General features: G+C 39.0%; 2 long non-coding RNA genes across 3 annotated transcripts; both read left to right on the top strand.

Annotated features, from left to right (window-relative positions):
• Positions 1–27,156: 27,156 nt before the first annotated feature.
• On the top strand, positions 27,157–30,090 carry LOC139127387 (uncharacterized). The gene is made up of 2 exons (XR_011550991.1): positions 27,157–27,572; positions 28,823–30,090. It is a non-coding gene; the product is annotated as an uncharacterized lncRNA (long non-coding RNA).
• A 4,290-nt stretch (positions 30,091–34,380) lies between these two features.
• On the top strand, positions 34,381–56,051 carry LOC139127377 (uncharacterized). 2 transcript variants are annotated; one of them, XR_011550986.1, is made up of 3 exons: positions 34,381–34,545; positions 50,262–50,704; positions 53,001–56,051. It is a non-coding gene; the product is annotated as an uncharacterized lncRNA (long non-coding RNA). The 2 variants fall into 2 exon arrangements; XR_011550987.1 differs by lacking the exon at positions 53,001–56,051 and having other exon boundaries at positions 50,262–51,421.
• The last annotated feature ends 7,386 nt before the right edge of the window (positions 56,052–63,437 follow it).

Below are 63,437 nucleotides of genomic sequence, written 5' to 3' on the forward strand. Positions count from 1 at the left end.
GTCTTGAGGGATATACCAGCTATCTTTCGTAATTACATGACGTTCAGCGTTGCATCTAGTCTCTACATCCACTTAGTCGCAGAAGGGCAAACAAAATATATTGCATTGAATAAAGGGTGAAGCGGGCTTGGAGAAAAACAGACCGTAAGGTGTTATGTAGGTCATTTCCCTCACACTCATCATGACCTGAGTTCAATTAGTCTAGAACATTCTCAAGGTCACTGCCCTTGATGACCTCACAACCTTGAATTCAATTAGTCATGTTTGGAATGTTCTGGAAAGTTGATTAGTTGTGTAAGGGAGATAATTTTAGAACAGTAATTAGCATGTCAATAAAAGTTCTAGATTGTTCTTATATGCCTTTATAAAAGGGACGTGCACTGCGCTTTCCAGTCAGACTTTTGGGATCGTGTCTCTTGTGTGTTACTAAACTCCAGCAGTAGTCATTCTCAAGACTTTTCAAGACCTTCACTGTCAACGCTGGATTTATACTGTGGACTTTGTGCAGCTTCAAGCCTGCAAGCCGAAGGACTGTTCATTCATCCGACTGACTGTTACAACTCTGAGACTGGAGCTTTGCCGTCCCAGCTGAGATAAGTAGTCTGTACACTTTTAAAGCTTGTACTCTACCCCTGACTTAGCAATCAGTTTTATTTTCGTAATAAATTTTGTTTAAACGTAAACTGCTGAGTTCACCCTTTTGTTCGTATCCTCTGCACGTAACAAATTGGGGGCTTGTCCGGGATACGAACATTTTGAGCCGTTTGACAACATTTTGCCAGCCTTTTTAAAACTACTGTATACTGTGAACTCAGCGAAATTTAATCATGGCGGAATTTAAACCAGAGGAAATGGATGACCTTGATCAGGACACATTTGATTCCCTCAGAAAAGACGACCTCATAACACTGGCCAATTTCCTTAAAGTAGAAGTCAAAAGATCTATGCGCAAGAGGGAAATACAGTACCGTATTGCCAAACATCTAGTTGATTTAGGCCAATTTGAGGAATCCACCCTGAAAGATTATGAGCCCGAGTCTACCTCTGAACTCAGAAAATTAGAATTAGAAATGCAGACAAATTTGGAGATCAAGAAACTAGAATTACAAATAGAAAAAGAAAAAATACAAATGCAGTTAGAAATGGAAGAAAGACAGAGAGAGAAAGATAGGCAGGAAAGATTAGAAATGAAACGTTTAGAGCTTGGACAGTCAGGAAAATCCTTCCCTTCACACGGTTTTGACATCACTAAGCATTTCAGGTTAGTCCCCCCTTTCCAAGAAAAGGATGTTGATAAATATTTCCTTCATTTTGAGAAAATTGCTCAGAGTCTGAATTGGCCTAAGGAGTCCTGGTCTATGCTTTTGCAGAGTGCTTTGGTGGGTAAAGCCAGAGAAATTTACATTCAATTGTCAGTAGAGCAGGCTTCAGATTATGATTCTGTGAAGGAATTAATTCTCAAGGGCTATGAGTTGGTGCCTGAAGCTTACCGTCAGAAATTTAGGGATTGTGAGAAGGTGAAGGATCAAACTTATGTTGAATTTGCTCGAACAAAAGAACAACTGTTTGATCGTTGGTGTTCTTCGGAAAAGGTCAGTCAGAATTATGACAAATTACGACAACTTGTTTTGATTGAGGAATTTAAAAGGTGCATCCGGAGTGACATCAAGACGTTTATCAATGAACAAAAGGCAGATACATTGGAGGGTTGCTGCACGTTTGGCCGATGATTATTCATTGACCCACAAATCTTCATTTCTCAGCAAACCATCCCAGTCCTTTTCCTACAGAAACAATGCAGGTAAATTTAACTCCTCCTTTTCATCCAAGAATTTTTCAAAGGAGAGTAGAAATCAAATGAAAACAGTTCACAAAATTCAAGTAACACTTCCACATCATCAGATCCCAAGTCTCAATCTCCTTCTGACAAACAGTTCGGTACACTTTCTTGTAATTATTGCAAGAAAGACGGCCATTTAATGTCAGATTGTTTCAAATTGAAAAGAAAACGTGAAGGTCAAAGTGGTCAAAGTGGATCTAAGCCCACCGGCTTTATTTCTTCATCAACTCAATTAGAGTCTAATAATGTGTGCAACACATTTTCTGAGGTTAAATCCCTCTTCTCCCCAATTAATGAGGTCAAGGTCAATTCTTCTCAAGATAGCATTATGGTATTTTCGAACCATTTATTCATAATGGTTTTATATCACTTTCTAGTGATTTCTCTTCCGCTACCCCTGTCAAAATTTTAAGAGATACCGGGGCTTCCCAGTCTCTTTGTTGGCAGATACCCTGCCGTTTTCTGAAAAGTCATTTTCAGGTTCTAAAGTTCTTATTAAGGGGGTAGATTGTAATGACTACATTCCTGTTCCTCTCCATAATGTCTATTTGTCTTCGGACTTTGTTTCTGGACCTGTGACTTTAGGTATTAGCCTTTTTTGCCTTTTGAAGGGATTCACCTTCTTCTTGGAAACGACCTTGCTGGGGACAAGGTCATTACTAATCCACTTGTGACTGATAATCCTACTTTAGATCAGGATCCAGAGCCAATTGAACAAGAGATACCCGATTTATTTCCTTCATGTGCTATTACTCGAGCCATGTCAAAGAAAACTTCCGAGAATCAAAATACTCTCAAAAATAATGTCACAGATGTTGACTTAAATGACACCTTTCTCAGTCAGGTGTTTGACACGGATCATTCCGTTATCCCTCGTGGATTTGAAACTTCCAGTAAAACTGCTGACCAAAGTCAGACATTTTCTAGATCAAATCTCATTGCAGAACAACACAAAGACCCAGATATTTTTGTCTTTGTTTGACAGGGTAGATGATGAAGGTAAAACTTCAGATAGCTCTGTTTCCTATTATACAAAATCTGGTATTCTCATGCGTAAATGGAGACCTCCAGATGTTTTGGTTGATGACGATTGGGCTATAAAACATCAAATTGTGTTTCCAGAGCCCTATCGTGCTGAAATATTGCGCCTGGCCCATGAAACCCCCTGGGCTGGTCACTTAGGAGTCAGGAAAACTTATCATAAAATTCTCAGTCACTTTTATTGGCCTAATCTCAGGCAGGATGTAGCACATTTCTGTAAAACTGTCACACATGTCAAATGGTAGGAAAGCCAAATCAGACCATTCCAAAGGCCCCTTTACAGCCAATTCCTGCATTTCAAGAACCATTTAGTAGGATACTAATAGACTGTGTTGGGCCCCTACCAAAAACAAGATCAGGAAATGAGTACATGCTGACAATAATGTGTACATCAACTCGGTTCCCCGAAGCCATACCACTGAGAAATATAAAGACAAAGACTATAGTGAGAGCTTTAGTCAAATTTTTCACTTTATTTGGCCTCCCTAAATGTGTCCAGTCCGATCAAGCTCCAACTTTATGTCTGGTATTTTTCAACAAGTAATGGATCAGCTAGGCATTAAACAGTATAGGTCATCCGCCTATCATCCAGAAAGTCAGGGTGCTCTTGAGTGATTTCATCAAACTTTGAAAAACATGATTAGGACCTACTGTTTTGACACAGAGAAGCAGTGGGATGAAGGAATTCATTTTCTGCTCTTTGCTATTAGAGAGTCAATTCAAGAGTCTCTTGGTTTTAGCCCATTTGAGCTTGTATTTGGACATACAGTCCGTGGCCCACTTAAGCTCGTTAAAGAGAAATTCCTATCAGACGATGATGATTGTCTGAATATTTTGCAATATGTGTCAGATTTTCGTACGAAACTCTCTAAAGCATGTGAATTAGCCAGAGAAAATCTTGAGTCATCTCAGCAGTCAATGAAAATCAAATATGATAAAGCACCTCAAAACGGAAGTTTGAACCAGGTCAAAAAGTTCTTGTTCTACTTCCAATTCCTGGCAAACCACTCCATGCTCGTTACTTTGGGCCATATCTAATCGATAAGAAATTGAGTGATTTAAATTACATCATAATAACACCTGACAGGCGAAAACAAAAACAGCTATGTCACATAAATATGCTTAAGCCATATTTGGATAGGGATAATCCTACTAAAACAAAGCCTGTCAGTGCAGTCAGTTCAAACCATTATGAAGATAGTGATACTGAAACTGACTTGAGTGAAAATACTCTAAACTCAAAGCTGGGCTCGGTCAAGCTTCAGAACTCAGAAATCCTGGAGAAGCTGGAGTCTACAAAGTTGGCACACCTCCAGCCAGAACAACAACAACAGGTGAAAGAACTGCTCCACGAATATAAACACCTGTTTCAAGATGTTCCAACGAGGACAAACGTCATCTATCACGACGTTGATGTTGGGGACAGTAAGCCTGTAAAACAACATCCATACAGACTGAATCCAACAAAAGCAAAATATCTCCAGGAAGAAGTCAAATACCTGCTGGACAATGACTTTATTGAACCCAGTAAAAGTAACTGGAGTTCGCCGTGCATACTTGTTCCCAAATCAGATCACAGTTATCGTATGTGCACGGACTTTAGGAAGGTCAACACTTTAACAAAGACAGACACTTTCCCAATCCCGAGGATTGATGACTGCATCGACCGAGTGGGAAAAGCTAAGTACGTGACGAAATTTGACCTACTGAAGGGATTTTGGCAAGTCCCTCTGACGGATCGTGCTCGTGAAATATCCGCCTTTGTTACACCAGACGGATTATTCCAGTACAAGGTGATGCCATTCGGAATGAAGAACTCTCCGGCAACGTTCCAACGGATGATCAACGACGTCATATCCGGGCTAGACGGATGTGCAGCTTACGTTGACGACGTCGTCCTGTATAGTGACACCTGGGAGGAACACATCAAGCTCATGCGGAAGTTCTTTGAGAGACTGAGCAAAGCAATGTTGACTGTCAACCTTGCCAAATCTGAGTTTGGTTGGGCTAGGGTAACTTACCTCGGACATACTGTAGGACAGGGTGAGGTAAAACCTGTTGATGCCAAAATCAGTGCCATTTCAAGTTTTCCCATACCAAACTGCAAACGACAACTGATGCGCTTTCTCGGTATGGCTGGTTACTACAGAAAATTCTGTCCAAATTTCTCCACAATTACTGAGCCTTTGACTAACTTACTTAAAAGAAAGTAAAGTTTGTTTGGTCAGAGCAATGCCAACAGGCATTTGATACACTTAAAGCCATACTGCAAAGTGCCCCAGTGTTGTCTGCACCAGATTTCACTTTGCCATTTAAATTAGCTGTAGATGCTAGTGATACGGCTGCTGGTGCTGTTTTATTGCAAGAGGATAGTCATGGTATAGATCATCCTGTGTGCTATTTTTCACGCAAATTTAACAAATCCCAGAGAAACTACTCTACAATTGAAAAAGAGTGTTTATCTTTGATATTAGCTTTACAGCATTTTGAAGTTTATGTTACTTCTTCAAATCAGCCAATAGTGGTTTATATTGATCACAACCCTCTTGTTTTTCTGCAGAAATTTAAAGGCAAAAATCAGAGATTGCTAAGATGGAGTTTAATGTTACAGGAGTTTAATCTTGACATTAGACATATCAAAGGCAGAGACAATTTAATTGCAGACTGTCTCTCTCGTATTTAGAGTTTATTGTTGTTCACTTTCAAGAAATTTTACTTTAGAGTAAAACAAAATTTGAGTACTTAAATCCTTTCAAGATTACATTTGTAAAAGAAAGATTTTTCTTTGAAAAATTTTCTTTTTTTGAAGAGGGGGTGTGTTATGTAGGTCATTTCCCTCACACTCATCATGACCTGAGTTCAATTAGTCTAGAACATTCTCAAGGTCACTGCCCTTGATGACCTCACAACCTTGAATTCAATTAGTCATGTTTGGAATGTTCTGGAAAGTTGATTAGTTGTGTAAGGGAGATAATTTTAGAACAGTAATTAGCATGTCAATAAAAGTTCTAGATTGTTCTTATATGCCTTTATAAAAGGGACGTGCACTGCTTCCAGTCAGACTTTTGGGATCGTGTCTCTTGTGTGTTACTAAACTCCAGCAGTAGTCATTCTCAAGACTTTTCAAGACCTTCACTGTCAACGCTGGATTTATACTGTGGACTTTGTGCAGCTTCAAGCCTGCAAGCCGAAGGACTGTTCATTCATCCGACTGACTGTTACAACTCTGAGACTGGAGCTTTGCCGCCCAGCTGAGATAAGTAGTCTGTACACTTTTAAAGCTTGTACTCTACCCCTGACTTAGCAATCAGTTTTATTTTCGTAATAAATTTTGTTTAAACGTAAACTGCTGAGTTCACCCTTTTTGTTCGTATCCTCTGCACGTAACAAAGGTCAAAGTTATGATTTAGTTATGGGACTTCTAATCAATATGTTGGGTATATATACTAAGCCATAGAGCAAATTAACCAGTAGCTCCACACTATAAGTCAGTTGCCATAAAATGCTGTATTCGCATGGTGGGAACGCTCTCTAAACACAGACGCACCCCTTTTTTGTTATCATGCAATTAATGTATGGAATGACCCACTCTCTTTGACTCGATAAGATTGGAGAAAATAGAACCATTCTCTTGCGGGTTGATTGCTATATTATTCAAATCAAAGAGAAGTACAGTAACTCCTAGATGTTCGCGGGACACGAACGCGCCCGTGATTTTTTTTTTCATAAGACATTATGTTGAATGGTTTTGAAAGCTGTAGAAGAATAATAGCATTTCTTATTCACAAAAGGTGATATACAAGGGTTTTCATTGGAGAATACAATACATAAAATTGTGTTTTATGGGCAACGTCCCTAGCAAGGAAGATTTTTGTGAATGAAAACTCAAACAGCGGTAATTCTAAGCGTCCAAAATGGTGAAGATACCAATCCTCTATGTTTACGTCAGCGACCAGCACATCAATAGGGGATCAAAGTTCGCTTCACTAACACACTGCAGCCTGATTCATTACTTTCGGTACAATGAGAAAGTGTCTGACATCAACACCTTAGACATCGCTTACAGCGCCCATGGACTCTGTGAGCTACCACTATCACTAACGCATTACGCAGTAGCGTCTCTTTACAAGAACTAGGCGTTGACGTCGGGTATATCTGCTGCGCGTTTATGCAAAAGTAAAACTATCAACGTAGAGTGTTCGCAACCAGCAAAGAAATACTGACTGAAGTGACAGAACGTGCAGGCGTTACGACTCCTGGGCCAGGTGAGTTTTTCGGAAGTCGAAAATTTTATTTTTCTCCACAGAGTTAACATGGTTGTGGCGGCCATTTTGAATTTATTTCTGATTTCGATAAAAATCTTGAGCAATTTCTTTCTCTAGTACCAACATTTACACGATCACTCTCAATTTTTAGTCGTGATTTTGACAGAGTGAAGTTGAAAGATTCCTTGAGGTAATTTTAGGAAAAACTCAAGTCTTTCATGTCCCAGGCGCATGCTACCTTAGCCAGTGTTTTTAACCCATTTTCCTACCGTACTGTGGCTCCCGTTCATTATCGTAATCTGTTTTTTTATGCTACTCCACCTCGTCTTACTTTGTAGTCTCGGTCCGTCTATCCTACTTGTTTGAGAAGACGCAATGATAAGAAATTGAACCTTGGCTGTTTCTTGGTCCAACTTTTGCGCTTCCTGCGTAAACTTGAACCTTGTGGTTTCAAACAAATTGCCAGATATAAAAATTCGGGTCAGGCGCGCGGGTCGTTTTTTCACTGAATGTGATTATTTACTATGGCCTTTAACACCTGTTCAGCAACAGAAATGCTGAGGTCGCCCTACGTATACATCTTGATTTAAAACTGAATACAGTCACGGTAATTTAAGCACATACAGTCACCTTTTGTCCTTGACAGGGAGGGGCTTATCAGAGTAATCGTGTGTTTTATCACCTATTCTGTTGGCCGGGATAATTTATTTGTCAACTATAAGGTAAAGACACATTCGTGCGGTGATTCTTGAATACGATCCAGACAAGCGTATCAACTGGACAGTGAGTTTTGTCATGTTTGTTTCCCGCTGTGCTTCATACAAGCTTTTGTAATGATTTTGAACGTTCAATAATCGAAATTAGTCAGTAATCGTTCTTTAGGTTTTCATAATTGTAACCAGTATAGTAATGGCCCATAGACATGTTTTTAGCAGCAAGAAGATTACCTACTCTTTGGTTAGCATTACCACCGACACGTCTCTAGCAGTTTATCAAAGTTTGTTGTCTGTAATGCCAATGAGGAGAGATTTATTACAATAATACTTGTTGCATCAATATACAGGGTACAGGTTTTCACGATAAGTAAGTTCCAAATTGGTATAGTATGGTATGGTATTATCTGTACTTTTGGCCGGATGCATAATGATTGTTAAAAATTCACATGTAGAGTCGATTTGAGTGAGCACCTTAGACGCTGCTTCGCATTACAATAAGCATTGCCAACGGTATTCTTGCATTACGGCCAACGATAGAGCAAATCCTTGGACGTCAAAGAATTAAGCTTAGCAAATAGAACGAAGCTGGTAGTGAGACTTCTAGGTCACCTCGGCAACAGAGCGTGGAAGTGAATGTAGACATCAAAAGACTTGCCTCGAAAGGCTTCAACACTCCGATGACCCACGATTGCTCTCTAAGTTTGATTTATAGGCACATGGAAGACCGCCCCCTGTGACAAAAAATGAGAGCCCCGAAGCAGTCTTTGAAATAAGCGATACAAGCATATCGTGACGAGTCTCTTTATTGTCGCAGTTTTCTACGTCACGGGGGCTGACCGTCAACGGGCCATGTACTTTTCCACTGGGATATGTGCGATGGCCTGCATGCCAACAGACTGGTTCCCCGACTTGAGGTATGTCCAGCGAAGGATTTATTTTTTTTGCCGTTCGTGCTGCCTTTCCCCTAAACTCAAGGGAGGGGTTAGCCGGTATAAAAAGGGAGTCAGCATAGCTTGGGTCAAATACGTAATTTTAGTGTGGCTGAGGGTGAGCAGCGTTTATTGGAGCTACGCAAAATGAGACTGTTGATGACGCAGATGACGTTTTCGACAACGTATCATAGTGTGCGCTCATGAATATCCACGGCACTATTTTGTTGTCTAAAAATGGAGGATTTTGCTCGTTATGTGAGAAATTCTTTCTCAAAGATTTCTGCAATCTCTGACTTATACACCTCCTGGACTATTTGACACCTCGACGACCTCTGACTTTTAGCATGGACGTATAAACGTCCATGCTTTTAGGTCTACGGTTCCTCTACTTAGCCCGTCACTGCCTATCGAAAAAAATACCTCATAGCTTACCTTTTTTCTTTCGCGATCTAAAATTTCCAAGAACTTTGCGAGTCATTAAACAATGAAAAGTTCCAGACCCTAAAACAGTGCTTTTCAAACCAGCGGGTCACGCTGATTTGCTGCAGTGTCTGATCTACCTTTTGGGGTCATTGAATGTAGGAGCAAATTTCTACTGTCTATATATGGTACTGGAAGAGGGGTCATGGTAATTTGTATACCTCGGCCAATAACAATTAGCACCAGATAAAACTACACAATAAGTTATTGTGGTGCTACTGCGGTAGATACCAAGAGATGACCTAGATCACAGCCGTTTATAGTTTGATACGTAGGGAAGGTCCCTTTTTGTAGAAGTTAGGAAACACAATGGCCTCGATACATAAAAGTATCGCCGAGTTCGTAGACTGATTCTGTCACAAATATGCACAATAATATCTTTATCATATACCCATGCCCATATTGCTACATCCTGGTGACGTTCAACGTAAAATATCAGCCGTGATATTTCACGGTTAACGTCGAGATATGCACGATGAACGTCATCAGTTTTAGAGTTTTCCCGAACTACATTAGCAGTTTGTTGGTAAACAACGTAAACAACAAAATGGCTGCCGCTCCCCGCCTGCGAAGCGATGTCGCCGACGTAAAAACTTGAAGGGCTTCGAGGAACACGGGTATTTCTGGTTGCAAAATACGGAAATATCAGGTTGAGTCTTGAAATGTTTTCCCATGGTATTTTTTTGGTCAAGTTCTAGCAAACATTCTGCCGTTCGCACGGCGCCTGCACTGTGCACGGTCTCCACCGAACAGGTAGTGAGCGCGTGGCGTGACAGCGATGTCGCGCGCGCGACGACTGTTGACATGGCAACTCTAAAGGTAAACTAACAAAATGGCGTCCCCTCTCCGCGCGAGCTCCGTGCCGTACGACGATCGAAATCAGGATAGATTTAAAGCTGAGCAGTTTTTGATCGGTTACAGTTGTAATAGCATATTGCACCTTAAAATGTTCCTTCTGTATGACGATTTTTGTATCCCGGTGTCTTTCTTCTTGGGTTTCATTGAGATATGGACGACTTGCAGCGATGTCGCGCGTGATGTTGACATCTTCGTCGTATACTTTATGAATGAAGCCTGTTCACATAAACATTCTGATATTTATGCGCAAGGCGTAATAAAATAAAGCCTCAAAATTAAAGGTTTTTCGTTCTATTAGTAAAAATTCCCTAAAATTATGGGCATGGGTATATGATAAATCGGTTATTACCCAATATCGCCTGTTCCTTGTGTCGTATCAGCATTCGTGTCATTTGTGCTGCGTCAGACACTCGACTTCGTCTCGTGTCTGACGCAGCACAAATGACACTCATGCTGATACGATACAGGAACAGGCGATATTGGGTAATAACATACACATCCATGGCTCCAATCCTTGTTTCATTGTATACCTGCTGTGCTTTTAGTATGGAAAATCTATCTATCAATTTTGGGTGCTTTTGGGTGACGTATGATAGGGGATAGGTAACAATATCGTATTCTTGAACCTCTCTTTTCAGTTGAGGCATTGGTTTTTCAGAATTTGGGAGTACCGTGGTAGCAAACCACACAGTCAAGAAATCGTAACATTCTTATGGTTGTGATGCCGCTCAGTATCGGCTTCACATACATCTTGAGCTCCGGGGACTTGTCGATAGGTGCTTTCCGACACAGGTGCTTGGCATTGCCAATGTGTTCTACGTTACTCTACGCTGAAAACTCCAGGCGCGGACTCTGCTTTACGATCTGCTCAAAAGGACAGGTAATTTTAGTCAAAAATTCAGTGAGTGGTGCAGGTTTGGTAGTTCTGTGAGTACTGGTATGTTCACTGTGACGCTTGTGCTGTATGAGGTGGTGAGAACATTGTTAAATTAAGCTTTGAGACAAAGCTTTGCACAAGAATTTGCATGATGACCTTTATTTTAGTACGTCATGATAGGTTTAACTTTACAAAAATGGTGAATTTCACTGAGAAGTAAAGATAGATAATTTATACCATGTTTAAACGTTAACAAGATTATTTGTTCAGCCGAGCGGATATAAAAACTCATAATTTTCAAGTTGAATCCCACGGACAGCAGTGAGTCACGTAGTCTGCCTATCCCTCTTGGTGAAGTGTTCAAACACTTTTGCATACGTGATACTGCCAAAATATCGCCCATTTTTGGAGCAGCATTAAATGGATATTCATGGAAACATGAAGCACAAAAAACTAAAATGTGTCGACATTATTCTGCTTTTAGTAATTCGCGTGCCTCTTTTGCAGAACTCTCTTTCACTCTGTCAAACCTTTCTGTTCAAATTTGATAAACATCACGCTTATTAGTTGTACCTTTGCGGAGTACAATGTCACAGTCCTCTGGTCCTGCAGCGTCAGAATTGTCTTCGGCGGGTACGTAGCTGTTGACCATTTTTTAAAATACGTCAAACGTGTCAGAATTGACGTAACTTTAGACATTTTTCGGGCGCTGAGGCTATGAACTAAAAGAGGCAGTACCAGACTATTGTAGGTGTGTTCACTCTTGTGTATGTATGTGTGCGTTCATGCACGGTCAATTATGTGTATCTTTTGTACTATCTGACAGCAAATCTCCAGACAATATTATGGAAAAGGCAGTATGTAACATTGCAATACCTGAATGACTCAAAACAAGTTCATCCAACCCCGATTATGTCAATGCATAGACTTGAAATTAGTGAATTTTTAAAATTGCAATCATTAGCACCAGTTTCTCTTGTGTCTCTTCTATTTCATAAAAACCTATTCGGAATTTGACAGCCCAGGTCAGGTTTTCCTAGCGAGAGTAGAACGCGTTACCTTTGAGTCTGAGCAGAAGTGAGTTTAATAGTTTCTGGCGGATTCATGATTCCCGGCGAAACTCCCCTGTATCGCGGGTACACTCCCCTCATGGCATTAAGCCCACTCACACGTTTCATATGAAAACAGAACACAAGTCATCGCGTTCACCATACTCTGGCATTCACAAAACACAAACTTGATCCAAGTCTAAGCAATGCACCTCCATATGGCTTAGCATACGACCATATCAAACCGCTTCAACATGCACAGAATACCACAAGAGTCATGGACCCATATCAAGAAACATGAGCATATTACACCTATTCGAAGAAAGCTTATTGGTTGCCAGTACAGTACTAATTTAGAATACAAGTCAACATTTTTCATTCTACCTACAAGGCACTCAACGGACTAGCACCAACTTATTTGGCGGGCCTAATCACGAAAATAAGCAAACTGCAGAACGAGGACTCTGCGTTCAACCGGTATATTTCTACAAAATAGTCGCCGAGCACCATCATGCGCCGCGCTCGATTGAAAATAAACTTCATAAATAAGTAAATTCAAAATTGGTGTGGTATGATTAGATATTGGCTGAACTTTGGCCAGGTACAAAATGATTCGTTAAGAATTCACATGTATGTAAACTGTAGGTTTTCATGAGTCGGTTTGAGTGAGAACCTTGGACGCTGCTACTCATTACAAAATGCATTGCCAAACGGTATTCTTTCATTACGGCCAACGATAGAACAAATATCTGGAATTCACAGAATTAAACTTAGCGGATAGAACGAAGCTGGTTGTGAGACATCCAGGTCACCTCAGCAACAGAGCGTGGCAGTGAATGTAGACAGCAAAAGGCTTGCCTTGAAAGTCTTCAACACTCCGATGACTACGATTGCTTTCTAAGTGTGATTTATAGGCACATGGAGGACCGCACCTGTGACAAAATTGAAAGCCCTGAAGCAGTCTTTGAATTACGCGATACAAGCATATTGTGGCAAGTTTCTTTCTAGTCGCAACTTTTTTTTGTCACGGGGGCTGACCGTCAACGGGCCGTATACTTTACCACTAGGATATGTGCGGTGGCCTGCATGCCAACAGACTGGTCCCCGACTGGGGTATGTCCAGCGAAGGATTTATTTTCTTGCCATTCGTGCTGTCTTTTCCACAATCTCAATTGAGGGGGTCAATTACGTAATTTGATTGTGGCTGAGGAGTGAACAGCGTTTATCGGAGCTACGCAAACTGAGACTGTTGATGATACAGATTACTTTTTCTACAACGTATCGTACTAGATGTACTCATGAATATCCACGGCACTATTTTGTTGTCTAAAAATGGAGGATTTTGCTCGTTATGACGCGTGAGGATTTTGCTCGCTCTGACTCATGTAATCACTAAACGTCAATCTCCGGGTCGAAAGAAACAAGGCGTTGTGGCCGCTGTTACAAATTCAAGCTGCTGTCATAACCTGTCAATTATGAGGAGTCATGTGAGTTGCGAAAAGTCCTGAATGCTTGCCAAGCAAATATAACCTTTGCTAAATCAATGCATTTTAACTAATTACGTCTCTTTACTACTAGTTTCAATAAAAATTACGGTACACAGATTGCATTGGTAACGTAGTAAAAGCAACAGCACACGTACCAAAAGTCACGGACATGAAAAAAAATTGACAATTTAACAGCGATAAATCGTAAATGCATAAAACAGATTTAGACATTCACTTGCCCTGAAAATAGTCATTCTGTTTGGGTCGTTTGAATGCTAAAATAATATCCACCCTACTGACCGATGCCTATCCGGTTTTGCCTTCACAAATATTGCAAGATAAACATAAGTAATGACGACACTCGGCAGCAGAGATGTCTCTCAGAAGAGATTGTTTGGTACACTGATAGAACTTTCCTCGGCTGACTACATTCAACTTGCAGTCACTGTAACTGAAAAAGCCTGCGAGTGCTGCTTCTTGTCCTTCGCTGACACAATAAGTAACACTGTACGCTGAGCGATGTGTGACACCAACGCAACGACTGTCTAGTCGTCTACTCTTTAGTGACAAACTGCTCTGTTCAGTTGACTCTGAAATAGCTTAGATGAAATCAAGTGTAGTGACTGCTCATTCAGGTGTGAGGATTTCTTTCTTCAAGGTTTCCCCGACCTCTGACTTTTCATATACCCTCGACAAAAACGTGCTTTTCCACCTACTTCGACTCTTTCACACCTCGGCGACCTATGTCTGATCTACCTATTGGGTCACTGACTGTAGAAGCAAATTTCTACTGTCTATATATCGTACTGGAAGACGTGTCAGGGTAATTTGTATATCTTGGTCAATAAAACTTAGCACCAGATAAAACTACACAATAGATACTCAGAGATGACTTAAATCACAGCCGTTTGTGGCTCTATATATGGGGAAGGTCCCTGTTTGTAGAGAGATTGGTAGTTAGGAAACACAATGGCCACTATACACTAGTGTCGCCGAGTTCGTAGACTGATTTTCGTCACAAAATGCACAGTAATGTATTCAATAAATCAACATCGATATCCCCAATCCGCGTTTAATCGTATACGTGCTGTGCTTTTTGGATGGAAAATCAATCTAACAATTTTGGTGCTTTTTGGTGATGTATGATAAGGGATAGGTAACAATATGATCTTATTGAATCTCTGTTCAGTGATTGCATTGGTTGTCCGGAATTATACCATGTTATTTACGTCAACGAGATTATTTGTTTAGCCCAAGCGGAGTTTTAACCCATAATTTTGAATCACACTGATAGCAGTGAGTCATGCCATGTACGATCGCTTTTGCATACGTGATACGACCAAAGTGTCGCCTATTTTGGAGCAGCATTAAATGGATGTTCATAAATTCATAAAGCAAGAAAACGTGTCGAAATTATTCCTCTTGGACTTTTTGTATTCGTGTGCCTTTTTATACATAACTCTCTAACACTGTCAAACCTTTTTGTTCAAGTTCAAACGTCACACATATGAGTTTCAGCACTCAGGAGTACAATCATGTCACAGTCTCTGGAGCTGCATTGTCAGAATTGACTTCGGTGTGTAGCTTTTAATCAACTTTCTAAGATACGTCATAAGTGTTAGAATTGCCGTAACTTTGGACATTTTTCGGACGCTGAGGCTATGAACTGAAAGAAGCAGTACCAGACTATTGTAGGTGTGTTCACTCTTGTGTATGTATGTGTGCGTTCATGCACGGTCAATTGTATGTATCTTTTGCACCATCTGACAGCAGATATCTAGTCAATATTATGGAATGTAATAAAGGAAAAGTGGCTTCACACATCAGCCATTTCGTCTTGTATGTGCATTGGTGTGTTTAATGTCTGAGTTGTGTTTTGGCTGTTAGTGTGAAAATTAACAAACGAGTCGTTAATTTTAAAATAAGCCATGGCGAGACATGGGCGTAGTCGAGTGTATCTTAGACCCTTTGACACCAAATCTGCAGTCAATATTACAGTCTAGGCAGTATGTAACATCATTATCTTAATGACTCAAAACACGTTAAACTTTAGCTACGATTATAGGGAAGTGCTACTCATCGGTTTCAAATCTCGCCGTATGCCATGTCTATTCGCTGGCATAACTATCAGCACGATATTCATCATATACCGAAACATTACGAAATATCGGCATTGTGGTCATCCACTAAATGGCGACATATTTTCATCTTCGAAAAGTCGGACGTATCCGAAAATTCAAACTCCCATTTTTCGCTCGTAGCATTCGCCTATTTAACTTTCGGACTCCTATTTTGAACTCGTTCTAGTCGCATTTTCAACTTCCGAGTTCGCACTTTTGAATAACTCCCATTTTGGACTTAGTCGCCTGTCTCTGAAGGCTGCCCGCCACACTGAATGGCTTCATTTCAACTTTCACGTCGTCTTGCGCACCAAGAATGACGTCTTCAGTTTTCCCCGATTATTTTGGTGGTAGTCGAATTGCCATTCTGACGAGGAAAAGTATATTGGTCACATCGCAAACGTCTTAGGCTGAATTGGTCAGGATTTTTTTCACAGCTGTGTCATCTGAATTTTGAACATGAACTAGACAAGTCTAATATATGTACATACATGCGGGCACATCTATTGGACTTTGTCTTTGACTGAACTGTGTCACGTTTGCAAAAACTTTTAAAATTTAATCGTTGTCAGCTATCCATGTATATAAAGTTAAAGACTACCACATAATGTTGCTCCTTCTCAGTACTCGTATCTGACGCTGTGAAGCCAAAACTTCAACTACGAGTACTGAGAAGGAGCACCATTATGTGGTAGTCTTTAACTATTTTAAAAGTCTTTGCAATCTCGAATGCCTTCAACGCCCGGATGAAAGAACCATAGGCAACGCGATCTAAGCCTAGCTGTGTGTGTCATTGTCAACCGCTAGCTAAATGTCATCGAAATCGAATTGAAATTCAAGACATATAACGTTACACGGTACAACGGTGAAGAGCAAAACGCTCTACTTGGACGTCAAGTGACGTTCCTTAGAAGACTGTCTCCCTTCCTCGCTTCATGGTATTACCAATACGCGACAAGTCATAATGTAAAAATGCTATATTTGTCGTGTCGGTTTTCAGTAAACACTAAAAACTGAAATTTTAATGACAACAGGCGGATCGATGAGTTTGGAAACTTGATGTTTCAAGGATATTCTCCCTATAGACCAATAAATAAATTTTCGTGGCTATTAAACTAGCCAATGGTACCGTCGCCGACCTACAGCTTGTACACTCACTGACTAAATGGATTTTCAAAGACACATGTGGAGATTTTTTCACGTTAACCTGCCTTTAGCGGATAGTCAACGCACTACATTTAACCAACTGCCATGATCACTTTTAAATCTTGGGCTTTGCAGTAGCCAATCAGGATGCAATTTAAATGCACTGGTCTTAAGGTATTGAAAAAACGCAGTGTTGTAATAACATTGAAGTGCTGCAGACGCATACAGACAGTTAAATAATACTCAAGAACCATCGACCCAACCACAGACTATGTCCTTGTCTGTGACCCAACACTGAAGTTTCGAAACTCCTGATCTAGCTCGATGACACTTATGACAGAAGGATAAAAATATCCAGTTATCAGCGTACGTTGAGAAATCTTCTAAAATTGCTAACAGAAGTAAGTTCAGATCGAACTAGTTCTTTTGTAAAATTTGTCATGTTTTTCAAAGTTGTGTTAGCTCTGTTTGCTCATGCGCAAATGAACACCATTTTTTTATTTTTGCAATTTAAAAAATTCTCCGATACGTTCTTAATTGATGCATATTGTGTTTCTTAATCAGATTCACTTTTGTGAAGTAAAATACTGAACAGTTTCCGTTCTACTGTGCACTTGTTCGGATCCGGAATTTGCAGCCCATTACAGGTTTCACATCACCGGTAGCGATGCCCCAGCAGGCCACACACTGATGAAAAAAGAAATACAAAAGTCATGTCTCTGTGGGTGATATTGGTAACCAAATGGGTGACCGAGTAATGAAAAAAATGTACTGTGAAATATATCATGAAGGCTACAAATTGATAACAAACAAACATAGCATAAAACGTGCGTCTTGAAGTTACAATAACTTACCTGCTTACACCTGCGATAAGGTAATAATAGTGAAATACATCAAATAAGCCACAAAATTAGTGACAATTTAGTTCAGATGAGGTCGACCTGCCAAAATGGCAGTCTTGCTTGGGGACTGTCTGGGAAAAGAGGAGCAGTCTACTGGATGATCTCTTGACCTCCACGGTGGCGCTGTATGAACGTTAGTAGGAGATAAAATTCCTTTTTTGTAACTTCTTATAATTATGTGAACCACTGCCCCGTAGTTTTCGAAAAGTTAAGCGTTTTTAAGAGTTTTCGTGTTACCTATTCTTAAGAATTTGTCGCTCTGAAAAATAAATACACAGACGTTTCATACAAGAAACATGCCATGTCAAACATTTCAGACTTTATGATTGAAACCACTTCGGATACGGATTACTTATGCTATAGTTTTTTAACAACATTTGATTATTTGGTTTAGTTTCTGCATGCTAATATCTCAATAACTAATCACTTAATGAAAAAGGGACCGAGGATAAATATGCTCAGAGGCATTAATAAGGCATTTTGTAACACCACACTGTGGTATGTACATGCACTGTTGAAGCAATTTTAATATAAACTCAAGATACAGTCACAATATATCAAAGATGACAATGATAACGTGTATTTTCTTCTGTTGACAGGCCGAAACATTTTCGATTACAACCATATAGCAAAGGAAAGAACGCCCACGGATTTGTGAGACGTTAAAAGCTATTTCAGAGGAAGAGTTTAGCTTGTCAACATCTGTACGGAATAGTGATTCCCTGTAGTGCTAGAGGACATGATGTTATTAGGGCCTGATATGAGGAAAATCTTACACTCCGTCGCTCGTAAATGTTCATGGCGGAAAGCTGCTATAATGTCGGTTGGATTCATGTTGGCTACATTTGCAGTTCTGCACTTCAAGATCCTGCCACATCTGACCGCCACTTACAACCAGCCTTGTTATTTATCCGTTCAAGAACTTGATGACCTACGCTACGTGATTCGCAATGTAATAGCGGTTTACGAAGATATGAACGTCACCTACTGGTTAGATTTCGGGACGCTATTGGGAGCGGTAAAAACAGGAGATATTTTGAGGTAATTTTAAAAGTAATGTTAGAGGGACTGAAGTTTGTTGCTCTAAGGCGTTGACAAACGATTTATGTCGTGTTCAATGCCTATCTACCAAACTGTACCTATGATGAAGGCCTATGCCGAACTTAACGTAGTCGACACCATAACCTTGTACACGACACATAATACATACCCATAACGTGGACGACAAAAGTTGACGAGGTTCAATAGTCTACCTTTGCACTTTGCTTTGAGATACAATGCAACAAGGCTTGCAGCCAGGCGGTCATTTTATTTTGAAACGTTTCATGTTCGAAGCCATATACACAACCACAGAGGCTTGGTCATATATGACAATTGGCTCTCTTAAGGTGGTGTCCCACCTAACCAACTCACTTTTTCAAAGCAATATTTCTTATCAAAGATGACATGTAAACCCCCTCAAACTGCATATTTTCTGAAAAGCAGAAAGTCTAAGGTAGCAATAGTTTAATCGAATGATGAATAGGAACATATTTTGAATAAAAGACCTGATATTGATGATAGTTAATATTAGTCAAAAACTTTATTTACTTTATGAGATTTAACATCCCATTTGAAATTATCGTATATGTAGTGAAAAACTACAATTTTGTTTTGCACCATAATTTTTATGCTTGAATGGCATGGGTTGAAAGGCTGATATTGAAGTGATGAAAGTCATGATAAGCAGAATTGAAATTACTCTTATAAAAATGTAAGAGCTTCCTTGCCCCAAAAACGTCATTTTAATATAAAAAACACAAAATGTGAAAATATCACAAAATTTGATCCAGTAGGAGTGGAGTAGAATTTTTTTCAATAATGAAACGGAAGAAGCCAGAAAATCGTTTTGTTTTGTTTTGCTATTTTGGAATAAATTTCGTAAATTTATACTTTGTTCTCGCCCAACTTACGACTTCTTTCATGCTTACAAGTGAACCCAACTAATATTTTACTTTTGGGTTATCATATCAATGAAAATTGATTACTCTCTGCAAAAAAAACTATTTTTGAGCAAAACCCGCAATACTACTTTAAATTCAAACCCTTTTTCTGCTAATAATGCCTGCGTTGGGCTTCGTGTGTTATTGTGAGCTTTCATTCTTGAAAGCTATATAGATCACAGGGTCCACAGTTGAGATAAAAAGAACTATATGCATAAACTGAACATGTATTTGTATTATAATATATCAAGAACCTAGTGATTCCAAACAACTGTAATAATGTTTGTAGAATTTCCGTGTTACCCCACTTCTGACGTCATAAGTAGAGAAACACGGTCGGTAATATTTGACTCTACTGGTGTGTTATTGAGACTGCCGGTTGACATTATGGCGTAGATTAAAATAGAGTTGGTACTAAAGAATTTCGGGTTGAAGATGTGATCATAAAAACACATAATGGATATCAATAGCTATTGATATCAGTGATTTTGACAGTTTGTCTGATTGTGTTCACTGTCGTCGGGAACCAGAGAGTACGTGTGCCGAGCTGTAATTTGGCAATGCTAAAATAATCCCAAAATAATACTGTCTAGCAATGGGTAACATTTTGAGCATCGACAAAATATTGAATTAACACATAGCTTCTGCAGTATACTATATTACAGTGAGAATATTTACTGGCGCTACGTGTACAGTGAACGTCGTTTTCGGTAGCGTAGAAGCCCCTGAACGCACCTACTCCAGCGTCTGCCAAATCGTGGAAGGGGGGGGGGACATGTCTTTTCCCTTTGGTATTGACGGGCGAATTTTGTCGAGCATTCTGTATTGAAGTCTGCTTGGAATCAGATCCCCTTTCGAACATCCAAAGGTTTGGTCCCTTGCACTTTGAATTAGCGCCTAAAATAAGCCGTCGTGGCCTTAACCGGAATGTCAGAAAATATAGGCCTATCAATTAAATAATTTCGCACCTAAGATTTAAACCATATAATTCATTGATACTGGAAAGGGGACTTCTATGTTTACTTGAGTATGCCCTGGAATTTTAGAGAATTATCGGAGTAAGGACAACTAGAAAGGGCAATATATTTAACTTTACCTGCTAAAATAAAGGAGGGGGAATGCATCGCTCGTCACCATTTCCTGGCAACTTGCTACTGCAACTTGAGACGAATCGCTCCATACATGTTCAACTTGTTCCTTCGCCGAATGCCAGTGACAGACACGATATTATCTTTGCGAAGGGCATTGCAAGTCAAGGTACCTCGAATATGTATTTCCGCGATATATAAAAACCCAATGTATTACGACCTGTCTAAGCATACGCTGTCATTTCATTTTACAGACATGATGGAGATGCTGACATCAGTCGAATTACACCCGAAGGGGGTACCTACAACCTCGGCGAATTCATGAAACGTCTGTCGGAAAAGGGGATTGATTCTAACCATGTGTATGCTTGGTATGGAAACCTTGCTATCGATCTCTATGAATGGGAACTGCACGATGGAGAGTACAACGGAAAACCGACGAAGATGATGCTGAGGAAGCTAACAAAACAAAAATTAAATACACAGATATTTTTAGACAAGCTCAACGAGAAAAGATATTATTTTCCAAGCTCTTGGGTTTTACCGACGAAGAAGATCGATTTCCTTGGAATGAAACCCAGAATCCCAAAGAACCCTGAACGTTTACTGAAACATCATTACCCTTTCTCGAATTACATGAATTTTTCAATAACTATTCCGTATAAATGGAAGTGTTGGATTCCGTTTTTCAAGTAGAACACATGACGGTACGATTTGGATTATATTCCCACATGTACCAACCACGATTGACGATCAGTTTACTCTTCTTGTTGGTAGTGATAGTGTTAGGAAAGGAGACTTAATGCTTTGTACCAACACCTATAGCAAGGTTATACATGTGAAATCAGGAGGGAATGTACAAACGAACTAGAAATTCCGATGAATATTTTTTTCTCAACAGTTTAATCAAAGAAAAGGTTTAAATTTCTCAATATTTTGAAAGGCTCTCTAATCATTCCAATTTCTAAAAAGCAGGCAGTCCAGATATCAACCCTACAGAATCCCAAGATTATTCACGACAAATGCAGCTTTGATTATCGACCGATTTCCGTTTTCACATTCACAATCACTGAAAAGACAGTTCATTGACAATGTCGTATTATGTCTTTGATGAAGGATCTTACTTATCAGCATCACTTTGTTTGAGCTACTGTGTATACTTATTGTTATTGAAGCTATTTTCATAGCAATTTATAACATCGCACAATGAGATATCATATACATTGATACCTTAAAAGCATCCAACAGTATTACTATCATTTGTCGATGTGCTCGGTCACGCGTTGAATTTGTTATCAATCCCATTCAATTTTATTTATTTTCCGTTGTTGATCTTCGTTGGCGATTGATTTATGGTAAATGGATATCGAATCTAGCTTATACTCTTCGTCGCTATGTTTCCCTACGCTGACACCTGGCAAGATTTACGTCACAGTCGTGGGTAAAGCTCGACTGGTAGAAATACTTTCGTGTCTACGCGTTCCCGTTTTTGTTGTCCGAAGCCAGTCAATGAAAACAGCAACTTCGCGACGCGTTTTCAAACGGTGTTTTATAGTTATTTTGTAACATGATGAGAGCTTTGACGTCTTCGGTCGAGACCGCAGCTAATCTTGCAGATGTCGACGGCTTATCGTAGCTTTCGCCGGTACCGCTTCCATCGTCACAGTTTTTTGTTCCGTCTATGCCGAGATATTAGTTTCACTTCCATAATAAAATTCGGATTCGAAATGTTCGACAAAAATAGTTCTACCAGCGATAATCAGTATTTTCCTCCACGGATATACAATCCACTTCAGTATTTATTGTTGTTTAGGAGCCGGCGACAATATTTACCAACAGAAAGTAGTACGGGATATAACTAATTTGCATAATTTAACATGATATAATTTCTGAACCATGGTTTTCTATGTTAAATTTAAACACGATTGGAACTATTTTGGGAAAATTGGATGAGAGTAATTATTAGGAAAATGTAACGAAATCGAAATTTTTACAGCTGAAATTTTACAAAATGATAGAAAAGTGTAAAATTTGAAATATTGTTCTCATCGAACAAAACAACGAAAACACAATGATTATTGCATACCTCTTTCATCGGATTCATTTTTATGAAAAAATGTTGATTTTTGTGTAAATGTACTGAAGAAACGAGACAAAATGCTTAAAATTTCTCTTATTGACGACTTTTGAGTCAGGGCACTTTTGAAATGCCCCTGCCTTTTTCGTGAATTTAAGGCTTCATAAACATTTAATTGAGTCAGGGCACATTTTAAATGACCCTGACTGACGTGACTGTAAATCAATCAAAATACTTCATTTTGGTCGAGGCAAAGTGACAAACTGAGATTAGTACTAGTATTTCAGTAATGAAGAAACTATAGACAAGCTCACACATTTTCATTCAAATATAAATATTGTTCCTATGTTTTGAACAATATTGCATTAGACACTATCATGCACTGATACTTACTCATAACATTTCAACAGCATCGTAAATTTTGAATATAATTTTAAAGGTGGTGAGCAAATCAGGTGTAATACTAGACAAATTTCTAACATTCTTGAGAAATTGTGCCTATCCAATTATCCCAAATTAGTTCCAATCGTGTTTTTATTTAATGGCACCTGACCTGTTTTCAAAATGCTTTGCAGTTGGCAAAACACGTACAATATTTTGCTGAAAGCAAGCAATTAGTAAAATATTTAATAATAGTGATAATTAGCTCAATCGAAAGCTACAATACTTCGAAAAGTTTCAAGGTTTTTGTGAAAATGCCAATAATAGAGGGACTATGGTAACTCTGTCTGTGAAAATACCAACTTTATTTCGCTGGCAACAGATAGGTAATCTGTGGTACATATGTAATAATAAGAGAGTTTACGAGGTGATACCGGCCTAAAAGGCCTTCACAACAGTGACGTAAAGACGTAAGTTTAAAAAAATTAGTAAAATGCAAGTGGAGAGTTTATGATCTCCCATATCCATTTCTAGCTGATTGTAAACTAAGGAAATAATGTATGTATACCCGACCTGGGCGTTTTCCTTGCTTATATGTCATGAAATACGACGAGACTCGATGTCGTTTTCACTGCCTTTATTACTAGCTCTACAAAATCTACAAACACAACTCAATTGATTGTCGACCAACTACCAACGTATAATATCTAAAGGTAGGGCAAGAGAGAATATGTTTACTTTATAAACAAATTAAAGCGAAATTCTCCTTATTCCGATATCAACTCTAAAGAATCCTAAGATTATTCATGACAAATGCATCGTTCTACCCTCTTTCACTCACCTGAGCCCTAGTACACTGATTTATTTTAAAAAACCACAATCAATGTTGGCATAGAGCATACAATGTAGTCTAGCCTTAGAGTGTCATGGAGCTAAACACTGTTTTTAGATTTTGGCGCTTTATAAACTTTGCCAATTGACTGATTGTCCGGAGATTCCCTGATAAATTCCGTGATAAAATGAAAAGCGGTTTCTGTGGTCTTGAGTTATTGAGATTGTGGTCAATGTTGGTCTATAGAATAAACTAACATTAGATCGACATCAAATAAGATTTAACAATGCTTATTAATATAAGCATTCTTCAATTCTATTAAGTTAATCGTGGATTTTTAAACCACATGCTATTTACAACAAAGACGCTACCTGTAAATTGAGACAGGTCTATGTTGACGGTAAACTTTATCATCAATCCAATCAAAGCACTAATTGTTGTACTCAATGCATACATATTACCGATGAATTCACAGCACATGCAATTACTTAATAACATAAGCTTACTGCTGGATCATATCGGGAAATTGGTAAACAAAGCCAATGGTTACATAGTTTGACAGATACATTCCAATGCAAATCATTATATTGAAATTTCAGTCCATGTTTTTTAAGTGCCTACCGTGTTAGTAGGGATTTTACATGAAATTGATAGACAGTTACAATAATGATAAATTGTATATCAAAAGAAAGTTCTCTTCAAGACCAATTGATTGCATTTTGTTTGATGAAAATTGGTTCAGTACGTGCAGAGATATGTCCTGTTGAATTTGAAAAAAATCAGCTTCCTATTTAGAAATTATGCCATGGTAGACACCTGTAGTTATCATTACAACCAGGTGACCCCATATTGAACATTGTTTGAGGAAACTAGAATTGCAATGTCTAGTGCTTTTTGCAATAACTCGAGCATTTCTTATTGAAAATTGATGAAATTTTTTGTGGATATTGCTGATGAAATGTTCAATGGTTTTTAATTTTTATAAATGAAAAATATTATTTAGAATGCTGTTTACAAGGTAAACAAATAAACAATACCTGTAAACAATCAAATGATACCTGTGACATTGATCACTGTATGCATTATGTATTGTGAACATCAACAGAAATATGATAATCATATTCCATCATATATTACTTTGCATATATGAAAAAAGTTATTTCGATTTGTTTACAAGGTAAACAAATAAACAACAATACCTGTAAACAATCAAATGATACCTTTGACATTTTAGAACTTGATTTAAATTTAACAAAATATTTTTTTTATATTTTATTTTAATTTGAACTTCAGAAATTTTTTTTAAAATTGTTTGTGTGATTACAACTTTTATTAAATGATTATGAAATATGTCTGATTAATGTAGATTTTAAGTTTAACAATTACAGAGAACTTTTCCAAAAAGTTAAAAAAACTTTGTTCTCAACCCTTTGTCTATGCCGTAAAACAGCAACACGCATTTATAGAATGAACAACTGCATTAAACTGGATGCAAAATTACGCTGCCCCGGAAATACCATACAACCTCGAAGTCAGCGGTCCGAAATACAAACCAGTATAAAAAACAACTTTTCCAAAGTCCGGAACACCATCAATGAAGAAAGAACAAATTAATAGTCTACGGCCTTGTTCTTCAGAGAGAACCAAATTAGTCCCCTTCTCGAGAACTAAAGATCGAAACTAAAATTTCAGTATAGTTTCGGCAAAGTGCGGTGCACGTGCGTATGCCTACACTGCAGTGCTGGCTCGACAACTTCTCAGTGTCTATTGAAAAATATCACCCGGAAATCAAACTACTTCGAACAAGATAACGTTTGAAAGGATAAAGTATATAAATATATATCTCTAGATCCTTGCGTTTGATAAGAAATCAGACAAATCTAGCTGCAAAATCGTGAACGTCGGAACTCAGCTTAGACCTCCTGACACAGAACGTGCGGCGAAGCGCTGGATTACTTGTGTGTGATTCCTGGGAGTGCCCGGATGTAAAGTTGGGGTGAAACCATACTCGCTAAGAAGGGCCTTAAGCATCATATTTCGCATCGTCAGACTCGTAATTATTGCAGAATTACAATTAATATTTATCATAAAATTAATTTTGGGGCCGAACGTTTAAGAAAATCAAGATTTTCTTTCAAAAAAATACAAACGAAACACAAAGTTTGATCACAAATTGAGTTTTTCTCGGCTGATTTTAATGTTCGCCCCCTCAAAATGAAGCCCATGATCTCTAGTTTTGTACCAACCCTAAAAAATAGTGATGCGATCGGAATAAGTCATGCGGAGAGCTTATCAAAGAGGTATATATTCGATCTCCTTCGCGGAACATTTGAGATCAGGGCACAACGTTCATAATGGACGCCAAAATCGCCGGTACGCGTGAGTTTGTAGTCGTGCTGCTTTGCCATTTATCGTAGTATAAAAGTGAAAATTTCCCAAAATGAAGCTAAAATAATAATCTTCAACACTACAGTTTCATTTTCTCTGATTATTTGGTCTATTTAAGAATTAACACGAAAGTTCGGACTAGACCTCCGGGCTAGACCTGCATCGAACGCGTACGTTCAACACGAATGTCACGTGACATAAAATCCCTAATGTATGTCTTAGAATAAAGGTTTATTTCCCCTCGCTCACAGAAGGGTATCCTTTGAAAGCGTAGGTCGTATTTTCTGTTGCATTCAATATTCTATCCGTCGCTCCAGGCCACGCTCCTGGACCTTCCAGACGATACCAGTAAGGTACAATGAATGGGCCGTACTTGTAGTGAGTAGGCTATATGGAGTTGAACTGGTCAAACTCGTGTGGTATACCATCCCTGGGGGTGTTTTATTGCTATTATAAGCTTATTATACCAGTAAATTGAAATTTTGCATAACACGTTTTAAAGTGACATTTCTTTGATCATGAGCTAACGTGAATTTTGCGTATCTAGAGGGCCCCATAACATGAATATCTTTATGTTTATGTTTATCATTGCCCGGTACCCGTGAAGTAAAAATGTCACGCAACGCAAAGAAATGGATTTTCAAAAGAGTAGTTTTATTTCAACACATAAGTATCAACAGTACCCTACTTGTACGTAGGTTAGTGAAAGCTAATAATAGAAACATTTACATAACAATACCAGTGTCAACTTTTGAACCCCGAACGAGCAATCTGACCCTGGTACCTCGACCTGACACAGACGTTACAATGCACGCGCACGCCACCGAGAGCGGGATATTTCGCTCGAATTCCAAACGGAGTTCAGTCATTTTTGTTGACGAATTGAATGTTTATCGGACCATTGAATGTGCAGATTTGAAACAAACCTGAAGTTTGATTCATCATGTTCCTTGAAATGGTTGGAGTACGACACGCATCAGAATTTGACTCGACAGAAGAACACGTGGTTTGTTGTTGGCAATCATCATCTGCCTGGGCTGTGTGCAGCGTCTGTTCGTTGTACCCAGTGCTTTCGGAAAGAATCCCAGACATGTTTCGACTTTGTTCAGTGGTAAGTTTATTTGTGTATGACCTTACACTTGCCTCGTTTTTATAACAGGATACATACATGATGCGCCGCGTCTCTATTCCCGCTGAGTCTAAAACTGTGCATGCCGTCGCTCTTAGACAATGATTTGTACAGGTACGGGACAACGCTGCCGCCTTTGAAATTTCTTTTATCATATCGCCCAATTTATTGACCCCAACGCTATTAGTGCAAGATGCGAGGTATAATGATATTCAAATATGCAGATTACATTAATGAGCATTGTTTCGGTATGAACATTCTATGCTAATGACCCTTAATCGATGCGGAATATTCATGTACGTCGGATCTTGCATTGTATACCCCAACGTGGACATTAGAAAACCAGACTGGGTCATCCGAGAGGAAATTAATTTTCGGTCGCTGAAACAAGCAATTGCTACCAGGATGTAACTTATTCAAATACAGTTCAAAGGATTTTACCGGGCATCGCTCATCGTCGGTGGCGTACATTTTAGCTTGGGACGCATAATCATCGTAGGGGTGATTTTTTTGTTTTTTTCCTGAACCACGTATTCAACGAATTTCTTACCGAATACATGGGCTTTGACTCGAAATGATTCTTTCGTTACATTCCGTAATCCCTCGCGACTACGTCACCCAAAGTGAAATGTAAGATCGGACCACACTTTCCTTAAAAGACTCGTAGGGGTAGTGCTACAGAGTACACCGCTTGATGCAACTTTTTGCAAGTCCGCCTTGCATATCGGCACTTTATGTTCACCGCGATCTAATCCCGTGGATTCCAGCTGTTTTTTAAAAGTTCTCTGTACAAGTTATTTGATGAGTTGAATTCTCTGTCCTGTATTGCGTTGACATTTTTGTGTAATTGGGGTGAGTTGAGATGTCTATTTACGGCTGCTCGAATTCCGCTTTGGCTTGACCGACCGTACTGCTTTATATCTTGGCTCCTCATTTTAATTACAGCGTAACATGTCCTTCAGGTCGATGCACTGGAAGAGTTTCAAAATCTGGATTTTTACCAATACTTTCTAGCCATTCTAGAAAAAAAAAATGAAAAAAGCGCGTTATTTTCCTTCAGTCAGTGTTATTGTTGTTTTCTCAGACCACTTACAGCACGATGTGTACTCATTCACGGCAAGCTACAAAGTAACTCACCTTTCAAAATCTTGACTCCCCAAAGAGTCTGCCGCTTCGTATTTTTTTCATCTTTCAAATTCTCGATGTCTTCAATGATTTCTTTTTCACTGCAGATCGCGAACCATTTTTGTTTTGGTGGTGAAAATTCCTGTGTCTCATTCAGAAGATCTGCTTCAGATAGTTCTTGGATACTACCAGATTCAACGGGAACGACCTTGACACTCTTCACGGAACCATTGTTTATGTTTGTGGCAGACGATCGCGCACTGGTTTCGACTACAGAGGATTCCCCGGCCCGTTGCAGACGACATTCCTAGCAACACGTAAAAAATCACATGTGCTATTTTTCAAAATGGACGCAAATCTACTGTTGTTATTTTTGTTTAGTAATTTAGTACATAAATCTGCAATATACTTTGAAACAAAGCTTTTTTTCCCTTTTTTTGTATTTTAGAAAGGAAATTCACACTCAGGGCCACTTGGACAGATGCCAACTGTGGTATGTCACTGGTGGTATATGGCACAAGACCACTAACTAATTTCCAATAGGCCACCACAGTAGCGTTGAGCTCGATGCCAACTGTGGTATGTCACTGGTGGTATATGGCACAAGACCACTAACTAATTTCCAATAGGCCACCACAGTAGCGTTGAGCTCGATTTTCCTATTTTTAAAATATTCTTCAGCACGAATCCTCTGAACAGGTGTTAGGTCAATGTCAGCTTGATTACTGATGAATTTTTCGTGTGGGCAAGTCCACGGAAATTTTGAGATAGCGATGAAAATAGCGCCCTCAGTGGTGTTATGATAAAATTCAGGCTTATTGTTATGATTTCTATGGTCCCCTAGAACTCCTCATATTACCACCGAATGCTTCAGCCATTATTCACAAAAATTCTTGACATTAAAGTTCAAACTAAACAAGCATCCATGCAGGTATCAAAACTTCAAGGTCTGGACTATTTTTTTCCGAACTAATTTCGTCTTGTGGTCTTGTGCCATATCACCAATATACCACAGTCTTTCACGTCTCGACCAATCAGATAGCTTGACTTACACCATCAATATACTACTATAATATAATAGCCGATATCTCGCTCTCAGACCGATCTTTGCACTGAGTGCATGCAATTTCATGGATAAAATTTGTCGCTTAATGTTCGCATGGAAAAAAAATTGCAGATTGTATCACAATACAAAGTGACCATGAACAAATGATGATTTTTCACGAGACAACATCAAATGGAAATGACAAAGTGTACTTGCATGAATGTCAAAACATTACATAGCCACCAAAATAGTGCAGTGTACCTCCCTATACTTCTAGATAGCGTTGACTCAGATAGCCAATAAAGCACACTTCGTTACAGTTGACATTAATATATACTGTTACTTTCCTCGTCACATATGGCAAGTACTTAATTGATTGTTTTTGTATTTCTATATATTCCCTTATATATGATTGTCATTTTAATGTGCAAAAACATAAACCTTGTGATTCATTAAATTGTGAAATTCGTCTTTACTAGATTTTAACATTTACCTCAGCGCCATTTCCTGCAATTTCCGATGAAATTTCACAGGCTGAGTGAGAGCCATCTTGTGAAAGAAAAACAATGAAATGAATATTAGAAGTATTCGTCAGGAACCAAAACATGTGTAGTTAATCTTGAAATTATTTCCCCCCTCTCTTTCGGTCCTGTTTCACGACAGTGCTGATTTGTATTGGTCTATGAGGATGACTTCTGAGTGTAATTATTTTACGTGTATACGTGTATTAGAAAAAATACTCATTGGAAAAAATGATTCGTTAGGCTTACCACGATTAGAACTTCTTTCCCTCTGAATTTACTGGGTTCTCGGTACTCATTTGCATGAATTTGTGTCCCCTTGAAGGTTTCCATCCCTTGATATGAAGGAGTAAACGCCTTGTTGAAAGCGCTTGTGCAAATCATTACGTAATTAAACTCTTCGGTTGAAAGCTTGTCATCCTTGTCCTTGATCTGTAACTTCCAATACTTGCCAGCGTTGTTGCGCTGTACGTCGATTACGTCTGCGTTGAACCGCATGTGCTTTTCAAGGTTGAAATGTTCCGCTTAGTTTTGGATATGACGAAGTACCATAGGGTGAGGCATAAATGGCGGGTTTTCTTTCGGATAGGGAAAATCTGAAAATGTCATCATTTCTTTGCGGTCGTTGCTTACAACCGAGTCATAGAGGGTGGTTCCTTGTTCAAGTCGCAACTCTGGTGAGTAATTCCATACACCACCTAGGAGGAATTTAAATTGCAATTTTACAAAGAACGCAATTCAACCGATAATGTAGTGGTGTTTTAGAAGAATACGTACGCATACTGCGCATGTTATAAAATATCGAAGTTACAACGTTGAATGTAATCAGCACCAAACATCTGCAGAGTGTACAATGTGCAAGACGTCATCGCAAAAACCCAATATCTCGCACCTTTGCGGTTTAGGGACGTCAAGGAGACTTATAATCGATGTCAACACAACACAACACACTTTCGCGCTGACAAGAATTTAAATGTAATGGCCCTATTTTTCGCACTTTTTTGCTGTGATCTAGCCGGTACACCTGAGAACATGTTGTTTTGTTGTCGGCAAGTGATTCAAGTTTCTGACCCACTCGGCAGACAGCGTGAGCTTCACACACTCTTACATAGGGAAAGCAACACCCGAACCACGCCATGACAGCTGTATGGTCAATAAAGTTACCATCGCATGCTCTGCCCCATTTTTCGCTTGCAATCAGCTGTTATCAAGCGGAACAATGGCGGAACAGCCACCCAGAGTAACCCCTACACTGTATCAAAGAAAGAAATGCATACTACAAAGTCACAGTATCGCCGTGACGTCCTTTGTGAATTTGCTTTCTTGCCTTGTAAATGAGGTACAGGGGCAAATGAAGGACAAGGGGGCATTCAAATTCTGTGTAGCTCAGTGTATATGCTAGGATCGGTATTCACTACAGTAAACTTTGACGTGTCATGGTACGCCAGTGGTCAGGAACCTGAGCTTTCTGCCTTTGAGACCACATATTTTCTAAAGTGAGTTTTGACGTCTGTTGTGTATTTTTACCCTAGTGTTATACATCACTTGAAAGCTATTTTCATGATTTTTTTTTTTTGATCAAGAAAATTATTGGTTATGAACTGTTATGGACTTTTCAGTGAAAGTGTAAAGACATTGGGTGAATTGAACCAGCATAAACATTTTAAGTCATAGCGGGAGGGGTCTATTGTCGCGATATCAACGACTAATTATCCTTCAGAATAACTGGCTACAAATTATGTCCAAGGTTGTTGAAAGCGCCTTGTTTAGTTTTTTTCACCCTGTCGAATCTACGTTTATCAAGTGCAGTCTTACGGTGCCGTCTATTCGAGCAGTGGTGATTCGACTCTCAAAATCTTAACAATTTTTAGGATAAACTATTCAACAAGCATCTGCGAAAATCTGGTGACATTGCGTTCAGGCGTTCTCGAGTTAAGGTTCCAAGACAAAAAATTGATTGTGTCGTTGTTGTGCACTTCAAGGACCCCCTTTTTCGTTCTCTCCCAGTCATGATGCTGTTTCCGTCTCTGATTTGAATGCTTAACATGCACGGGTCTGTTGCGGTATTAAGGTATTTGCTTTCACTAAGACCTCTCGTGGAACGTACCAGTTTGTAAACGGGGCAGCCTCTCAATAAGATATTGAACATCATTTTTAAACGTATCTACTGCCCCGGGTGCTTTATGAAATGCGCAAAAATATCTCAAATAAAGTATTCGGTATATGGCAAAGGAAAGTAAGTCGGCTAACCGACACGCCTCGTCTGACTTGGATTGTGCTGGCAAATGTAGCCTTTTGGATTAAAACTTCTGTCTGAAGACCACTGCAATGAACAAAACTCGTGGTCGATCTCTAAAAAAGCGAATTTGTCCGTGACCTTTTTTATCGAACTTGATAATAACTAGATGGCCTGCCATTACTCATGTTGTAGCTTGTAACATTCGATATATGCTAATACTTGTGTTCCGTACTACACAGAAATTGGATCGTCAAAAGTTTCACAAATTTAGTCCGGCCTTGTCCGCTTGTTTCAGGGGTAAAAATAATTCGTTTTTTCTGCATATAATACCCCGATGAAGGCAGAAAGCTCCTTTAATGGGAGGAAAATTCCACATTTTGCGGTGAGTGTGTCTGTGTCTATGTGTTAGCGCTAGCACCAGCAATATTAATAGGGCGTCGTTCACATCATCTTCCATGTATATTTTTAGTTCGCATTTTCGTCTTTGTATGTGATTGGACAAAGTCATTTAAGTTCAATGCCAAGTACGTTTCCGGCTGACACCGCCTCCTTAAAACTTTTCGACCTTATCAAACTGATCAGTCTTACAACAATAACGTCCGGACAAATTCAAAGTTGCCTCTTTTGCGGTCTCACTCAAGCATTTAGTCCAAGGGTAAATGCACACGAATCATTTTGTATCTCACAAATCACTCACTTGACCTCCACGAACTTTATGAACCATTCAGTCCTTTTTTGTTAGGTAACAGAGAGAGGACACGCCCAGGGACATCCAACAAAACTATTTGTGAACATGTGACAAGGTGAACAGTCGGTATCATTTAAATGTGAAAGCTTGGTTGGAGCAGTCAACTGTGTATTTGAATTAAACCGTTTTCATCTTCCGTCGGAAATTCACATTTCTTCAATATTTGTTTTGACATTAAGGTAATTCATGGTTTTGTTGAATTTAATGCAAGAAAGGTTATCAAACTCGATATCACACTTTGACGTTGTGTCAGCCATTTATGTACAAGCTATGAAGGATATATATATATATATATATATATATATATATATATATATATATATATATATATATATATATATATATATATATATATATATATATATATATATATATATATATATATATATGATGTCTAATAGACATGTCTAGGTCACAGCACGGATTGCCGGACACATGGCAAGGCAGATAGCTGTTTACACCAATATGACAACAGAAAGAAGTCAAAACATTTTCAAGTGGATGTATGATTTGTGGTTTACTATGTTTTTCCGAACTGACGCTTACCAAGTTTGTCGTGCCTCTCAAACCACGTTGGTTCAAGTCCACCTTCTTCAAGGCAACTTTTGATAGAGACCAAGCCAGCGACTCCAGCGCCAACGATTGCAATACATTTCATGGTAGACATGCTTCACCTCTCTGCTGTTAAATGCACAATGGGACGTCCGTACTGTGAGTGAAAATGCCCTCTTCAGAATAATGTCAGGGCCGGCCGGGGGCCTATCGAGGTGTTATGATCTCAACACAGCAGAGAGCAACCAAAGGATTACGTTGTAAGGGGGCAAGTGTAGTTTACTAAATATACCAGTAAAGAAAATACATTGCTTTCTTAGTCTGCGCCACATTAAGCTAATTGTAGCTAGTAGTACGTTCACTGACTTAACGGGTACTAATTGAAAGAGAATAACATTTATGTAATCACGCGATCTGAAATGTAGATGTCCAGATGATGTGAGGCAAGAATTAAGTGAAGCTTTCAATTTTTTTTCCCATTTTGCTTTGACCCCGGTCAATGTCAATGTTGCCCTGCACCCGGAATCAACACGCATGCGTATAACATACATCCTCAGTAATGTAACAGTGGAGTTTGAAGCCGCCTTCCTGAGTTGGTCAGTGAGTATTCTTGCATCAATCATAGATGTAGCACACAGTGTTCTACATCCACTGCATGAATCGTCTTGAGGAAATTTTCGTGACCACGTAATCTACCTTTTGTCACCAAAGGAATCGTATAAGCGGTAAGCGAGCTTTAGAACAAATCAGAGGCGGAGTTGAACGCATCGATTTGCACACGCTTGTTGTTTATTTGTTTCACCAGAGGTTTTATAGGGGTCCATGCACACTTGACGTTTGCTTTTGTTCTGCAATTTGAGTATCTAATCGAGTTTATACAAACATAAATAAAAATGTAATTTTCTTCAAAATGATACGCGGTTCATTCAAAACGTTAAATCGTCCCATCGTACCTTGTGTGATTTAATCCAAACGAAAAAAAGAGAGCGCGGAGGCTGGAATCGACGAGCGATGTCATATTTATCTTGACCGATTTTGATCCATGCTGAAAGCCAAGCCAAGACAGATATACTTTCTTTATTTTGTTTTTGCTATCGCTTTGTTCTGTTGTAGTCGTTGAACGTTTCTTGTATTCTTACAGGCCGAGTCTGTTGATACCCTTGTGTCAATGGCCATATATGGCTACTCAAGGCTGTGTCAATAGCCAACTGACCTTTTGTCTGGCTATTGACACCACCTGGTTTTTTTTCTTTATTTGGCCTCAAAATTCGCCCGAACTTAATTATTCTTAACAACATACATTCTATCTGGAAATTCAATAATTTATATCCATTGTGGTCATCGTATTGCAGTCCTACAGTGCCGCTGCAGACCCCCTACCAATGGGTGCCAATAGCCAACTATAATCGTGTTTGGCTATTGACACCCTTCCCATTTATTCGCTAGTTGGCCTTGAAATTCGTCCATATTTTTCAGCAACATCCACTCTATTTTAAAAATCCAAGGTCTCTTTCTATTCTATTCACTGTGGTCATCTTATTGCAGTGAGTCTCGCAATGCCTCTGAAGGCCGTGTACCAATTTGCGTCCGATAGCCAGCTGCCCTTATACTTAGCTATTGACACCCCTCCCGGTTTTTTCGCCAGTTGGCTTTGAAAATTATTGCAAGCTTAGCTTTGTTATTCTCACCAACATATTTTCTATTTAGAAATCCAAGAGTTCTTTCTATATATCCACGTGCACTGCGGTCATCATATTACAGTCTCGGAGTGCCTCTGAAGGCCGCCTACCAATGGCTTCCTTTCAACTTACATCTCCCTTTGCACCAAGAATGACTTCTTCGGTTTTTCCCGGATTATTTCGGAAACCGGATTGCTATTCTGACAAGGAAAAAGTTCATTGATCAAATCGCAAAGTTCTCAGGCTGAATTGACCAGGATTTTTTTCACAGCCGTGTCATGTGTAATTTGAATATGAACTAGACAAGTTCAACATGCGAGGCACATTGATCAGGATTTGTCTTTGACCGAACTGTGTCACATTTGACTTTAAAATTTCATCGTTGCCAGCTATCCATGTATATGTAGTTAAAGACTACCACATAAGTTGCTCCTTCTCAGTACTCGTATCTAACGCTGTGAAGTCAAAACTCAAATCCCTTTACCGCGCATAACGAAAGAACTATAGACAACACCATCTAAGAAACAAGCTGTGTGTGTCATTGTCAACTGCTAGCTAAATGTCATCGAAATCGAATTGAAATTCAAGAACTGTAACATTAACATGGTACGATAGTGAAGAACTAAACGCTCTAATTGAACGTCACGTGACGTTCCTTAGCACTTCCTAGCTTCATGGTATTACCAATACGCGACAAAGCATAATTTAACTGTTGGCTACTCTAGCACTAAACAACAACAATAACAAAGTAATAATAATAATAATAAGAGACAGACACACAGTGTTGGGGGATCAAGGTCAACTACTTTAATAAGTTGACAGGCTGCAAGCCAAAGTCCGCCACTCGGGTCGGACGAATTACAGAGCAAAGTAGAGGTATAATCGGGTAGTGTAGTGGAAGAAGAAGGAAAAATTTTGTAAGCTCGTTTAAGGTTTGGGTGGGAGGGTGGGGGAACGCTCGAGGGTCAAAGCTATCAATGGATATCCAAGGCTAGCCTCGTTTCCACGATTTCCAACACAGCCTCGAACCCGCCCCATTTAAATTACAATTAAACAAGTTTTATTGCACACTTAACTGTTGGCTACTTTAGCACTAAACACCAACAATAACAAAGTAATAATAATAATAATGATAATTAATATAAGTATTATATAGAAATAATAACGTGAATAATAATAGGTTCGATTTCCGTGAAAATTTCACCATAAGAGTATTTTTGGTCGAAAAGACCAAATATGATATCGATTTTACTGCCCCATGTTTCCATGGTAACCATTTTAGGGGTTGAAAATTTCAGTTTTTCTAATATCCCATGAAAAGTTACTTTGATTGATAAGAAAATTACCTAGTGGGGGGAAATCGGGTCAAAGAACACAAAAACCAGAATTATTTTAATGTTTCGAGTTGCCATGGTAACTATTTTGGGATTGAAAATGTTACTTTTTCCCTAATTCCTATTAAAGAACGATTGATTGATGTAAAAATTTGATCATAAGGGTTTTTCTGGTTTGCACACCAAAAAATATCACACTCATTTTAATGTGAGATGTTTCCATGGCAACCATTCAGGAGTAAAAATTACCAGTTTTTTAAAGATTTCACCTAAAATCCAGTAATCAACAGAATGTGTAATATCAAAGTGATATTTTGGGTTAGAAAGACCAAATATCCAGTGTAAAAATCCAGTAATCAACAGAAATATTATACCAAAGGGTTATTTTGGGTTGGAAAGACAAAATATGATATCAATTTTTACTGCCCTGTGTTTCCATAGTAACCTATTTGCATTTTGAAATTTCAATTTTTTTTTCCAAATTCCATTAAAAGTAATCCCAGTAACTATGCAAATGCTCTCCTTAGTGTATTTATCACAGCATGAACTCCATGTTCATTTTTGTTTTATGTTGCCTTGGTAACCATTTTGGAACCACAGGGTTTTTTTAAAACCATAGACCCTCGAGAGGATCTGTGCTAAAACATAATTCACTGTTTTTTATTTATTTAATGGATTTCTAAGTAACAACTAAGAAATTTGTTCTATAATATAATAATAATAATTGTAATTTCTTTGCCTTCATTCTAGGATGAATAGTAAACATAATGTATATTGGGGCCATTCTGGTCAAAATTATATTTTCCGTTAATTTTAGTGTGTTAGAATTAATTTTATATAGACCAGAAATAATTTTTGAAGTATTTTTTATTTTGTTTAATGCAGTCATTCCAAATAGGCTAAGTGTTATATAGTACAGTACTAACTCATTATGCATCGAATTATGTTTATGCCTTCAAATTAATTTTATGTGCTTAAAATTAATTCTACTAGTATCTCAATTAATTTTATGAACCCAATTCCCCTTATCACCCAGTGTACCATTATTTATCACAGGCAGTTACAGTAGCGCACAGTTTTTTATTTAAAACATAATTCACTGGTGCTTATTTATTTTATATATTATAATGAACAACGTATTAATATTCATGTTATAATAATTTATTTTGATTTCTTTTCCTCATTCCAGGAAGAATAATGAAGACAAATTATTTCTGATTGTTTAAGTAAAGTAAAATTACGACCATGTAGTGGTGCATTATTTTTTGTGTGACCTGGCCAGGCCATAAACTTTATGATTAGCTAGATCTCCCCTTTCCATGGTAGCAACGGCTAAATTTGAACATGGTGCCTGTATACCTTTAAACATTTTTTTAAACCCAGCAGGCCAAGACAAGGGGGAAATATTACAAGTTAAATGTTTCATGTTTAATACTGCCCAGGGCTCGAAATTAACTTTTTTCCCTGGTAGTCCACTTGGGCTACCATTTTCTGAAGTTGGTAGCCCAGTGACAGTGGATTGTAGCCCATGCATATTTTAGATCAGGGGTATTTTTTTCGTTAACCAGACAAAAGAAAAGATATTTTTCAAGATTCTGCCTATGAAGTGAATTTTCTAGTCTTTTGATGTGTATACTTGCACACCTTTGATACCCAAGGAAACAGGTATAATGGACGACAGTGGGACTCCAAAGTTTTGGACCCATTAACAACCCGTTCAACCCTCAGAGTTGTATGCAAATTTTAAAAGTCGCCATGACAACCTGACAACAACATGGCCTTTTCAGCACTAAGACGTAGTGTAGCAGGCTACAAATAGGCCATGGCCCTTCTGTCAGGAGGAGGCATAATTTCTGTGTCATTGTAATTGACACATTATTATCAAAATGCTACGAGAATGCGTTTATATTGGCCATCGTTTCCTGTGTCTGTCATTCAAATATGCCAGTTCAGATATTGAAACTTTGTTGCAAAGTTCCACCGCATGGCCGGTTGTCTTCGTAATTTCCAGAACAAAGTCATATTATGGCAAATTTTTGTGCCCAGCCTGGTTTGACTGCATTTATCTAGCTCGTCCCAAAGTGACGGACGCATCTTTCAACCTTTCAGCTTGGTGAAAAACGCATGTATTGATTCGCCAAAGGCCTGTGGATTCGCATATTTTTGCACAAGTGCTATATGGACATAAGAAAAAGTTCGACTCACCCTAGCCCTCTCGATTGTAGAATAAAACCACTGTCCATGAGTTCTCGAAAACTGTAGTGTAGCATCAAGTCCAAAGTCTTTCACCCTGTTTTTTTCAAAGTTTGGAGAAGGGCGGCATTTCCATCTGAATGATTGAACGACGTGAAACGCAAAATTCTATCGCATATCTTCCGGCAATATGTACAGTACCGTCAGTAGAAATACTGTATACGCTGCAGTGCTGAGTTACGTAATCTTATAAGCTTATACTCCACAAAATGGCTACAGGCGGCGTGAACTTTCTGAAAGGATTTCCTAAACGTCCTTCTTGGTACCTTAGACACTCACATGTGATATCCTGAAAAGTATTCTCTGCAGTAATTCCAGTTTCTGTCAACATTCCAACGACACGATAGCGCGAGATCGGAGACGTTCTAATGTCACGCCACGCACTCCCAATAGCGCATGCTCTGGGATTCGCGTCGCGTCTCTGAAGGGCGCGCGCGTGTTCCGACAGAGAAGAACGCGAATCGCAGGGTCTCTGCCAGATTACACTGCCAGGGCGAAACATGCGAAATGCAGAAAAATGTTTATTCTGCAATGCCAATATGACGCTTACGAAGTAAGTCTGAATAAGTTTTAAATTATACAACAGAATGAATCCATTGTACATTGGTACATTGATACGTTTATGAAAGAATTAGTACAGGATACGTTATGTTAGAGTTGGGGTGGGGGTGGGGAATATTCGTTCGGTGGTCGCAGCATAGCACTGCAGAGAGAGAGAGAGAGAGAGAGAGAGAGAGAGAGAGAGAGAGAGAGAGAGATTGTTAATTTATATCGGAAATCTTTTTCATAGTCGTGACTTTTGATGGGGAGAAAACTAAAAACAAAATTAAATTGAACCGATTGAACGTGTATCCGTAAAGTTCGCACAAAAGTTAAAAGTCTAGGCCTGCTGGTATCGCGTAAACTGCTTAGTGTCACTTTTCCGACAAGCATTTAATTACCCTTGGCTTAATGATATCCCCCTCTCTCCGTACAGCATAATGCATAATTCTGCGCTGCACGTAAAACAATTAGAAGTCACCCCTATTGACAAAATTAAAATATACAACACGTCTTTTTCAGAATTCCCACAGCTTCAATGAACTGTTATTAGATTTCTATATAATACTTATAGCCCCTAAACTTGTAATAATAATAATAATAATAATAATAATAATAATAATAATAAGAGACAGACACACAGTGTTGGGGGATCAAGGTCAACTACTTCAACTACTTTAATACAAGTTGACAGGCTGCAAGCCAAAGTCCGCCAAGATTCCCCCAACACTGATGGTGGGCGCTAGCCCTCCTCCTGAGTACATAATGCGAGGGCCATGGATTTTGTGACTTTGCACTTTGTTTCATGGGACAGAACTGTGTAGCGTTCGAACGCATTGGATTTCCAATCGCCTTGTAGCTTGATTAATAAGGGGGGATTCCCAAATTAAGGGCAAATGTGGCTCCGCCTCGGCGGAATGAGTGTCCGGAGTAGTCGGCCGGATGAAAAGCCGCAGTCAGTAAGAATGAGTTTGAGTGTTCTAGTGAATTTCGCGTGCGTAAGGACAAGGGGGTGGGTTGCAGCGGCTTTCGACGGTATATAGTTAAACAGATGGTCGTTGGCTTGTTGTGTAGGAGAGAGTCGTAGCATGTTTATGAGGGCGCGAATTGGACAAAGAGGAGAGTTCTCGATGCGAGGGAGAGGCAGTTTGAGTAATCGCTGACCGCACTGAATTGTTTTGGTGAGTCAGATCGTGAGGATCGCTGACGTTCCGAGTATGGCAACGTCGTTTCTATGTAGGTATTTGTTGGAGTCCGGTAAGGTGTGTGTTTGGAGAAGCAGCGTCGCTTTCCTGGCAAATGTGAAGAATACGAAAAGGCAGGCGCACCAAAATGTAGCATTGAATGGTATGGAAAGGTCGAGCTTGGCGTAGATTGCCTGAAGTATGCACGGTGTGATGGGCAGCTTTTGCGCGGGTGGTTTCCCGTGGGTTCGGGTGATACCTCGTCGAAGGACAGTTAATAGCCAGTTGTTTTCCAGGGGGTTTGGGTAGCCTGCCTCGGCGTGGAGGAGTCGAATGATATTTAAGTAGCCTGGAATGCTCGATGGTTTAAGTGTTCTCGCGAGGAAAACTGCGTACCGGCAGACTGTAAGCTGAGTGCACGGCACTGGGCGGAGACCAAAGTAGAGGCAGAACCGGAGGTAGGCGATGCGTTGGGTGTTGTATGTGCGTTTCGTTGACTCTGCATACGCTGCTTGTTTGTACTTGGAGATTTCGCCGTCCAGTTCCATGAGTTGGTGCTGGTGTAGAGGCCCTGTAGTAAGAGAGAGTATAGGAATCATCGGTCATATGATAATGCCAGTTGCGTAATGGGTGAAGTGCATGAGTGTGGAGAATGTCCACAGCCTTAAGTTACAACTCGGCTTCACTATTAACTGGGAGAAAGTGATCGCACCCACCCAATGCCTCTTTCCTCGGCTTTGAAATAAATACGCACAACCGGACATTGTCCTTAGACAGCAGCAAAGTGCAGGACCTCAGCAGTCTCCTTACACACTGGCTGCCCAAACGGCGGGCAACCAAACGCGAGCTTCAGCAACTAGTCGGCAAACTCAACTGGGTGGCACGAGTTATCCGCGGCGGTCGCACATTTCTGCGACGTCTCATCGATTTGACTAACTCTGTTTCACATCAATCACACCATATACGCCTAAACAAGCAAGCGCGAGCCGATATCAGCTGGTGGGCAAATCTGAGCAAAACCTTCAATAGTAGGGCATTCTTCATCGAGGAAACACCGTTGCTCCAACAGATCTTTACCACCGACGCGTGCTCTACGGCAGGAGCGGGCATTTATGCGAACGACTGGTTTTATACGCGATGGTCCACGGACCACCCCACAATTGCAGACGCACATATCAACTTGCAAGAAGTCTACACAATACTGCTCGCTTGCAAGCGGTGGCATCACTTCTGGGACCAGCGCCACATCGTAGTATATACGGACAATACTACGACGATGTATATGATCAACTCCGGCACGTCCCGTAATACTATAGCCACGTCCTGGCTCCGCGAACTGTTCTGGCTTTCGGCCCTTTCGAATTTCTATATTACAGCAAGATACGTCAACACCAAAGTTAATCTTGCTGACTCACTATCGCGCTAACACGAAGTTAAACATAGTAGTGCGGCATGGCAAATCCATTGTCCATTTTGTGATAACAGCACCAAACTTGGCTGAGATGTGTCTTAATATATGTTAAACAAATTCAGATACCGAGCCACTGAAAATCTGTTGAAGAGTTGCCATGGCAGCCGTTTTTCAAAATGGCCGCCAGACAAGGTATTTTTCATCTAGTAAAGTCAAGTGCAGAATGGGTTGAGTAATTTTTGTTGCATATTTTCAATTAGAAACTACGGGAAGAGTGACTTGCAACTTTTTTCAACTTCTCTTCATCGCCTGACTTGTTAAACGGGTAAGAACAAACAAAAACACAATTTTTGTGCATAAAATGCACGGTATTAGATCCTATCAAAAGACGACACTATGTCAGCAGTCAAGGAATATTATTCCGTAGGCTAGAGGGGTCTACATGCACCTCTAGGATAACAAAGCTGTATTTATAGAAGATTGGGATCCCTAGAATGCAAACTATAATTTTATCAGAAAAAATAAAGGGATGCAATAACTGTTACTGTCGTGTTTTGAAGAGCACTGAAAAATCACCATTTTGGGCATACCCACGTGCATTTTTCTGGTAGTACTTGTAAGTCATCTGCTAAGCTTTTTTAACATAACCTGACTTGTTGTGTATCATAAGAACGGAAATTTATTCTTCTTTAAAATGACATATGTAATATGCAATATCTTCCATAGATTATTTTATTAAATAGGACCAAAACTTACCCGATACCCCAGAGTTTGCAATGCAAATTATAGCGAATCTCAAATTCTACCAATGTTTTACCTTGGCATAATACAAAAGGCAATGCTTTGTATGATATGTTTTATTTGCTACAGGGACATGTTAATCATGTGAAATAGACTTTTTACATAAAAAAATATTGGGATGCTATAGCTCTACCGATCACATTTTGAAGGGTACCGCAAAATCACAGTATTGCCAACTCGAATGCGTTTTTGATGAACCTGTCTTCTTTTAAGTCATCTGCTGAGCTTATTTTTTAATATAACAAGGCTTATAGGGTAGCATTGGAAAGTAATTTTATTCTTCTTGCGGATGAATTATTGTAATATGCAATATCTTCCATAGTTTTCATAAAATATTACCAAAACTTACCCTATATCCCAAACTTTATATTACAAATTATTGTCACTGCTTGTCTCAAATTCTACTAACTTGCACCGAAACATATTACAAAGGGCAATGCTTTGTATGAAATCTGTTTAATTTGCTATAAGAAAATGTCAAAATGTGAAATAGGCTTTTAACAGCAAAAATATTGGATGCAATGGCTGTTAGAGTCATGTTCTGAAGGGTACCTTAAAGTCAAAGTATTGTGAATCGTATCTTTTCTGTTAAGCATGCCTCCTTGTAAGTCATCTGCTTACCTTATATTTTATCATAACCTAGCTAGTGGGGTAACATTGGAAAGTAATTTTATTCTTCTTTCAGATGACATATTGTAATATGCATTATCTTCCACTGTTTTTATAAAACATGACAGACCAAAACTTACCCCAAACTTTATTCAAAATTAATGTCACTGCTTATCTCAAATTCTACAACCCTTTCAACTAGACATACAATAAAAGGCCATGTATTGTATGAAAACTCTTTTATTTACTACTGGGACACGTCACAAATATGAAATAGACTTTTAACAGAAAAAAATAAGTCATGTTTAAAAGGATTTTATGAAATCACGATTTTGAGACTCACTAACATTTTTGTTAAACCAGTCTTCGTTTAAGTCATCTGCCGAGCCTAACTTCTACATAACCTGGTTTATGGAGTTTCATTAGTAAACCGATTTATTCCTATTTAAGATGACATATTGTGATATGCAATATCCTTTACAGTTTTCATGAAATAGGACCAAGACTTACCCAATACCCCAAAAGATTAAATAGAAAATTACGGTTTATCTTACATTCTACCATTTTTCGCAACACATTATACAGAAGGCTATATAATGTTTTTTTTTAAATCTGTTTTGTTTGTAACAGACGTATGTGAAAAATTTGAAATGAACATTAGCCTTTAAAGGGAAGATAATATGATTTAGTAGCCATTGGGATCATATTTGGAGGAGTATCAAGATATGGCAAATTTCCTGAAACATATATTTTTTATCAAACATGCCTTTATGAAAGTAGTAAGCCAAAATCATAGTCACGGATGATCTCAAAATATTATCAACATCGCATATTAAAGTAATTTGTTTCAAGTTTGCTTTGTAAGATTGGAACTAAACAGTTCTTATCCGACAATTTAATTTATAGTTTTTTTGTAGAGAAATTTTTTGAAAACTAAATTATGGTGTGCGTTCTACCCGCTGTAAAGGAGATGAACAAAGAAAGGAATTCTACTGAATTATACAACCAACTGATTGAGGAGCAAGGTGTGGAATTGTGCCTTCATAGGTTTTGTTTGCTAAACTGTATGTAAAGTCTATTTCGCTAAACTAGCTTTACATGACAAGCACAGCCTTTTTAAGTACTTTTTCCTAGATATGTCCGATATTTAGTCGATTGAACTATCGTTTCTAAACTTTATAAATTAGCTCAGATTTAGCTGGGCATTCTTCAGTAAAATATATCCAGGATATATACGATGTTGATCAGATCTAATTATCGCTTATGATCTTTAAGAATTAACTCAAGTTTAAAAGGATTTTCTATAGTTTCAAATCATGTATCCGATACGCAGTCGATCTAATTATTGCCTCTGAACTTTATAAAGCAGCTCAAGTTTAGCTACGCTGACAGGTTCAAAACGTTCAAAATTTGGGAATAACTTTGCTGTAATTGTATATCACTGAATGTGCAATTTGTTTATTGTGATTACTGAACTACGTTAACTCTCTGAGGTTTATTTTCAATCTCAGAAAAGTCGTCTAAACTTGTCTTAGCCTATGTAAAAACCATGGAAAGGAATAAAATACTCGCCAGCTATGGTACCCCGTTTTTGCATTTGAAAAACAAATTATGTACTATCAAGAAATTAGTATCAAAATATACGATGTTCAAAATATGATGGGCAAGAATCTATATTTAAGAAATAGACAATTGACGTGACGTTGAAATAACTATTGAACTAATTTGTTAATCATGAAATTTATATCAAATTACACAAGATCAGTTTTATGTTAAATGAATTACGAAAAGTTATGTATAAAACATAATATATTTAGCAAAAAAATAATATAAATATATGTTCGTGTTCTCCACGTGGTCAAATTTACAACGGCTTAATATGCATTTATGATGGTGATACATTCATTATTCACAACAGAATCATCCGTAAAAAATGTACCTATGGAATTTTACAGTAATTGATGATCGCTCTCTTTAAAAATGGCCGCCTTACCAGAACGAGGCTCTATGCTTAAGGACTTGGTATCCAAATTGATTTTAAAACAATATAAATATGCAAATAGTAATCTTAATGGGCATTTATGATGGAAATACGTCCACTATTCCCTACAGAATCATCCGTAGAGCAGCAAGTAGGGGATTTTATAGTGACTGATGGTCGCCATATTTAAAAATGGCCGACACACCAGAACGAGGCTCAACCTGTGGTGGCTCGGTATCCAAATTGATTTATATTATGATAATCTACATTCCTACCAAATTTCATGCTTTTATCACAAAATGCACAATTGTTATGAAAATTTTGATTATGCCGCACCACTATAACAGTTGTAGTAATGCTTGGAATGTTTGCTGGCATTCTAGTTTGGAGGCCGCAATTATTAGGAAATCGTCGAGGTACACTATCACAACTTGGTATCCTTTTCTGCGCATCATTCTAGTGATACTCCTGGTAATGCGAGTGAAAATTTCCGGGCTTTTTGCTGCCCCGAAGGGCAGTCTCGTGTCAACCATGTAGGTCCATGATTGATGCCCTGCGAAGCGGTAACGGAGACCGGTAGCACGCTGAGAGTCTGCGCTTATGGGTACATTGCGGTAAGCGGATTTTAAGTCAACTTTGGCGAGAAAGGCACCCGGTTTGCACGCTGCGACGGCGTTATCTATCGTTTCGTATTTGAAGGGACTGGTCGACGCGTATGAGTTGACGCTTTTATCGGCGGCCTGGCAGCAGTAATGGATGAGTCGAACTTTATTTGAGTCTTTCTTAGGGATAGCGCCTAGGCTGCTGACGATTCGCGGTTGATTGGCGGTAATTCTCACAGGCGCTCCTTAGCTGGTTAGTCTGCTAAGTAGATCGATTTTCGGCTCGATTTATCGATCCCGTAGTCGATATGCCCGCCACTGCAACCTAAATACTCACAAGGTGTGCAACACAATCACTCAAAAATCACGCGATCCGGGTTTTCAACTGGCCGTGCGCTCGCACAAAACATTCAAAACTACACTCCCATATACCTAGTTGGATCACAAATTTAACCATCTCCTCAAAAATCACGCCGATTAAGGTGTCACTCGCATCATTTTGAAGAAATCGGCCGTGTTTTGAGATCAAGCGCGGTGAAATGCGGCCTGCAGAACGATTCTACCATATGACGTCATTTTTTCCACTGCTGATTGGTTCAACTATACTACACCAGTGACGTCTTGCCATGACCTTTGTTTTGGCCGTTGATTAGCCAATCAGTAGTGGAATAAATTACATCATATGGTAGAATCGTTCTGCAGGCCGCATTTCACCGCACTTGGTCTCAAAACACGGCCGATTTCTTCAAGATGGTGCGAGTGACACGTTCATCGGCGTGATTTTCGAGGAGATGGTTAAATTTGTGATCCAACTAGGTATATGGGAGTGTAGTTCTGAATGTTTTGTGCGAGCGCACGGCCAGTTGAAAACCCGGATCGCGTGATTTTTGAGTGATTGTGTTGCACACCTGGTGAGTATTTAGGTTGCAGTGGCGGGCATATCGACTACGGGATCGATAAATCGAGCCGAAAATCGATCTACTTAGCAGACTGACCAGCTAAGGAGCGCCTGTGGTAATTCTGTAGTTACCAGTAGCGGTGATTTCGTGGGCGATCTGTCGCTCGACTGCGTCGCGATAAGCCGGATCAGTGCAGGAGGCATAGTTGGATCTTTTGACTTTATGGTGGGATGTGCCAGGGTCGATGATGTCGAAGCAATGGGTAATGCCGTGCAGAAGGAAGTCGCGGTCAATATCGTTCATTAATTCATTTTCCAATGTTGCCAGGCAGTCAGTCAGAGGGCTAGCCACCTTATGCTATGTTGGATGTTGGAATTGTTGCTCCGGAATGCTTTGTGGCGATACTGTGGGTAGTTCTTGTGACAGCCCTCCTAGATGCACACGTGCGCGAAGCGACAGGATGGCCGTTGCCAGCCTGCTTGATTTTGAAGTCGAAACAAATCTCCTTGCCATTTGAGTCGTAATGTCGGCCTTTTGTTGGTTTCTTGGAAACGTTTCCTTTTGCATGAGGAGTAGTGTCTCGTTTATCGAGATGATACAAGGAAAGGTGGAGGTCAACAGAGCCCCATGCGATTGAATCCGCCGCTTGCTTTTTCTGATACTCGTGATCATATTGCAGAACTGAAGCGGATGTGAAGGATTGCGCGTAATCCCCGATGTTTATTGTATGATCGAGGTAGTCTAATGTGTCCTTCGTAGACATACCACGGTTAATTAATATCTTTAAGATGCGGGCGTTAGCCGATATCCACTGAGGGAGGGAAACTTGGTCCTTTTTTGGTCTCTGCTTGGTTGTTTGCATTATTAGTTTCATGTCCCCACGCCGTCAGCCGCGAGTTCGGCCTCAGAGGGTCAAAGCTAACAATGGATATCCAAGGCTAGCCTCGTTTCCACGATTTCCAACACAGCCTCGAACCCGCCCCATTTAAATTAAAATAAAACATGTATTATTGCACACGTAAATTTGCTAATATTTGTCGCGTCGGGTTTGGGTAAACACCGAAAACTTTGAAATTTTAATGACAAGAGACGGATCGATGCGTTTGAAATCTTGATGTTATTGGGATATTCTCCATAGAGACCAATACGTTATCGTAGCTATTAAAATGGGCAACGGTGCCAACGCCTACCTGCAGCTTGTACACTCGATGATTAAATAGAGAATCGAAAACGAGATTTATTACTGTCATAAAGTTCTCCCACAACGTAGGTGTCATGGTGATGTAAGACAAATATTCAGTTAGCCCTTAATTTCTTTCTTCTATTTCTTTGCACCCAATTAATAGATAAACTGTAATGTAGCTGAGCTCTCGGACTCGGCACGTGACTGCACTTGTGTCGCCAAGTTTGTTCGCGACGATTATTGCATCAATCGACGCGGTGAAATTCTTGTAACCTAATAATTTACATTCTGTTACCGTGGGAACTGTATATTGTGACCGAAGCCCAACGTGCTTATCCTATGTCCGAGAGACTTAAAAAGCGCTGCCCCTTCCCCATTATCAAATCATGCACTCGACAGACTCTTCACTGTGCTGCAGGCCTCCATTTCTCTTCATGGCAATACCACCGCCCTTGGTTTCTGAGGAAGGCATGCACAGTTATATTCCCAACATATTTAAAGACACATGTGAAAATGTTTCCACGTTAAAACCTGCCTCTAGCTGATAGTCACCGCACTACATTTAACCAACTGTCATTATCCCTTTAAAATCTCGCGCTTCGCAGTAGTCAATCAGGATGCATTTTAAATATATTGGTCTCAAGGTAATGAAAAAACGCAGTGTTGTAATAACATCGATGTGCTGCAGACGCATACAGACAGTTCATTGGAACTCAAAAACCATCAACCCAACCACAGACTATGTCCTTGTCCGTGACCCAACACTGAATTTTCGAAAACTCCTGATCTCGCTAGAGGACACTCATGACAGTAGGATAAAAATATCGAATAGTCAGCGTACGTTGAGAAATTTGTAAAAATGCTGGCAGAAGTAAGTTCAGATCGAACTAGTTCCTTGTCATGTTTTTCAAAGTTGTGTTAGCTCTGTGAGCTCATGCGCAAATGAACACCGTTCTTTTTATTTTTGCAATTTAAATTATTCTCCGATACGTGCTTTATTGATGCATATTGTGTTTCTTAATCAGATTCACTTTTGTGAAGTGAAATTACTGAACAGTTTCCGATGTACTGTGCACTTGTTCGGAATTTACAGCCCATTACAGGTCCCACATCACTAGTAGCGATGCAGTGCCATAGCCAGCTACAACACCGGCGAAAATAAGAAATGACCAACTTCTGTCTTTGTGGGTGAAATGGGCCACCAAATGGGTGACCAATTAATGAAAATGTAACTGTGAAACATATCATGCAGGCCACAAATTGATGACAAACAAACATAGCACAAAATGTGCGATCGTGAAGTTACAATAACTTACCTACTTATACCTGCGATAAAGTAATAATGGTGAAATACACCAAGTAAGTCACAAAATTGGTGACCAGTTAAGTTCAGATGAGGTCGAGCAGTCAAAACGGCAATCTTGCTTGGGGGACTATAGGGGGGGGGAGAGGAGCAGTCTACTGGATGACCTCTTGACCTCCACGGTGGCGCTGTATGAACGTTTGTAGGAGATAAAATTCCTTTTTTGTAACTTCTTATAATTATGTTAACCATTGCCCCGAAGTTTTCCAAAAGTTAAGCGTTTTTAAGGGTTTTCGTGTCACCCATTCTTAAGAATTTGTCGTTCTAAAAATAGATACACAGACGTCTCATGCAAGAAACATGTCATGTCAAACATTTCAGACTATAAGATTGAGACCACTTCAGATACGGGTTACAGATGCTATAGTTTCTTAAAAATATTTGATTATTGGGTTTAGGTTCTACATGTTAATATTTCAATAATTAATCACATAATGAAAAAGGGACCGAGGATAAATATACTCAGAGGCATAAATAAGTCATTTTGTTATACCACACTGTTGTATGTACATGCACCGTTGAAGCAATTTTAACATTCACTCAAGATACCGTCATAAATATCAAAGATGACAATGATGATGTGTATTTTCTTCTGTTCACAGGCAAAAACGTTATCGATTACAACCATATAGCAAAGGAAAGAACGCCCAAGGATCTAGAGAGACGTTAAACGCTAATTCAGAGGAAGAGTTCAGCTTGTCAACATCTGTATTAAATAGTGATTCCCTTTAGTTCTGGAGGACAAGATGTTTTTAGGCCGTGATATGAGGAAAATCTTACACTCCGTCGCTCGAAAATGTTCATGGCGGAAAGCAGCTATAATATCGATGGTAGTCATGTCTGCTACATTTGCAGTTCTGCACTTCAAGATCCTGCCACATCTGACCGCAACTTACAACCAGCCTTGTTATTTATCCGCTCAAGAACTTGATGACTTACGCTACATGATTCGCAATGTAATATCTATTTATGAAGATATGAACGTCACCTACTGGTTAGATTTCGGGACGCTATTGGGAGCAGTAAAAACAGGTGATATCTTGAGGTAATTTACAAAGTAATGTTACAAGGAATAAAGTTTGTGGCTATAAGGCGTTACTAAACGATTCATGTCGTGTTCACAGCTTATCCACCAAACTGTACCTATGATGAAGGCCTATGCCGAACCTAACGTAGTCGACATCATAACGTTTTAAACGACACATATTGCATACAGTGGACTACAAAAGTTGAAGAGGTTGAATAGTTTACCTTAAGTTATTTCACGTCCAAATTTGCACTTTGCTTTGCACTTTGTTTTGAGATACAATCCAACAAGGCTTGCATCCTTATTATTGTAAAACGGTTTATGTTCGAAGCCATATACACAAACACAGAGGTTTGGTTATCTATGACCATTGACTCTCTTAAGGTGGTGTCCCACCTGACCAGCTCACTTTTTTTAAAGCAATATTTCTTATCAAAGATGACATGTAAACCCCCTTAAACTGCATGTTTTCTAAAAAACAGAGAGTCTAAGGTAACACTAGTTTAGTCGAATGATGAAGGGAAACATGTTTTGAATAAAAGACCTAAGTTTTGGTATTGATGATAATTAATATAAGTTAAAAACTTGATCTACCTTATGAAATTTAACATCACATTTGAAATTATTGTATATGTAGCAAACAACGTCAATTTGTTTTGCACTATCAATGTTTATTCTTGAATGGCATGGGTTGAAAGACTGATATTGAATTGATTAAAATTATGATAAGCAGAATTGAAATGACTCTTATTCAAAATGTAAGAACGTCCTTGCCCCCAAATCGTCCATTTAATATATAAAACACATAATGTGAAAAATATCACTAAATTTTACCCAGCAAGAGTGGAGCGGAACTTTTTTTTGAATATAGGAATGGGAGAAAAAGGAAGCCAGAGAATCGGGTCATTTTTTTTCTATAAATTTCGTAAATTTATACTTTTTCTTTAACTTACGACTGCTTTCATGCTTATAGGTGAACCCAACTAATATTTCACTTTTGTGTTATCATATCAATAAAGTTGATTACTTTCTGCACAATAAAAATTTGTTTTTTAAGCAAAACCTGCAATACTCATTTAATTCGAACCATTTTTTCTGCTAATTATGCCTGCGTAGGGCTTGTCTGTATTTGTGAGCTTTCATTCTTGAAAGTTGTGTAGATCAAAGGGTCCATAGTTGAGGTAAAAATAACTATATGTATAAACTGAACATTTGTTTGTTTTATAATATATCTAGAACCTAGTGATTCAAAACATCTGTAATAAGGTTTGTAAAATTTCCGTATTACCTCACTTCTGACGTCATAAGTAGAGAAATACGGTCGGTACTATTTGACTCTACTGGTGTGTTATTGAGTCTTCCGGTTGACGTTATGGCGTAGATTAAAATAGAGTTGATGCTGATGAATTTCGGGTGAAAGAGGTGATCATAAAAACACATAATGAAAATCAATAGCTATTGATATCAGTGATTTTGATTGTTTGTCTGATTGTGTTCACTGTCGTCGGGAACCAGAGAGTACGTGTGCCGAGCTGTAAATCGGCAATGCTAAAATAAACCCCAAAATAATACTGTCTAGCCCGTGGTAACATTTTGAGCATCGACAAAAGATTGAATTAACATGTAGCTTCTGCAGTATGCTATATTATAGCGAGAATATTTACTGGCGCGACGTCTACAGTGAACGTCGTTGGCGGTAGCGTAGGAGTCCCTGTACGCACCTACTCCAGCGTCTGCCAAATCATGGATTGGGACGACATGTCTTTTTCCTTTGGTATTGACGGGCGAATTTTGTTGAGCATTCTGTGGCCACTTTATTGTCATTGAAGTCTGCTTGGAATCAGATCCCCCTTCGAACACCCAAAGGTTTGTCCCCACGCAATTTGAATAAACGCCTGACTGTCAGAAAATAAAGGCCTATCGATTAAATAATTTCGCACCCGAGATTTAAACCATACAATTCATTGATACTGAAAAGAGGGGACTTCTATGTTTACTTGAGTATGCCCTGGAATTTTAGAGAATTATCGGAGTAAAGACAACTAGAAAGGGCAATACATTCAACTTTACCTGCTAAAATAAAGGACGGGGAATGCATAGCTCGTCACCATTTCCTGGCAACTTGCTATTTCAACTTGGGACGAATCGCTCCATACATGTTCAACTCTTTCCTTCGCCGAATGCCAGTGACAGACACTATATTATCCTTGCGAAGGGCATTGCAAGTCAATTTATCTCGAATATGTATTTCCGCAATATAAAAACACAATGTATTACGACCTGTCTATGCATACGCTGTCATTTCACTTTACAGACATGACGGAGATGCTGATATCAGCCGAATTACACACGAAGGGGGCACCTACAACCTCGGCGAATTCACGAAACGTCTGTCGGAAAAGGGGATCGATTCTAACCATGTGTATGCTTGGTATGGAAACCTTGCTATCGATCTCTATGAATGGGAACTGCACGATGGAGAGCACAACGGAAAACCGATGAAGATGATGCGGAGGAAGCTAACAAAACAAAAATTAAATACACAGATATTTTTAGACAAGCTCAACGAGAAAAGATATTATTTTCCAAGCTCTTGGGTTTTACCGACGAACAAGATCGATTTCCTTGGAATGAAAGCCAGAATCCCAAATAACCCTGAACGTTTACTGAAACATCATTACCCTTTCTCGAATTACAGGAATTTTTCAATAACTATTCCGTATAAATGGAAGTGTTGGATTCCGTTTTTCAAGTAGAACACATGAGGGTACGATTCGGATTATATTCCCACATGTACCAACCATGATTGACGATCAGTTTTCCCTTCTTGTTGATATCGATAGAGTTATGAAAGGAGGCTTAGTGCTTTGTACCAACACCTAGCAAGTTATACATGTGAAATAAGGAGGGAATGTACAAAGGAACTATATATTCCGATGTATATTTTATGCAACAGTTTAATCAAAGAAAAGGTTTAAATTTCTCTATATTTTGAAAGGCTCTCTAATCATTCCCATTTCTAAAAAGCAGGCAGTCCAGATATCAACCCTATAGATCCCATTATTATTCACGACAAATGCAGCTTTGATTATCGACCGATTTCCGTTTTCACAATCACAATCACTGAAATGGCAGATCATTGACAATGTCGTATTATGTCTTTGATGAAGGATCTTACTTATTAGCATTACTTTGTTTCAGCTACTGTATATTTGAAATATACTTATTGTTATTGAAGCTATTTTCATAGCAATTGATAACATCAAATAATGGGATATCATATACATTGATACCTTAAAAGCATCCAACAGTATTACTATCGTTTGTCGATGTGCTCGCGTTGAATTTGTTATCAACCCCATTCAATTTTATTCATTTGTCGTTGTTGATCTTCGTTGGCGATTGATTGAACTGGATATCGAATCTAGCTCATACTCTTTGTCGCTATGTTTCCATATGCTGACGCCTGTCAAGATTAACGTCACAGTCGTGGGTAAAGCTCGACTGGTAGAAATACTCTCGTGTCTACGCGTTCCCGTTGTTGTTGTCCGAAGCCAGTCGTTGAAAACAGCAAGTTCGCGACGCGTTTTCATAACGGTGTTGTATAGTTGTTTTGTCACATGACGAGAGCTTTCACGTCTTCGGTCGAGACCGCAGCTAATCTTGCAGATGTCAACGGCTTATCGTAGCTTTCGCCGGTACCGCCTCCATCTTCACAGTTTTTTTGTTCCGTCCGTGCCGAGATATTAGTTTCAATTCTATAATAACATTCTGATTCCAAATGTTCGAAACAAATAAAGTTCTACCAATCGTAATAAGTATTTTCCTCCACAGATATACAATCAACTTCAGTATTTAGTGTTGTTTAGGAACCGGCGACAATATGTACCAATAGAAAGTAGTACGGGATAATAACTAATTTGCATAATTGATATAATTTTTTAACCATGGTTTTCTATGTAAACATTATTTCATGGCACGTGACCTGTTTTCGAAATGATTTGCAGTTGGCGAAAATCGTACAATATTTTGCTGAAAGCAAGCAATTAGTAAGACATTTAATAATAGTGATAATTAGCTCAATCGAAAGCTAAAATACTTAGAAAAGTTTCACGGTTTTTGTGAAAATGCCAATAATAGAGGAACTATGTAACTCTGTCTGTGAAAATACCAACTTTATTTCGCTGCCAACAGATAAAGAATCTGTGGTACATATGTAATAATAAGAGAGTTTACGAGGTGATACCGGCCTTAAAAGGCCTTCACAACAACGAGTAATGACGTAAGTTTAAAGAATTAGTAAAATGCAAGAGGAGAGTTTATGATCTCCCATCTCCATTTTTAGCTGATTATAAACTAAGGAAATAATGTGTGTATACCTGACCTGTGTGTTTATCCTTGCTATATGTCATGAAATACGACGAGACTCGATGTCGTTTTCACTGCGTTTATTACTAGCTCTAAAAAAGCTACAAACACAACTCAATTGATTTTCGACCAACTACAAACGTATATAAACAAAGGTAGGGCAAGAGAGCATATTTATAAACAAATTAAAGCAAAATTTTCCTTATTCCGATATCAACCCTAAAGAATCCTCAGATTATTCATGACAAATGCATCGTTCTGCCCTCTTTCACTCACCTGAGCCCTTGCACACTTATTTATTTAAAAAAAAACAAATCAAGGTTGGCATAGAGCATACAGTGTTGTCTAGGCATAGAGTGTCACGGAACTAAACACTGATTTTAGATTTTGGCGCTTTATAAACTTAGCCGATTGACTGATTGTCGGGGATTCCCTGATAAATTCTGTGATAAAATGAAAAGTAGTGTCTGTGGATTTTGAATTATTGAGAATGTAGTCAATATTGGTCTATAGAATAAACTAACATTAGATCAACATCAAATAAGATTTAACAATGCTTATTAAGATAAGCATTCTTCAATTGTATAAAGTTATTCGTGGATTTTAAAACCACATGCTATTTACAACAAAGACACTACCTGTAAATTGAGACAGGTCTATGTTGATGGTAAACTTTATCACCAATCCACTGAAAGCACTAATTGTTGTGCTCAATGCATACATATTATCGATGAATTCACATTACATGCAATTACTTAATAACATACTGCTGGATCATATCGGGAAATTGGTAAACAAAGCCAATGGTTACATAGTTTGACAGATACATTCCAATGCAAATGATCAAAATGAAATTTCAGTCCATGTTTTTTTAAGTGACAATGGTAGAATAAAGGTTTATTTCCCCTCGCTCACAGAAGGTTATCCCTTGAAAGTGTAGGTCGTATTTTCTATAGCATTCAGTATTCTATTCCTCGTTCCAGGCCATTCTTTTGGAATTTCCAGACGATACCAGTAAGGTACCATTGGGCCGTACTTGCAGTGCGTATATGGAGTTGAACTGGTCAAATTCGAGTGGTATACAATCTCCGGGGATGTTTTATTGCTTTTATAAGCTTATTATACCAGTATATTGAAATTTTGCATAACACGTTTTAACCCTCAAATGACATTTCTTTGATAATGAGCTAACGTGAATTTTGCGTATTTAGAGGGCCCCATAACATGAATATCTTTATGTTTATGTTTATCATTGCCCGGTACCCGTGAAGTACAAATGTCACGCAACGCAAAGAACTGGATTTTCAAAAGAGTAAACGTTTTATTTCAACACATAAGTATACAGTACCCTACTTGTACGTAGGTCAGTGAAAGCTAATAATAGAAACATTTACATAACAATACCAGTGTCAACTTTTGAACCCCGAACGAGCAATCTGAACCTGATACCTCGACCTGAAACAGACGTTACAATGCGCGCCACCTAGAGCAGGATATTTCGCTCCATTCCAAACGGAGTTCAGTCATTTTTGTTGACGAATTTAATGTTTATCGGACCATTGAATATGCAGTTTTGAAACAAACCTGAAGTTTGATTCATCATGTTGCTTGAAATGATTGGAGTAGGACACGCATCAGAATTTGACTCGACAGAACACTAGTACAGAAATTTGCGAGAAATTTGCGAGAAATGGACACTTTCTCGTTTTTTTGCGAGAAGTAAGCGAGGATTCATACTTTCTTGCAATAACTTAGCGAGAATTTAATTTTCTCGCAATCAGCTGGCGAGAACTGTGTTTTCTCACTTAGCATCTGCGAGAAACTGAGTTCTCGCAATCAATCAGCGAGAAATTTGTTTTCTGGCTCTGCATCTGCCAGAAACTGTATTCTTCTGTGTAAGCATTTCACGAAAATTTCACAATTTCTCGCAGATGTAGAGCGAGAAAACATAGTTCTCGCTGATTGATTGCGAGAATTCAATTTCTCGCAGATGCATGCGATAAAGCACAGTTCTCGCAGCTTGATCGCGAGAAAGTATGTATTCTCGCTTACTTCTCGCAATAAGGCGAGAAAGTGTCCATTTTTCGCAAATTTCTCGCAAATTTCTGTACTAGTGGAAGAACACACGGTTGGTTGTTGGCAATCATCATCTGCCTGGGCTGTCTGCAGCGTCTGTTCGTTGTACTCTATGCTTTCGGAAAGAATCCCAGACAAGTTTCGACTTTGTTCAGTGGTAAGTTTATTTGTGTATGACCTTACACTTGCCTCGTTTTTATAACAGGATATATAGTAATCATGTGCCGCGTCTCTATTCCTGCAGAGTCTAAAACCGAGCATGCCGTCGCTCTAAGACAATGATTTGAATAGATACGGGACAACGCTGCCGCCTTTGAAATTTCTTTCTTTATATCGCCCAATTTATTGACCCCAACGTGGACATTGGACAACCAGACTGGGTCATCCGAGAGGAAATTAATTTTCGGTCGCTGAAGCAAGCAATTGCTACCAGGATCTAACTTATTCAAATAAATTTCAAAGGATGTTACCGGGCATCACTCATTGTCGGTGGCGTACATTTTAGCTTGGGACGCATAATCATCGCAGGGGTGATTTTTGTGTTTTTTTCCTGAACCGCGTATTCAACGAATTTCTAACCGAATACATCGGATTTGACTCGAAATGATTCTTTCGTTACATTCCGTAACCCCTCGCAACCACTTCGCTCAAAGTGAAATGTAAGATCGAACCACACTTTCCTTAAAAGACTCGTAGGGGTAGTGCTACTGAGCACACCGCTTTTTGCAAATTTTGCAAGTCCGCCTTGCATATTATCGGCACTTTATGTTCACCGCGATCTAATCCCGTGGATTTCAGCTGTTTCAAAAGTGCTTTGCCTTTGTACAAGTTACGTTGACATTTCTGTGGAACTGTGGTGAGTTGAGATGTCGATTTACGGCTGCTTGAGTCCGCTTAGGCTTGACCGACCGTTGCTTTCCATCTTGGCTCCTCATTTTAGAAATATAGTAACATGTTCAGGTCTTGCACTGGAAGAGTATCAAAATTTGGATTTTTACCAATACTTGCTAGCCATTCTAGAAAAAAGCGAAAAAAGCGCGTCATTTTCTTTCAGTCAGTGTTTTTGTTGTTTTATCAGAACACTGAGAGCACGATGTGTACTCATTCACGGCACGCAACTATGTAACTCACCTTTCAAAATCTTGACTCCCCAAAGAGTCTGCCGCTTCGTATTGTTTTCATCTTTCAAGTTGATTTCTCGATGTCTTCAATTTCTTTTTCACTGCAGATCGCGAACCTTTTTGGTTTTGGTTTTAAGAATTCCTGCGTCTCATTCAGAAAATCTGCTTCAGATAGTTCTTGGATACTACAAGATTCGACGGGAACGACCTCGACACTCTTCACGGAAGCCATTGTTTATGTTTGTAGCAGATGAACGCGCACTGGTTTCGAGTACAGAGGACTCGCCGTTGCTGACGACTCGACATTCCTATCATTAAGTAGAAAATTACATGTGCTATTTTTCAAAACAGACGCAAATCTACTGTTGTTATTTTTGTTTATGTAATTTAGTACAGAAAATCTGCAATATCATTTGAAACAAAGCTTTTTTCCTGTTTTTTTTTTGTTTTTTTTGGTTTTTTTTTGTATTTGAGAAAGGAAATTCACACACAGGGCCACTTGGATAGATGCCAACTGTGGTACGTCACTGGTGGTATATGGCACAAGACCACTAATTAATTTCCCATAGGCCAGCACAGTAGCGTTGAGCTCCATTTTCCTATTTTAAAACATTCAGCGGCACGAATCATCTTAACAGGTGTTAGGTCAATGTCAGTTTGACTACTGATGAATTTTTCGTGTGGGCAAGTCCATGGAAATTTTGAGATAGCGATGAAAATAGCGCCCTCAGTGGTGTTTTTGACAAAATTCAGGCTTATTGTTATGATATCTATGGCCCCTAGAACTCCTCATATTACCACCGAATGCTTCAGCCATTATTCACAACAGTCTGCATTTTGATTCAGGAAGAAAAATATCTTTACAAAAATTCTTGACATTAAAGTTCAAACTAAACAAGCATCCATGCAGGTATCAGAACTTCAAGGTCTGCACTATTTTTATTGCGAACTATCTTCGTTTTTTACCCGGAAGTGAATTAGTGGTCTTGTGCCATATCACCAATATACCACAGTCATTTTCACGTCTCGACCAATCAGATAGCTTGATTTACACTATCAATATACTGGTATAATATAATAGCAGATATCTCGCTCTAAGACCGATCTTTGCACTGAGTGCATGCAATTTCATGGATAAAATTCGTCGCTTAATGTTCGCATGGAAAAAAATTGCAGGTCGTACCACAATACAAATTGATCATGAACAAATGATGACTCTTTACGAGACAACATCAAATGGAAATGACAAAGTGTACTTGCATAAATGTCAAAACATTACATCGCCACCAAAATAGTGCAGTGTACCTCCCTATACTTGTAGATACCGTGGACTCAGATACCCAATAAAGCACACTTAAGTACAGCTGACATTAATATTCACTGTTACTTTCCTCGTCACATATGGCAAATACTTAATTGATTGTTGTTGTATTTCTATATATCTCCTCATATATGATTGTCACTTTAATGTGCAGAAATTCGTCTTTACAATAGTTTAACATTTACCTCAGCACCATTTCGTGCAATTGCCGATGAAATGACACCAGCCGAGTGACAGCCACTTTGTGAAAGAAAAGACAATGAAATGAATATTAGCGGGACTCATATCTAAGTATTCTCCAGGAAACAAAACATGTAAAGTTAATCTTGAAATTATTTCCCCCTCTCTTTCGGTACCGTTTCACGACAGTACTTGATTTGTATTGGTCTATGGGGATGACTTCTGAGCGTAATTATTTTACGTGTACACGTGTACACGTGTATTAGAAAAAATACTCATTCGAGAAAATGATTCGTTAGGCTTACCACAATTAGAACTTCTTTCCCTCTGAATTTACTGGGTTCTCGGTACTCATTTGCATGAATTTTTGTCCCCTTGAAGGTTTCCATCCCAGGATATGAAGGAGTAAACGCCTTGTTGAAAGCGCTTGTGCAAATCATGACGTAATCAAACTCTTCAGTGGAAAGCTTGTCATCCTTGTCTACGATCTGTAACTTCCAATACTTGCCATCGTTGTTGCTTTGTGCCTCGATTACGTTTGTGTTGAACTGAATGTGCTTCTCGAGATTGAAATGCTTCGCATAGTTCTGGATATGACGAAGTACCATTGGGTAAGGCATAAATGGTGTGTTTTCTTTCTGATAGGGAAAATCTGAAAATGTCATAATTTCTTTGCTGGTGTTGCATACAATCGAGTCATAGAGGGTGGTTATTGTCCAGGCCGCAACTCTGGTGAGTAATTCCATACACCACCTAGGAGGAATTTAAATTTCAATTTTACAAACAACACAATTCAACCGACAATGTAGTGATGTTTTTAGGAGAATGTGTACGCGTAGTGCGCATGATATAAAATATTGAAGCTGGTGTGATTCATATCTTTTCATGTGCAGAAAATGTCAAGCGACTTTGGTTTGGACTAGAATTCAAATGACAACCATAAGCATATTGACATACCAACTTCATAATGTGTCAAGACAACGTCGGGGACTAGAACAAGAACTTAGCAAGTGACGTACGAATCAAAATTGCTAGCAGCAAAACATCTGTACAGTGTACAACGTGCAAGACGTCATTGCAATCTAACCAATATGTCGTACCTTTACGATTTAGGTCCGTCAAGGATACTTATAATCGATGTCAGCACAACACAATACACTTTGGCACTGACAAGAATTCAACTGCTCTGGCCCTGTTTTTTTCGCACGCTTTTGCCGGTCCACCTGAGAACATGTTGGTTTGTTGTCCGCCAGTGATTCAAGTTTCTGACCCACTTGGCCCACAGAGATTTCGAACGAGCTTCACACATCCTTACATTGGTTAAGCAACAACGAACCACTCTACGACAGCTGTGTTGTAAATAAGGTTATCAAAGCGGAAGGGGACTATTATCTAGATGTCAACGACTAATTATTCTTCAGAATTCTGGCTACGATTGATGTCCCATATTGTTGAAAGCGCCTTTGTAAGTTTTTTCACCATGTTAAATCTACATTTATCAACTGTAGTGTCTAACAGTGCCGTCTACTTAAGCAATGATAATTTGACTCTCAAAATCTTAATAAAAAAACAGAGAGATAATTTCATGCCACCATTCGATCTCGAAAAGGGTTTACAGCCGCTGTAAGATCTGATTTAGTCGATCTCTATAACGAGCGACATGGCGAATAGAATATTAATTGACACCAAAAACCATAAAAAATCTGCATTTGTGTCTAGATATTGATTGGCACTGTCTGTGATCCAGTGAGCTGCCATTTTTTTTCCAGCGAAATTCACGCGCCTTGAAAAGCGCGAGTGTTGTTGACATCGGTGTCGTTGTTGGACCCCTTTTTCGTTCCCCCACTTTCATGACGCTGTCTCCGTCTCTGCTTTGAACGCTGAACATGCACGGATCTCTCACGGTATTAAGGTATTTTTTGTCACCAAGGCCGCTCGTGGAACGTAATATTTTGTATACGGCACGGGCTCTCAACAAGATATTGAACGTCATTACAAAACGTATCCACTGTCCCGGGTGCTTTTCCAAATGCGCAAAAAATGTTTCAAATAAAATATTCGGTATGTTGCAAAGGAAAGTATAAATGCACGGCTAACAGACACGCCTCGTCTGACTTTGATTTTGCTGGCAAATGTAGATCACAGAAATGAGCAAAACTCACGGTTGATCTCTAAAACGCTAATTTGTCCGTGACATTTTTATCAGACTTAATAATAACTAGAGAACTTGTCGACGTCAAACTCGATATATGGTACTTGTAGCGTTCCATGCTACCCTGGGTTTGGCCGTTAAAAGTTTCACAAGTCTGGCCTTGTCCGCTTGTTTCATGGAAAAACAAATTTTCGTTTACAAAAAGTGAGCCTATAAATCTAGATATTGAAACATAGAAGGCATATCCAACGAAATACTGAGTCGCTAAAGCTTAAATTCTATGTAAGGGGACGATGTCAAAAGTTCAACGTCGGGAGAAACGACGTACCGAATTTTTCCCGCTGACACCGCCGTCTCTTTAAAAACCTTTGAACCTCATATTGTAAATGAACTACATCAATAACGTCGCAACAAAGTCAAGGTTGCCTCTTCCGCACTGTCACTAAAGAATATTGTCCAAGGGCTAAAGCGCACGAATCTCTATGAGTCATGTCTCACAAATCACTCACTTGACCTCCACTAACTTTATTAACAACTCCACCCTGTTTTGTTAAGTAGCAAAGTACATCCTAGGTCATCCAACAACTCCACCCTGTTTTGTTAATTACAAGCGGACATCCAGGGTCATCCAACAAAACTTTTTTGTTAATGTATGATAAGGCAAACAGTCGGTATCATTTAAATGTGAAAGTTTAGTAGGAGCAGTCAACTGTGTATTTGAATTGAACTATCTTCGCACACATGACAGTACAAAGAGTTGTTTAGACCAATATGGCAACTTAAAGGGGCAAAGTCGGCCATTTTTTCACAGAATTGTGTTTGATTCGAGATACTACTTATATAGTTTGACATGTTGAAAGATACTTAGTGAAAAGGTGACCATGCAAATATTAGACCCCGGTTTCAGACATGATACATGAAATCATCGCGAAAATGAATTAATAGCCATGACCATTAAATCATTTTCGCCTTGGTTTTATTTAATTTGTCTAACACGGGGGTCGAATATGCATGGTCACACATTCATTCGGTATCTTTCAACATGTTAAACAATATTAGCAGTATCTTGCATCAAACAAAATTCTGTGAATAAATGACTTCACTTAATGACAACCCCCGTATTGAGAGGAATGCAAATTACTGTCAAGGTCACCTTTACAATACTGTTTTCAGGGCAATGTAAAACCTTAGCGAGTTCAATGTTACCTTGGGCGAACTTGCTGGCGTGATTCGTTTAAGTCGTAGTTGGCAACTTTACTTTCATGCACTGCACAATTTAAGACGACGTCGCCATATGCGAATGCGACCCGAGTATTTAGTTTGTTGCGAGTCTCATGGTAAAATTAGCTTCAGTAAATGTTAATAGTAACGCATACCATCAAAATGAGGCTACCATCTCTGCAGTAACTCCAGGTCACGGTAGTGCTTCTCCAAAGCGACAATAATCCGACTGATTCTCTGCGCTCTATTTAATTCATCTATATTGCTAAATTTTATTTTCTGTTGATTTCTTGCATTAAGTACACTTGCAAT

This window comes from Ptychodera flava, unplaced genomic scaffold, assembly GCF_041260155.1.
Source record: "Ptychodera flava strain L36383 unplaced genomic scaffold, AS_Pfla_20210202 Scaffold_31__1_contigs__length_3010019_pilon, whole genome shotgun sequence".
Classification (NCBI taxonomy): Eukaryota; Metazoa; Hemichordata; class Enteropneusta; family Ptychoderidae; genus Ptychodera; species Ptychodera flava.